The 72,089-nt window shown below is 39.6% G+C and overlaps 1 pseudogene; it reads right to left on the minus strand.

The window, feature by feature from the left end:
* Nucleotides 1-26,470: 26,470 nt before the first annotated feature.
* LOC131902135 (heterogeneous nuclear ribonucleoprotein A1-like) lies at nt 26,471-27,596 on the minus strand (annotated as a pseudogene).
* Nucleotides 27,597-72,089: the final 44,493 nt, after the last annotated feature.

The raw sequence follows: 72,089 nt of genomic DNA on the forward strand, positions 1-72,089 counted from the left end.
ACATTTTCTTTATTCATTACTTGGTAGAGGGACATCTAGGTTGTTTCCAGGTTCTGGCTATTGCAAATAAAGCTGCTATGAACATAGTTGAGCAAGTGTCCTTGTAGTATGATTGAGCATCCTTTGAGTATATGCCTAAGAGTAGTATAGCTAGGTCTTCCGGTAGATTGATTCCCAGTTTCCTGAGAAACTGCCACACTGACTTCCAAAGTGGCTGTACAAGTGTGCATTCCCATCAGCAATGGAGGAGTGTTCCTCTTGTTCCATATCCTCTCCAGAATGAGCTGCCATTTCTGGTTTTAATCTTAGTCATTCTGACAGGTGTAAGATGGAATCTCAGAGTCATTTTGATTTGCAAGTCCTTGATGGCTAAGGATGTTAAACATCTATTGAAGTGTTTCTTGGCCATTTGAGATTCTTCTGTTGAGAATTGTTTATATCTGTACCCCATTCTTAATTGGATTATTTGGTTTGTTTATATCTAGTTTCTTGAGTTGTTTGTATATTTTGGAAATCAACCCTCTGTCAGATGTGGGGTTGGTGAAGATCTTTTCCCAATCTATGGTTTTGTCCTATTGAAGATGTCCTTTGCCTTACAGAAACTTTTTTTTCACATTTTTTTTTAATTTGGAACCCAGACCTTTATTTGGTAACAATATGGAATCTTACAATGAAGTGCTCTCTCCCTCTCCCTTTCCATGTGGTGTATGCTATCAAACACACTACACGTCAAATCCAGTCTCTAATTCCTCCACTACATTTTATTCATTTTATATACCAATCACAGATCCTCCTCTTCCCTCTTCCTGCCCTTCCAGCCTTTCCCACCCAACCCACCCCCAATTCTTTCCTACAAGAAGGTAAGGCTTCCCATGGGGAGACAAGAGAGCCTGGTACATTCAGCACAAGCAGGATCAAGCCCCTCTCCCTGCATCAAGGCTGTGCAAGGTGTCCCACCATAGGTAGTGGGCTCCAAAAAGTTACCTCATGCACCAGGGATGGATCCTGACCCTACTGCCAGGGGGCCCCTTAAGCAGATCAAGCTACACCACTATCTCACTTATGCAGAGGGCCTAGTCCAGTCCTGTGGAGGCTCCACAGATGTTGGTCTAAATTTTATGAGTTCCCACTAGTTTGGTTTGGTTGCCTCTGTAGGTTTCCCCATCTTTATCTTGATGCCCCTTGCTCATAGAATCCTTCTTTTCTCTCTTCAACTGGACTTCTGGAGCTCAGCCTGGTATTGGACTATGGATCTTTGCATCTGCTTCCATCAGTTACTGGAGAAAGGCTCTATGATAACAGTTAGGGTATTCACTGATCTAATTACTGTGATAATCCAGTTCAGGCATCCTCTCCACTATTGCTAGTAGTCTAAGCTGGGGTCATCCTTGTGGATTCCTGGGAACTTCCCTAGCACCCAGTTTTTCCCTATCCCCATGAAGTCTCCCTTTATCATGGTGTCTCTGTGATTGTTCTCTCACTCCATCCCTGTTCCAGCTTGACCATCCTGTTCCCTTATGTTCTCATCCCCCAGGCACTTTTCAATTTCATGAGATCCCATTTATTGATTGTCAATCTTAGTGACTGTGCTACTGGTGTTCTGTTCAGGAAGTTGTCTCCTACACCAATGCATTTGAGATTATTTCCCACTTTCTCTTCTATCACGTTCAGTGCATCCAGATTCATGTTGATTTCTTTGATACAATTGGACTTGAGTTTTGTGCAGGGTAATAAATATGGATTGATTTGCATTCTTCTACATGCCAACATCCAGTTAGAACAGCACTATTTGTTGAAAATGCTTTCTTTTTTCCATTGTATAATTTTGGCTTCTTTGTCAAAAATGGGGTATCCATAGGTCTGTGGGTTTACATCTGGGTCTTTGATTCAATTCCCTTGATCCACTTGTCTGTTGTTATGCCAATACCATGTAGTTTTTATTACTATAGCTCTGTAATAGAGCTTTAAGTCAGGGATGGTGATACCTCCAGAAGTTTTTTTATTATAAAGGATTATTTTAGCCATCCTGGATTTTCTGTTTTTCCATATGAAGTTGAGTATTGTTCTTTTAATGTCTGTAAAGAATTGTGTTGGGATTTTAATGGAGATTGTGTTGAATCTGTGGATTGTTCTTAGTAAGATGATCATTTTTACTCTGCTAATACTTCTAATCCATGAGCATGGGAGATCTTTCCATCTTCTGATATCTTCTTCAATAACTTTCTTCTAAGACTCAAAGTTCTTGTCATATAGGTCTTTTGCTTGCTTGATTAGAGTCACTAAAATATTTTATATTATTTGAGGCTATTGTAAAGGGTGTTGATTCTCTGATTTCTTTCTCAGACCATTTATCATTTTTGTATAGAAGGGCCACTGATTTTTTTTTTAGTTAATCTTGTATCCAGTCACTTGCCTAAAGGTGTTTATCAGATATAAGAGTTCTCTGGTAGAGTTTTGGGGGTCAGTTATGTATACTGCCATATTGTCTGCAGATAATGATACTTTGACTTCTTCCTTTCCAATTTGTATCCCCTTGATTTCCTTTAGTTGTCTTATTTCTCAAGCTAGAACTTCAAATACTATATTAAATAGGTATAGAAAGAGTGAAAAACCTTATTTTGTTCCTGATTTTAGTGGAATTGCTTTGAGTTTCTCTTCATTTAATTTGATGTTGGCAATCGACGTGCTGTATATTGCTTTTTTATGTTTAGGTATGGCCCTTGAATCTCTGAATATTTATTTGTTTGTTTATTTGTTTGTTTAATGAAAGAAGTCATTTGGCTACTTTAGCCTCTCTAAGATTTTCAATTATGAATTCTATATTTTTAACAATTCTGGTACAAGTCATATTTTGTATTTTATCTTTCTTAAATTAAGTAAATTGTGATTTTTCAAGGAATTACTTTATTCAGTATAAATATTCAGTGTACTACTATAAACATTTCAAACTTCCTGGCAGTCTGCAGAAATGAAAATTATATTCATTCATATAATATTGTTTGTGTCTCCTGTTTCATTCTTAGCAATACACCAGTAGTTTGTCAATTGTATTAGTCTTTGTAAAGAACTTGTTTAGATTTATTGATCCTCTTTCCTATAAGTTTGTTTTCTTTTATTTTTTTCATCACCTCTTAATTTACTACACTTATCTTGTTATTTAATTTGTTACCATTTTCTACTTTTGGAATGAATACCTCTATTTTTATTTCCAGCCTTTTGTTTTGTACAACAGATAGCTTAAGTTCTAAATTTATCTAAGCATAGCATTATTTGCATCCCATGCTTACTTCTAGAATATGTGTGGAGCTGTGGCCTGCATAACGACAGAGCATAGTACATGTGCTCAATTCTTTGTATCCACCAAGTACAGGCATTTACATACTCTTGCCTGGGGGACCCTTTTGTATGTATGTACTACTTTTATATGTATATACAATAAATGCAAATAGAATAATATACATATTTACAAAAGCACCTGCATACAGTATTTACATAATATACACTCTAGACTTTTATTGCTAAACTTTTGGATATTTGGCCAAAAATAAATAAATAAATAAACTTTTATTAAAAGAAATCTTCTTATAAAATTCTTAAAGTTGAATGAATTGTATATCTTAATCCAGTCTAAAAATATCTGTCATTTAGTTGGAATAGTGGGCCATTTGTGCTGGAAAGTAAATTGCTAATATTTATATATGAGCCCAAATTTACATTGCTAAGTGATCAGTTTTTCTTACAGACTCTCTGTTCTCATTTACTTCTTATTTCAGTTAGATTACTAATTTAACCATTTAATTTTCCATTAGCATATTTGCATTTCTATTTTAATTTTTAATAGGAATTATAAAATGAATCCTTCATGTATAAAGTACAGTGCAAAATTAATGTGTTATACTTAAGCTGGAAAAACAGCATAAGTAAATCATTGTGGTGATCTTCACTGAATTTTTTTAACTTTTATTGATTCTTTGTGGCTTTCACATAGTGCATTATGGTCCCACTTACCTCCCTGTCTCCTTGCATCCACCATCTGTCCTTGCAACCTCCCCACTAAACAAAACCAAATTTAAAAGAGAAACAAAAAACAAAACAAAACAAAGAGACAAAACAAACAAAAAAAGAAGAATCTTGTCATGGACAGTGCCCTGTGGCCCAGTGAGTCACACAGTATACCCTTTAGTCCATACATCTTTACCTGTAGTGTTCATTGCTAGGAGTCACTGGTCTCCTTCAAGGCCTCTGGTTTCTGCTACACCATACTAATGAGCTCTCACTGGGGCTCCTCTTGAATATCCTGTTGTTATCCTGTGCCATGGAGATCCCGATGTTTTGGATTTGTAGTTTTGTCCCCTTCACATGCTCCAACAGTCCATAGATTTGGTGGATATGGGGGTGGGACAACTGGTTCTGGGCCTGGGTGGTAACTAGGTTGGTCAGCTCACTAGTTTTCCCTCATTGTTTCTAACTAGGTGAGCTCTCCAGCACTGCCTCAGCTAGCTCACCCAATGCAGCCTACAGCAAGGAGCTGGGCCAGTTCTCTTGCTCTCAGATCTGGGTGCCCCTACTCAGGGCCAGCTCTACTGGTTTGCCCAGGCAAGGCCCAGAGCCCTCTCTCCCAATTGTTGTAGGGGGGCATAAGAGGGGTGAGCAGGGTCAGCTCTCCTGCTCTCACGTCCTCAGGGCTGGGCTCGCCTGCATCCCCCCAAAACTGGGTCAGCTCCAGTGTGCTGCCCAGAAGGGAAACAGGCTGTTCTCTTGTGTACTACAGTCTGTGAGAGTCAGGGCTAGCTCTCCTTCTCTTGTGACCCCAGAGCCAGCTCTCTCACCTACCGCAAAAGGTAATGGGTGAGTGGGGGAGGGGCATCTTTCCCTTACCTATGCCACCACATGGCAGACAGGGGAAACAAGGTCAACTCTCCTACTCTCATGCCCTCAGGGATGACTCACCTGTGTCCCCAACCACAGGGCCAGCTCTAGTGTGCTTCCCAGGTTAGGTGTATTCCTATGGTGAGGGGTGGGGTCATCTTTCCTAAGTGGAGGGAGTAAGCTCTCCCCTGAGGGGTAGGGCCATCTCTCCTGCTAGAATATCCAGTGAGGCACAGGACCAAGCATCCCAGGGCCAATGAAGGCCAGGATGACTCAGCACAGCATGGTTCTAATGATCCCCCCTTGCTAACACTGGCCATGGACATTACCACAGACCCCAGTTGCAGTTGCAGGACCACAGACCCAGACATGGCCCTAAGCAGCAGCTTGGGCCCAGATGCCACCATGGCCTCAGTGGAAGCACAGGCCCCTCAGATCATCAGAGCCCCAGCAGCAGCTTGCTCCCCACCCTCCCTCCTCTCTCACCCCCCACTCCTCTCATCTTCCCTTACCCCACACTCCCCCACCTCCACTGCAGGTATCCACAGAGCCCTCGGTGGCAACTAGAGCCATAGACACCATCTCAGACCCCAGGCTCCTCATGGCCATGGACCCAGAAATGGCCCTGGGCAGCTGCCCATGCTCAGAAGTCTCCATGGCTCCAGGTGTCCGCACCAGCCACCTAGATCAGCATGGCCCCAGGCACAGCTGATCTATTGTCTCAAGACAATAACATGATCTCATGTGGCTGACCAGCCTCTGGCTCTCTGCATGACAACAGGAGCCTGGGACATTAATTCAGACCCTGGCTGCTGTGGGGCCACAACTGAATTCCTTTTTGTTAAGGCTCATTTCATTTTTATTTATGTGCACGCGTGCATGTGCACACACTCACATATGCTTGTGGAGGCAAGAAGAGACCATCGTATCCCTGGAGCTAGAGATTGCAGCATGTGCCACCATCCCCAGCTTTCAGGTGGGTACTCAGGACCTAACTCGGGTCTTCAGGCTTGAACAACAAGCACTTTAGTGAGCTACAGCTCTGCCTGTCATTAGAACTTTTAAAAACTGAAAATAAACAGGTTTCTGCTCTCACCTAGATTAAAAACCTTCAGCTATCTCTAAGAGTTGATACTGCAATCTTACCGTGGTTCTTACTTTCTGCTTTTCTAACTTTATCTCCTATGGCCTTTCTACAAATCATTCCTGCCATGTCTGACAAAATAAAGCAAGATTTGTGTGTGTTAAGGTGACGTAGGAGGAGACATATGAAGAGCAACTGCCAATCATACGAAGTTGGGGGAGGGGTGATTTAAATGTTCTAAACTTAGCAAAAACGGCTCTACAACTTCATGACTATACTAAGTCAATAACCTGTATTCTTAAGTGAGTAAATTTTACAGAATGTTAATTATATTTTTTAAATATTTCTTTTCTAACTTAATATGCACCTACCACTAATTTGATTTTTAGATCCTAAGGACTTCTTTTGTCTAGTGATGTTTTTGAATAACTTCATGTCAAAAATCATGATAAACATTGTAGATAGAAAGACAAATAAGTCATGTCCTCCACACTTCTGGAGTTTACAGTCTCATAAAAAACAATTGGATGAGAGATAGTAAACTTGGTGCTGGGCAACACACACAGTACTAAGTTTAAACAATAGTATTGGCAATGGCTATTACTGTCATAGCGACTCAGAAATCATATTGTCATATACCAGGACCTGGATGATTTTTTTATTTTATTTTTTTCCCTTCCTGTGGTGGTTTGAATACAAATGCCCCCCATAGGCTCATATACTTGGTCACCAGAAAGTGGCACTCATTGACAGGGATTCAGAGGTATGACCTTGTTGGAGTAAATGGGGCCTTGTTGAAATAAGTCTGGCCTTGTTGAAGGAAGTAGGCCACTTGGGGTGGGATTTGGGGTTTCAAAAGCCCAAACTGGTACCAGCGTATCTCTCTTGCACCAGGTCTGACTGCATGCTTCCATGCTCTCTGCCATGATTACGGTGGCCTAAACCACTGAAACTGTAAGCAAGTCCCAATTAAATGTTTGCCTCTATAGGAGTTGCTGTTGTCATGGTGTCTCTTCACAGCAATAGAACAGTGACTAAGGCATATCTCTGAATTTCAGTGATCTTCACACATGCATACATTCACACACACACACACACACCAGAAATGTTTGCTACTATGAAGAAGCTGATGTGTGTTCAGAAATGACTTCTAAGCAGTCTCTCAGGCCAGATAAATTTTTCCTGGCATCCACAAAGTCTTGGATTTTTCCTTGTAAATCCCCATTGTCTGTGAAGAACATGTTTTTTGGAAGATAATTTCCTTTCAATTAAAAAAAAAAATCAAGCTCAATAGATTCCACTTTGTTGTATACCACTGAATCCCAAACGATTTGGCATGCACTATTTCCTCTTGGCACTCAGCTTCAAAACATAGTATGGATTCCTTGTTAAAGTGCTGAAAATACATGTTCACAACCCAATCACTATGAAACTGTAGCTTTCACTTCAAAGAGAACTGAGACAGTGATTCCAGAATTGAGTTCTTCCAAAACAAATGCTGTGCTTACAAATTTTAAAATGGCTTTCAAACACTGTCATCAGGGCATGCCTGCACCATTTCATGTCATCCCACGCCAGTATATGAGCAAAACCATGGAAAAATCTTGAGCTGCCTCTCTAGCTGTGTTCAGTGGGGAGGCCTTGTCTGTGAACCGTTAGAACTATAATTTGGAAAGCTTTTTGGGTTTTGTTTTGGTTTTGGTTTGTTGTTAATTTTGATGTTTTCTCATTGAAGAACAGAAGTCAATAAAGACATGCTTAACAAAATCTTTAAGAAATTCAAATCAAAGCCACCTATATGGTTTGACTTGTCCAATAAGAATAAATGAGATTAAAAGATATCAAAAGATACATTAAAATGGGTAAATAACCAGACTTAGGTTAAAAAAATAATCTAGGGCTAAGACCTTTGTTGACAAAGGATAGCTTTTCTCTGAGCTCCATTGAAAATACTCAATAATCTGCAAATCATTGTGCTAATGAAAGATTTAATCCTGAATATAGTTTAATAATTCAAAGTGTTTGGCATTGCTTCATTCTGATTTTTCCCTACATAGTGGTAAATGCACAAAATTGCCAGCAAGAGCTGGAGAGATAGCTCAATGGTTAAAATCACTGGCTACTCTTCCAGAGGACACAGATTCAATGCACAGCAACCAAATAGTGGTTCACAACCATCTGTAACTACAATCCACAGAAATGTTACACATTCTTCTGGTCTGTGCAGGCATCGGGTGCAAATGAAGCACATATACACATGTGCATGCAAAACACCTCTATAGATAAAAAAAGATATATCTTAATTATCACTCAATATGCACATCTAAAATTAGATTACTGTTCACAAAGTAAAGACCCACTGAGATCCCAGAACATTGCATTCTATCACCCCGAATTCTTCCACGGCCATGCTTTATCTTATTCTATTTCTGCCCATCCTTCTGCTTCCAGTAGATTTTTTTCACTCCTTCCTGTCACTTGTCTTTTCCCTATAAATAAGCTCAAAGCCCCAAATAGTTCATGCTTTCTCCTTACTGCCCATTTAAGCTACCCAAATAGATAGTTCTATTCTTTCTCCAATTTTTTTAAAATATAAATATCATGTCTGAACACTTTTTTTTTCTCAAAATGTTTGCTATTTGAGTATGGCCCTCCAACTGTAGCTGATCTGGTTTTATTTTGGAAGGAACTGTGGAAAATTAGCCTGGAGAGGTCAGTTGGGATGAGTTTGTAGAAGACCTTGAATCTCAGGGGTTTAAAAGCATCTTGGAGATATTAACATGTTTAGCAGAAAGGTGACATATCAAAGATTAAAGACAATCTAAAGAGTCTAAATATGAGTAGATAAAGAGAATCATGAAAACCCTAGCAGCAGATGAGGAAAGAGGCCAATAGTTAAAAATGTAGACATAAGGCTTGTGATGGTCCAGTAAAATCCTCATCTCCCCTCCCATGATAGGGACTCTCATTAAAATCACTGAGGAGACATGGCTATGAATGTATCTGTGAGGGTGTGTCCAAGGGGTTTACTTTATCTGAAGTAAGTAGACATACCCTGAATGCAGGTGGCATCATTCCATGAACTAGGGTCCCAGACTACTTAAAAAAGAAAAGGAGAAAAGTTATACCCAGGATTCATCTCTCCACATCTTGATATGGATGCAATGGGGAAAGTTGCTCCACTCTCCTTCCACTGTGCTTTTCCTGCCATTGTGGACTATATTCCTTCAAACCATGAGTCAAAATTAAACCTCTCATCCTTCAGTTGTTTATATCGAGTATTTTGTCACAGCATCGGTAAGGTAACTGATGCACTAACAAGCGTGCTTCTGCCGAGTACTTCTTGTACTTCAACAGAGGACAGAAAAACACCTCACTCCATCAATGCCTGACAAACTGTTACCTTGATTTCTTGCCAGGTTTTTCTCCCATAAGGCACCCTTATTTGGGACCAGGCTTTCAATATCTCCAACACAGATGACTCCTACCCAGGATATACCTTCTATCCCTCCTCCAACTCCTCACAAGATAGACCCAGCTGAATTCTGACTCTTTGATTTTCAAACACATCAATGATCACTTCCTTTCCACAACACGAATTCTAATTTAATATGGTTTGTTATGTCCAACATGATCTGACCCTTTGCCCATCCTCCAGACAATTCGCTTGCCTGTTTGTTATATTCCTGCCTTCCTCAACACAGTTCTGAATCGGATTGTAGACCTTGTTCCCCCATTCCCTTTATTCTCTCACTAGATCAATGCTTTGCTTAGCCAATATCTGAGAAGCTTTCTCCTGTAGCAGATGGGAACAAACTCAGAGACCTACAAAAAAGGAAGGAAGAAAGGGAGGGAGGGAGGAAGGGAAGGAGGGAGGGAGGGAGGGAGGGAGGAAGGAAGGAAGGAAGGAAGGAAGGAAGGAAGGAAGGAAGGAAGGAAGGAAATAACCTTGTTCTTAAAGGATTCGAAAAAAATGACCTTGCTTGGAACCATTCCAAAGATTGCTCTTGTACTCTCCAAACACCATTAAGATGTCTGCTGACTCCACAGAACACAACATATTGCCATTATCTCTACTATGCTCCATTTAACTCACAATCCCTTAAAGACAAAAACTAAGGAGGTTTACCCTATTATCCTCAGCCCCTATTACATCCTGAAAGTCTACAGATGACTCATGTAAGTGGTAACTGAGTTAGTTAGTCAGCAATTTTGTGACATGGTACTTAGCAAATGGAAAACTGGGGGGAAGCCAAATGTACAAAGGTCTGTTTGTTCAGATTACTGAATGGTCCCTGTGAAGCCTCTGATGGGATGGACTTAAATTAAGGACTTTAACTAAGATCAGGAACTTTAGAAACAAACTAAAACTAGAATCTGTCAAGCTAAATTTCTCGACTCGAGAGTGTGATTGATTTTGAAGAAACCAAAATACTGGTGTGAACCTGGCCTGCTTCTCATTGTTGTGATAAGGAAAGGACATTGGGCATATTATCAGAAACACCAAGGCCATTCCTATTGTTTTCTGTCACTTCCTAAGTTTCACATCTTTAAATGGAGAATATAATAATCTCCACCTTACAGAACTGGCATGAAGCTTAAACAAGACACACTACTCAAAACAAACAGTGTCTATTATGGTGTTGGCTTCAAGTGAAGAAGGCCAACTCTAATAATCAAAACTATCTTAAGAATGCTTCAAGCCCAATAAATACTTTTCATGTGTTCATCTGTAAGGGGCATGTTCATCTGTAAGGGGTGGGTTCTTCTGTAAGGGCCAGGTTCATCTGTTAGGGGCATGAGCATCTTCAAGAGTATTACCTTCGAAATGAAGCTGATTCTGCAGAAGACATGAGCTGAGGATCACACATATAAGAGAATTATCATAGTTTATTGGTGTTCAGTAGAAAGATATAAGACACATATTGAGACTAGGGAATTTCAAAAGTTGAAATCCACTCTCAGTATGCTTAGTACCAGCTATAAAGTGCTGGTTACACATCAGGTCTCTTCAGTGTGTTGCCATGTTTTATCTTTTTCATAAGTGCAGGAAATACATATAGCTGCCCCATTTCCAGATGAAGAAAATACTCCCAAAAAGCTCAGAAGTGTACCCAGCAAACTGCTTTCTTGTTCCCAAGACCCATGCTCTTTCTGCCCATGTATTTTCACATTAAGCTTACCCCGCATTCTATAGCATACAAAGCCCTTTTTTATACATGTGATGCCCACTGACTACAGCAATTCCTAATAAAACACCAAAGGACAGCCAAGATATTTGACTAGCCTAAGGTCACAAAACCAGTAAACCACAGTCCAGGAAACCAACCTCCTTTCCTACAATGGAGTGGCCACCAGCTGTTCATAAATAACGAAAAGTAGACTGGAAATGTAGCCTAGCAATAGAGCACTTGCCTAATGTATACAAGACTATGGGTTCAATTCCCAGAACCACAAAAGTAAAGAGAAAACAACTTCTCCTTAAGCTTAGTGTTAGAAATTTGTACCAAAAAATCCTTTTAGTAAAGTAGTCACAGAAGCTATCCCCGTGTAAGGAAAGCTATGATTACACATTGTATGTGAATTTCTTACCAACTTCTTTTTAGTATTAAGAGAACTTAAGAGCTACAGGTAAAGCCATTCATTGTCCAAAGAGCAGTGTTCCTGGGATTGAATAGGTTTGCTCATTAATCACAAATCCACAATGTATTTAAAGCATCTTTTTACTTACCTAGAAGATGGCAGCTTATGGAAAAACTATCAATATTTGGGTAAAAACATGAAATAGATCCTGAATGCAGTTTTAGAGCATGGGCTTAATTATACTAAGAGGATTTTTTTAACCTAATAATCAAAAGCAGTATTTATTCTATTAGTTTGAAACATTAATTGACCATTTCTTGAGCTGCCTATTGTCCTAGGCAATGAGCTACAGATATATGTAAGTATTATTATGTTTCTAAGGATTTTCTGGTCCAGTAAAATTGAGTAGTTAATAAGAAAATATAATAAATTGTGGTTTTCACCTGCCTCTATTGCCAGGTTTAAAGGGGTATATGGTGTGTGGAATGGCCAGTTTCACGCAAAGATAACAAATACAAGTCAGAGAATGAGTAACATTTGAGCTAAGTCATGGAAAGTGAAGAGATACTATAAGATACACAGTGATAACTGGAAGCTCCGCATGGATTATGAAGAGTGTTATCACATCCTATCTCCTGGGAACTTCAGTGTCTCTAGAATTCTAGGAAGCAAAGATAAGCAGATACAGCAAGACTAGATGTGATGTTATGTCAAGAACTACAGCAATATCTCTAAAGATGGACATGTGAATGTGCTATGAAAAATATATAGGGCTTGAGGAAAGCAAATAAGAGAAGCCTTCTTTGGTGACTTGAGGGTATTAATAACCAAGGTGGATGTGGTGATATATTTGTGATCTAAGAAATAAAATTTGCCTGAAGATCAGAGGACAGAGCCATCCACAGAGGTCAGGCAGTGGAGGCACACACACCTTTAATCCTAGCACTCTGGAGGCAGAGGTCCATCTGGATCTCTGTGAGTTCAAAGCCACCCTGGACTACACAAGATTAATCCAGTATAAAAGGGAAACATCCAGGCAGTGGTGGCACACACCTTTAATCCCAGCACTTGAAATCTCATGCCTTTACTACTAGTATTTAGGAAGCACACGTGCCATTAATCCCAGCACTAGGGAGGTTGAGAAAGGAAGTGATATGACTGGATGGCATGTAAGGTGGGAGGAGACAGCAACAGAGGCCCTTTTGGCTGAGGACTCAGAGGCATTCAGTCTGAGAATTCATGGAGACAGGATGTTCACTAAGGAGCTGGTGAGGTGAGAAGTGACTGTGGCTTGTTTCCTCTGATCTTATAGCATTTAACCCAATATCTGGCTTCAGGTTTTTATTATAAGACCATTTAGGATTCGTGCAACAGGTGGAAAACGAAGGGAAATAGGGAAAAGGATTTTAAGTTTCCCCCATGATGATGGCCTAGGGAATCTATGTGACATCCACGTAGAAAAGGAAAGTAAATAGGCAGCCAGATAAATAAGACAGAATCTCAGAAAGAAAGGCTCAGAGTAGACATACACAGTAAAAATATCTGGATGGCTAATTAAATTACACGAGTAGCTGGCTTTGCTCAAAGACAGTAGAGTGAAGGAGGGGGAAGAATTGAGGACTGAATTCTAAGCACAATTATTTAAGAATGACAGAAGAACTAGGAAGGTGAAAAGAAACTATGGAAAAAATAGAGAGAAAAGGTCATGCAACCCCAAAAAGGAAATGCAAAGAAGTAAAACAGAATTGCTGCAGTTTAATGCTTCAAGAGTGGAAGACATATCTGGAATAACAGCAACATCAAGTATAGACATGAATCAACCATCCTAGAGGAGCAGTTGGGGGCCAGGAGGTCAGTAAGACACAGGGTAAGATGGATTGTCTGCTTGGGTATGAGAGTTACCTAAGATAACAAGAGGAAGAGAAGTGAAAATAAAAGTCAAGAAGAAAATGTCCTGATAAATACAGGACATTGGTCACGACTGCAAGAGACACTGACATAACAAATGTCATGCGTCTCATACATGCAGGTTTTTTGTAGAGATGGGAAGTAAGATAGATCGTAGGTGACAATGGAAAAAGAGACTATCATTGGCAAACTCCCCAGGACTTTCAGACACAATACATAATAGAGCCAATAGCCTCCACTTATTTAAGAGGCTGTCCATGCAGAAAAGCCAGAGATGAGTAAGAGTTTGAGAATAAAGATGCCATGGAAAGGATAGGGCAATAGAGATAAGGAGCAAGCATAATACAGAATAAACATCTTTACTGCAAGCAGAAGATGGAGGCCCTAATCTTGTACTCTGAAGTCTGTGGTAATAGGATTAAAGTCATTTTAGAAATGATTGGTGTCAAGTTTCAGTGTGAACATCATTGTCAGAGGCCTGGTAAGATTGAATCTGAAGTTTACATTTATTAATTGCTGGGGTATTATAGCTTTAGGTACTCTTCAAGGTACCCTGTGAAGACATTATTCCCCGCCATTGAACAATCCACAGAATAGGAGAAAAGAAATCATCATAGAAACAAATACCTGGTATATACATAGTAAAAAGATACAGCCCATTTAGACAGGTAGATAAACAGGCCAGCAGATGAGTCCTCTCCTGATCGCCTGTTCTTCCTAAGCCCTGGGAAATGTTCTCTAATGCAGCTTCTAAAATTCTGTCTTTCAAGACAGTTGCGTGACTGTTACAATAATGCAGGAAGCAGAGAGGATGCAGCAGCAAGTTGCAATGTCATGACTGTAGAACAGAGTAGCACATCAGAAGACACTCAGCATCCTGAGTATGACGTTATCCAGAATGGCAGCAGAAATTAGGACATACAAGAAAATGATGTCCATGTACAAAAGTCCTTGATGACTTCAAGTTCAAGGATGTCTATTTGTCTTGAGAACAGAGCAATAGCATTGATTGGGAGTTGCTTTCAAGGTGGTAGAGAGAGAATCTATCATGGTACTCAGAGGCTGAACTTATAAAATGTCTTGCTGACTTGTTTTGAGGATTATGTGAGATGTTGTGTATATAACTCAGCACAATGCTAGACACATGCATCTCACAGAAGTGCACTGACTGGAGTAATTTTTGTGGAGTTCAAAAAGCATTCCTCTATCAGTTGTCTTTTAACCAATTTCAATGAATCCTTATTGCCCTATGTATTACTTCTGAAAGTTTAGTTCTCTCTAAGAATTTCATTATTCATTTCAAAAATTAGCATATAAATGCTAGTATACATAACACAACTCATATGTATATATTAAACTGTGTGTGCATATTGTAAGAGAGGATTAATTTTCTGTCTATTACCCTAAGCTCATTTTGTTGCTTGTTTTAAATTTGCTTTGCCCATCAGATTTTTAAACCAATTTGTTCATATGACACTATTACCTACCAAGCAAAGGTTTTGTGAAAACAGGTCTTTCTCTTAAGATGAAAATAAAAGTTACATGGAGAGGTTTTGCAAAGATTCAAGTGTTTCTTTGTAATTATCTAACCCAATGCCTATAACCAAGTTGGAGCTCAACGTACTATAAAAATAAATTGTTGTGTCTGAAGAGATGGCTCCATAGAACGAAAAATAACCTACACAATAGAGGACAGTATTTATAAACTATGCATTTAAGAAATGTTTAATATCCAAAATATACTGGGAACTCAGGATAGTCACTCTTGTGATTTCACTATACTATAGTCAACAGCCAAGCAAAACCTTGTAGCCTGAAAAAGAGACATACTTGTGGGGTGACACAGATGTGTAAGGTGTCTTCATAAACAAGAAATACATTGAGGAAAGCTTAGAGGACATAAGTGAGGAGCAGCATGGTTAATAGATAGATTTCCATCTTACATAAGGTGAGTAATAAAATCTATTCTGAGCAGTAGATAGGATAAGAACCATACAAAGACTGAGGTATTCCATACTACAGGTGAATAGGAAGCCAGATCCAAATGCCTAGAGGCAGAACAAGCATGGTGTACTCAAAAAAATTCCAGCTGGTTGAAGCCATATAAGCAAAGGGGTGTTGATACAGAGCAGAAGCTACAACATGCAGGGTTTGTGGGTACCTGTGAAGGGTTTGCACATTATTCTAGATGAAAATTCTCTAGAAAGAGGTTGATCAGAACAGTATAGCAAACCATCTATGCTTAAATTCTGGCTACAAGTAGGAAATGAACTGAGGAGAAAGGAGATCAATTAGGAAGTAAAATATTCACAAAAGAAGAGGTTGCTGGCCATGGAAATAGGAAGATAAGAACAGACTGTGGATGTATATTCACGTAATAGGACCAAACACTATCTCCAATGTAAAGGAGAAGTCAAGAATTCTTTCTCTGGCACCAAAATCAGACATCTGAGTGTTAGAAGATAGTCACAGAATCTTTTTGTCTTTAGTTCCCATTTTTAATAGACCTACCGATATTAATCAATGTTGGACACAAAGGAAAAGACAAGAGATTATAAATAAGATAGCAGATCTGAGTCATAGTGAGGTAGCCATATCTGCAGATCAATGGCAAGGAAGAGGAAAATCAATTTATATCTAAAGTGTGAGACTTGAAGACAAGTCAGATAATGAAGGATTACATCCCCAGTAGAAAGCAAGGGAGAGAGATGAAAGAGGTCTTCCTTGAGGAAGAGCATGTCATCTTAAACATTGATCAGAATTGCTGACACATGATGGCACTAGAAAGCAGACAGATTTTACTGCTACATAAGTATCTACATATTCTTATAGTGTGCACCTTTATTATCCAAGCAGTTACCATCAATCATCCATGGTAGGAAATTTCAGCACTCAGAAGGTGAGATGAGTGGGATAGTGTGGGAATATCAGCTACTCTTATTAAATGTTGGCTACGTGCCAGAAGTTCTGGGTGTTTTTTCTATTTTAACGTGTAATAGTACACTGTCCAGTTAACTTACTAATAATTACTTACAAATAATAAATCTAAACCATATTTAATGGTAGATGCATCTAACCTCAGTACTTGGGAGCTGAGGCAGGAGAATTATCTCAAGTTTAAAGCTAAGCTGAGCTCCTTTATAGAAACTATCAGCCCTGTTTAGATTACATAGATAAACCATGTTAAAGAAAATCCCAACTGATGAATTAGTCAGTCAATTAATTAAAATTAAAAAATCTAAAATTAGAAAATTTTAAGAAACTTTACCTCGTAGGACCAGGGTTTCAAATTCAGGTCTGACTAACTCAGAAACTTGAGCTCTCCTCTGCTACTCATGCACTTCTATGCAAGCACATGTTAAGATTTGCGAACTGAAAATTAAGTTTCAACTTTGTGCAGGGAGGCTACATGACATAAGTACTTTTATTGTTGTGAAAGCATAAATTTAACCACCTGTGTCAGGGGACTACTAGGTGAAACACTGGTATCTCACTCATGAGGGAGCTCATGTCAGGGACAGCATGACCATCTGCCTCCTTGTGGCTAATGAACATTTCATATGAAGACACAGAAGCTTTGCTTCATTACAAGTGAAAGGAAATGATTTTCAAAGAAGACAGTTCCCTGTGTCACTTATAAAAATAAAGAAAAATGAGAAGTTAAATAAAATAGAAAATTTGTAAGTTAAAACATGAAGAATGATGCGGATTGCATTTACATCTACAGCAATAACAATTTCATCTTGTCCTCTGTAATTAAGAGATAGAAGGATTTATACCGAGTTATAACTAAATTCTGCTGCTGCTGGTGGTGGTGGTGGTGGTGGTGGTGGTGGTGGTGGTGGTGGTGGCAGAGGCACTGATGGTTGCTGTGGGATGGTCTGTATGTCAAATGTGTTGCTGATTGGTCAGTAAATAAATCACTGATTGGCCATTGGCTAGGCAGGAAGTATAGGCGGGACAAGGAAAAGAATTCTGGGAAGTGGAAAGTGAGAGAGAGACACTGCCAGCCGCCATCAGGACAAGGAAGATGTAAAGTACCGGTAAGCCACAAGCCATGTGGCAAAGTAAAGATTAATAGAAATGGGCTAAATATAAGAGTAAGAGCTAGACAATAACAGGCCTGAGCTAATGGCCAAGCAGTTTAAATAATGTAAGAGTCTATGTGTTTATTTTATAAATGGGCTCTGAGACTGGCGGGACTTGGTGGTGGGAGCTGGAGAGAAATTCTCCAGCTACAAATGGCGTCCAACGTGGTGGCAAGAGTTTCCACCTAAAAACTTAGAAAAAAGATTCTAAAACGGACCTAAAAACAGCTTCCTAATTGTCTCTCTCAAATAAGCGGCAGCTGCCGGTTTGAGCTACTGGCGGGTTCCTAGCGTGCGCTCTCGACCTGCAGTATGGTGGGAATGAGGCCTCTGCAAGTAACACATTAAACTGTGTGGTGAATTTAGCCTTTGCTAGTACAAAACAAAAAAAGAGGTTTCTGGGCTACACGCTACTTTGGTAAAAGTGTAGACCCACTATTTCTGAGAGTTATGGCTCCCAGAGCTGGCGGAAAGCGGACCACCGCCATGTTGGGAAGCTGAAGTGGGCGGAGCCAGCAGCCACTGCGCCATTTCAGGCTTAGAAGGCTGCAGTTTAAAAGCAATAGGCTCAAGCTAATATAAAAAAATAAGCCACGTAAAGATGACTACCACACAGAGAATCTGGATTATGTTCTCTTTGATATTCGTAACTGCAGAAAAACATTTGATTGTAAAAGCTGTTGAGTTATGCCAAAATGTATATTTTAAAGGTACCTTGACTTCAAAATTTGGATATAAGGATATGTTGCTTTGGAAAAGAGTCTCTGCTCTTGTTTCCACAGAAAGCCAGAGACTATGGATTTGTTCCAGATTAAGATACATCAGGTTTGACCAGCCAAGACCCCCTGAAAGGTCTCCAATGACACCATGGCCCAGATGATTCAACATCCAGAATGGTTTCAAGTTAACTGGCTCAGACGATACAGCCTCACGGACTACTCCATGATCCTAAAATTTTCTTTCTGTCTCCAGAAGATACAGCGCCCCCCTCCAGCAGGAAGTAGTAAGAGAAGCTACGCCCAAATTCCCAAATATACCAAGCTGGCTTTAGAGATGGAATTGGCTCACTCCCCCTCTAAACCCAGACATATTGCTCAAAAAAAAAAAAAATGGTTAAGAGATTCTTGTGTCCCAAATCAGAAGAGCCCTCTGGTGTGGGACAGAGAAAAAACAATATTTTTATTTAAATCAGGTTGATTATAAATACAATCTCTTTCTAAAACAAAAAAGGGGATAGTTTAGATATGATAGGATGAAAGGGTAGATTAATGAACCTACTTTTAAAGAGTAACAACTTGTTTAAAATGTTTTACATTGCTATAGATTTTAGTTTATTGATACAAATTTAAATTTAATTTTGTTATACTGTATATATATTTCTATTCTTGTTTGAGATATTATGTTTATGTAACTCATTTAAAATTGTAATGGATAATTAAAAAATAGATTAATAGTTAGTCATCTATGATAATATTTGTAGCCATGTTAGTTAAGTCCTCTAGGTATACATAGATATATTTCAGATAGATAGGTAGTCTTCAAACACTTCAAATACCTACAGAATATGGCATTTAAAATGTTTTAAAAGTTTAGACTTTGGACAGTGAGACATGTCTGCTCCTGACAGCACCGATTTACTTCAGAGAGGAGGATGGGCATCGAAGACACTCCATATGGAGTTTATCTTCACCTTGACAAAAATAGCCATTTGGGCAAGAAACTGTTCTTGCCTGGACTGTCTGATCAACTGGACATGCAGGACCCATACAAAGGTGACCACTGAACTTTGCTTGACAAAATGGTCCTTCAGGTTCCTGCTTTGCAGAGAAAACTGCCAGACATTCTACAGGACACAGAGAAGAGTGAATAAGAGACTCTAGGCCTGTGGGCTGAAGACAGATGCCCCAACTTTACAAGAGAACTTTGAATGACTGTCCAGGCTGCCAGCTGTCTCTGTCTACCCTACAAGACTCCTAAAAGTTGCTTATATCCTTCTCCATTTCTCAGGTAGTAATATATCCTTCTGAGGTCTTTGATATGGTTAAAGACTAGATACTTACAATTTTCCTTAGTTATAATAAAAGATAAGTTAGATATAAAACCTTAAACTTACAAATATAAGATAGATAGGATCTCTTCTTTAATATTGTAACTGTAATTCTTGCTTGATAATTGTTTTGTTATATGTAATTTTACTATGTTAAAGTTAAAACCTTCCTTTTTAAGAAAAGAAAAGGGGAAGTGCTGTGGGATGGTCTGTATGTCAAATGTGTTGCTGATTGGTCAGTAAATAAATCACTGATTGGCCATTGGCTAGGCAGGAAGTATAGGCGGGACAAGGAAAAGAATTCTGGGAAGTGGAAAGTGAGAGAGAGACACTGCCAGCCGCCATCAGGACAAGGAAGATGTAAAGTACCGGTAAGCCACAAGCCATGTGGCAAAGTAAAGATTAATAGAAATGGGCTAAATATAAGAGTAAGAGCTAGACAATAACAGGCCTGAGCTAATGGCCAAGCAGTTTAAATAATGTAAGAGTCTATGTGTTTATTTTATAAATGGGCTCTGAGACTGGCGGGACTTGGTGGTGGGAGCTGGAGAGAAATTCTCCAGCAACAGATGGTGGTGGTTATGGTAGAAATAGGCATCCTGCCTTCTAAAAACTAGAGCATCTTGTCCTTAGGATGAATCCTGCATGCCATATTCTATATGACTTCCTCTCTGTGGGTGGTTACAATATGATAGCTCAGTTCCTAGAAATGGTGCACAGCCCCTGCATGTCTAAAAATGAAAGGCTTTCCACATCTATACAATAACTAATGTAGGCAAGCTGAGGAGATAGCCCTAAAGTGCTCACTGCACATGCATGAGACCTGCATCCAGGTCCCAAGAACCCATCTAAGACCCAGATACTGCTGTGTGCGTCTGAAACCCCAGTGTTGGGGATGTGAGGGACAGAAACAGGAAGCTCCTGGGACCTGCTGGGCATCCAGTCTAGCTGAGATGGTAGACTCCAGGTTCATTAATAGCACCTGTCTCAAAAAGTAAAGTGAAGAGTGACAGAGAAGGCAGCCAGACTTGACTTTTCACACACACACACACACACACACACACACACACACACACACACACACACACACTTTTAAAAAATAAACAGATGAAGGCATAGTTAATCCTTTCAAGAGATTCTGCTTCTCTCTTCGCTCTTCCATAAATTCCACAGAGTGGATACCTTCAACTAGACCCTGCTCCATTCAGTTCACTAGCTAGCTCCTCAACTCTGCTTCTCCTCTGCAGGGAGTGATTTGAAGAAAGCCTGGTGCAAGCCTGTACTTGATTCAAAACTTTCTATTCCACTTGTACCAAAAGTTTACACCAGTGTGTTGTGTGCTTATACCAAACAGTGCAATTTTGCTTTGTAACCTGCTCTTGTCCCCTGAGTGTATGTGTCCCTTAGCAGCCCCACAGGAGGAAAAGCCATTGGCAGGGCAAGATTCATGATACAATCAAAACCAGCATTACATTATAACCAAAGGGAAAAGCTGGTTTTCAAGCCACTACAGAATGCCATATGTTTGGTAGTGATAATTGATGCTATGGTAACACCAACTGAAGCAGTCATATGTACATGGTAAGGCAGCCATAATGTCGTTCACATGCCTGGAATGCAACACTTGTCATCACAGTAGTGACAACGGAGTTTAGGTCTCCCTCTCCTCCAGTGCTCTCATGGCAATGTTTCAGTCTGCTGGAAGAAACGCTCCTCTCCTTGAGATAACACCGCTTTATATAATTTAGAAATTCTGAATGATGCCACTGGACATTTTTATATCATCCTTTGTTTGATCTTAAAGGGCCCGCGGGTGCTTTCTTCCAGCAAAGTTGGAAGACAGAGGGTGCATCTCTGTACACTCTCAGGATGCAGACTCACTGTGTGTGAAGATGATGACAGAGGGTGCATCTCTATACACTCTCAGGATGCAGACACACTGTGTGTGAAGATGATGACAGAGGGTGCGTCTCTGTACACTCTCAGGATGCAGACACACTGTGTGTGAAGATGATGACAGAGGGTGTGTCTCTGTACACTCTTAGGATGCAGACACATTGTGTGTGACTTTGTCATGGGACAAAACACCTGGTAAAGGCATCTGAAGGGAGAGAAGTCTTATTCCGGCTCACAGTTTGAGGGCACAATTCTTCATGGTAGGAATTTACGGGGCCAGGAGCTCAAAGAAGTTATTCCAAATGTACCCAGTTAGGACACAGAGAGAGATTAATGTTGATGCCCAGCTTCATTTCTTCTACTAACCAATTCCTAGCCCATGGAATGGTGCTACTGAAATTAGTTGAGTACTCACCACCACCACCCCCCAATTTAGATTATCCCTTACAAACATACTTGTTTCTTCGGTGAATCCAGAGGCTGCCAAGTTCCCACAAGTTAACAAAGCTAACAATATTAACCATCACAGCCTAGTTGTACTCTTATTCTCCAAATTTCAGGGATTGTGTTAAAGCCTTTCCTTGACAACCTGTAGCTGTAATACTGAGGGTATACAGTTAATGGGCTGTGATACTCAATTACAGAACATATCAACTACTACATAGGATTGTTGAGAAATTTAAATAGGATTATGTTTCACATAGAGCCTGAAACAGAATAGGCCCTCAAAAATATTACCTGTGGGGATGGAGAGGTGGCTCCACTGTTAAAAGCACTTACTGCTCCTGTAAAGGACCCATGTTTGATTCCCAAAATCCACATGGCGGCTCATAACCATCTACAAATCTAGTTCCAGGGCATCTGATACACTCCTCTGATCTCCAAGGGTAGCATGTACATTTATGGTACATATACATGCATTTAAGCAACACACTCTTACTCTGAAATTTTTTTTAAGATTTATTTATTATGTATACAATGTTCTGCTTACATGTATCCCTTCAGGCCAGAAGAGGGAGCCAGATCTCATTACAGATGGTTGTGAGCCACCATGTGGTTGCTGGGAATTGAACTCAGGACCTCTGGAAGAACAGCCACTGCTCTTAACCTCTGAGCCATCTCTCCAGCCCCCTCCTAAATTGTTTAAATTTTTAAAAATTATTCAATTGTTATTATAGCAGCTTTCATTCCCCTTCGTATTCCTAAACTCATATAAAACCTGGAGTCAAGAGGGTCAATTCATGAATTAGTAGGAAAGGGGACTAGATGGCCACTTGAGCTCCTGGACTAGAACTTTGATCTGCACCAACCAAAAAGAATGTCCTGGAACAAAACTCTAGCTGATGTTTAAATGCATCAGCATCACTAAACATCTATGTGACCTTGTCTTTCATATGACGTCTCATAATCCTGATTTACCAACTACCAGAACAATCTTTTTATGTATCTAAATTTTAAGCTGTATTACAAGATTGACAGATGAACATTATAATTCTCTTCTCACAGGAATGAGTAATCTGAGACTCAGAAAAATTACAAAGTACCAATAGTCACCATGCCATCAGTACTTATACATTCAAACTTAAAATTCTTGTTTATATTTTCAAGAGCCCCACTCATACAAGAATCCATCTAAGGCTGGTGTGCTAACAAGCTGCTAGACATAGGTCAATCTCAGTGACAGCAACTCCACCATCCACTGAAAGCTTCTCTTACCCAGCATATTTGCTTTTAGTGCTCATAGACATCACTCTCCCCCAAAAAGTTGAGTTGCTCTCTAATTTAAATAAAGCAGATCTTAAGTACTCTTGAACTAAACGTTAAAAACTACAATTAACTGAAAAATGTGCCTCTACCTTGGTCTACTTATGAGTCAAGTCAGAGCAGCAGGGTTCAGAGCAACAGCAGCATAACTGGCTCCATTTTACCTTTTTGTCTGTTTCTACTCCCCCATTACCCAGAAAGAGTCTGGTTCTCTCCCTCCTTACAGAAGATATGAATTATGGGCAATCCATCTTTCACACTTTTGCTCTTTCTCTTGGAATCCTTCCACTTTTATAGGTTATATAGCATTATACACAGTAGCCTCGTTGATCAAGTGAATGCAACGTTTGCTCAAAGTGGACCTGATTTACAGGCAAGTAAGTTTTTGAGGGAATTATACAATTCTGGAAATGTCTTTAGGTACCATCTGAATGATTTTAAAAATCATTACCATTTTCATTTCATAGCCTTTCCTAAATCTCTCTTCCCTCAAAAGCCAACCCTGACATCTCTTTGTAACACCTTTATTGATTATCTAGTCGAAAGGACAGACCCCCTTCTGGGATAGAATCTCCCTGCCTATCAATATGTACAATCATGTCTCCTATCATTTCTCTGCACATAGGAAATACCCAATAAATAAGCATATATTTCAAATTGACACAAGAGTAACATAACATAAAGATGGATGTGTCCCTGACTGACTTGCTAAAATGCTTAGATAAGTGAACCTGGACTTGCTAAGTTGTTACAACTTTGCAAGTTTTATACAGTTTCACTCCTTTGGGAATTCTTGTATTAAATATGTATTATTTGAGAACTTTTTTTTTATTTCTGTTTTGTTGTTACTACTGTTGCTTGAAATGAGGTCTCACTATACTGCTATGGTTCATCACAAATTCCTGTGTTCAAGTAGTCATCGTCAGCCTCCTGAGTAGCTGAGATTATCAGCATATAACACTATACTCAGCTAAGTATGGAAATTTTAACAGCTCATATGTCAAGGCCCAAGAGCACAAAGATGAAAACAAAGGAATAAAATTCAACAATGAAAAAGGACATCTCCAGCCACCGGGAAGAAGACATGGAAAGGTAGAATTAATCTTGATACAGATAACAAAAAAAAATTGTAACAAATACAAGCACTATCATGCTTGCTTTCTTTACACAAGGAGTGATTAATGTCACTTTCTGTCTCAGATCACAATGGGGTCCTAAAAGTGAACAAAGATTTAAAAAAAAGTCATGCCCAATTAAGTCAAAATTGACAGAGGAAGAAAAACACAGAATTGAAATGGAGTAAAAGCTAAAGTCAAAAGCATAGTGAAGCATGGAGATACAGGAAATGAGAGCAATGTGTAGAGGATGCCTGAAAGAATGGGACTCTGCAAGAAACTCAGCAAAGATGAGGAGGCATCCACTTGGCTGAGATGTGATTGAGGGAAATATAAGTAGAAGGCAAAGTCTGCATTCAGAACTGCAGTGTGGCTCTGTTCATCCAGGATGCTATAGGTCAGAGCATCTAGAACCAAAGGCATAAGTGCAGTCCCTTGGGATGAGGTTGCTGAGGCAGGCAGGGCAGTTCATGAAGTATTTTCATGTTCAACTGTACAATGTGAAGAACAGAGAAATATGGCTGCTATTGTTTACTTATTTATGTATATATTTCCTTATTTATTCATTTCTAATGTAAGCACAGGAATGTCACAGTGGGCATGAAGAGGTTAGAAGACAACTTTCTGGAGTTGGTTGTTGCCTTCCACCTTCCTAAAGAAGGGTCTTTCTTATCCTTTCTGCCATGCTGCATACTCTAGGCTTGCTGGCCCCTGAGCTTCCAGTAATTCTCCTGTCCATACCTCCCACCTCTCCCATAGAAAAGCTGGGATTACAGAAGTGTGCCACAACACCCAGCTTTATCCATAGGTTCTAGGAGTAGAAATAGGTTGTCAGACTTATGCAGCAAGCAATTTTATATAATGCTTCCCTAAAGCATTTTAAAGCTGAGAAAAGATAATACAAGCATATCAGGAAAGTGTTCATGAATATCAGACACACAGAGTACCACTGTACTCTACTCTAGTCAATGCCTACACATAAACATTCAATTAAAAAGCAGACAAGAAGAATAGTGGAGGCATCCAGGCAGTGGGACCGGGACCTGTCCTCAGTGCATGAGCTGGCTGTTTGGAACCTGGGGCTTATACAGGGACACTTGGCTCAGCCTGGGAGGAGGGGACTGGACCTGCCTGGACTGAATCTACCAGGTTGAACTCAATCCCCAGGGGAGTCTTTGCCCTGGAGGAGATGGGATTGGGGGGGGAGGGGCTGGGGGGAAGGCGGTGGGGCGGGGGGAGAACAAGGGAATCTGTGGCTGATATGTAAAATTAAATTAAATTATAAAATTAAATTAAATTTAAAAAAGAAGAAGAATAGTGGAAACAAGGCTGGTAGAAGCAGCCTACTGTGCAGTGAGAGAAGCAACATATAGAAGGCAGATGAATATTGGGTCATGCAGGATGCAGAGTTTAGACCTTCTCTAAAGCAGCAGAAGGAAGCTACTATAAATTGTGTCAATTTTCTGTTTGTCTATGATAGCATGCACAGTAGCATTTGTCTGACCAGCTAATAACATTGTACATTAGAATGTTTTTTGCCTTAGATAGCAATGTAGAGGCAGGGAGCTATCTAAATGACTACCTTAGTTTGCTTTCTATTGCTGTGAAAATGCCATGACTAAAAGCAACTTGCAAAATAAATGATTTGTTTCACCTGACATCTTATAGTATATCATAAAGGAAAGTCAGAGCAGGAACTCAAGGCAAGAATCTAGAGGCAGGAACTGAAGCAGAGACATGGAAAAATGCTACTTACTGGCTTGCTCTCTAGGCTCACATTCAACAACCTTTCTTATAACTCCCAGGGCAACCTGAGCAATAGCAATACCACCTACAACAGTCTAATCCCCAACATACACATCAATTATTAACCATGGACATACCCTCACAGACTTGCCTATAGGACAATCTGATGGAGGTATTTTCTTTTTTTTTTTTCTTTAAAGAAAAAAAAGACACAACTATTCAGCATCATGATCAACTATTATATTTAGCAATCAACAGCATGGGTGAAAAAAGGTCTACAGTAAAACCCTTTGTTGGAATGCTTTACACTTTCTGCAGAACAGAAATTACAATAGCCTTTCACACCATTAGTTGTAAACACCATCCTGGAGGTTTTTGCCCATACACATGAGTATTGTCTAAAACATGTCTTCTTTGTAGCAGCTAGGCCCTGCCACCACTGTGCTTGGCTGAGTTCACAAATCTGCTGTAACCTGTAGTTTCCCTGTCACTTCTCTGGCTCTCCTCTCCTGCTAAGCTTTGTTTCCTGGCTGTAATTAGAGCCTCCTGCCACTGCCATAGCTGCTGCTGCTGCTGGAACCACCATAGCCACCTTGGTTTCGTGGTTTAGCAAAGTACTGGCCACCACCACCATAAGGGCCAGAACTTCTGCCTCCAAAGTTTCCTCCCTTCATTGGTCCAAAATTTGAAGACTGATTGTTGTAATTGCCAAAATCATTGTAGCTTCCACCACCTCAAAATTGCTTCCATCATTACCAAATCCATTATAGCCATCCCCACTGCCACAATATCCACCACCACCACGGCTGCCACCGAAGCCACCACAACCACTGAAGTTCCCCCCTCGACCAAAATTGTCATTGCCACCAAAACTGCCTCCATGACCACCACCAAAGTTTCCGGAACCACTTCGACCTCTTTGGCTGGACGAAGCACTAGCCATCTCCTGCTTTGACGGCTTTTCTGACTTCACAGTTGTGGCCATTCATAGTATGGTATTTCTGAATCACAATCTTGTCCACAGAGTCATGCTCATCCAAGGTGACAAAAGCAAACCCTCTCTTTTTTCCACTGCCTCTGTCAGTCATGATCTCAATCACTTCAATCTTTCCATACTGCTCAAAATAATCTTGCAGGTGATGTTCTTCAGTGTCTTCTTTAATACCACCAACAAAGATCTTTGTCACAGTTAAGTGGGCACCCAGTCTCTGAGAATCTTCTCTCAACACGGCTCTCTTAGGTTCCACAACTCTTCCATCCACCTTGTGTGGTCTTGCATTCATAGTGGCATCCACTTCCTCCACAGTGGCATATGTGACAAACCCAAAGCCCCTGGATCGCTTGGTGTTTGGATCTCTCATTACCACGCAGTCCGTGAGTATTCCCCATTGCTCAAAATGGCTCCTCAGGCTCTTGTCGGTTGTTTCGAAGCTCAGCCCTCCAATGAAGAGCTTCCGCAGCTGTTCTCGCTCTTTGGGAGACTCTGACTTAGACATGATGGCAGGGAAACGAGAGCCTTCAGCGATGCTTCCTCAGGTGCATCAACAGGCAGAAAGCAAGGTATTTTCTTAATTGAAGTTCCCTGTTTCCAGATGATCTCAAGCCAAGTTGAAAAAAAGCTGACCAATATGCCACTCATTTATTTTACATTTAAATTATTTCATTAACTATTTCTTTCTAAATACAGAAAAGATAGTTGAAGGATTGAACATTTTGATATCTTTATAACTATACTCTAGACAGGTTGAAATTATATTTTCCTCTTTATAAAGTATGTTTTTTATTTCCCAGTTTTCTTACTTTCTATTACCATGACAAAACGACATGAACTGTAGTTGGAAGCTTTTTTGTGTCCCGCCCGGTCCACAGCTGCTCAGACCCAAGTAAACACACAGAGGCTTATATTAATTAAAAATGCTTGGCCATTAGCTCAGGCTTACAATTGACCAACTCTTACACTTAAACTCAGCCTATTTCTGTTAATCTATATGTTGCCACGTGTTCCGTGGCTTTACCTGTGTGCCATTACATGCTGCTCCCTGAACAGAGGGCTGGCATCTCCTGACTCAGACTTCCTCTTACCAGAATTATCCTTGTCTGTTTATCCCTCCTATATTTCCTGCCTGGCTACTGACCAATCAGCATTTTATTAAACCAGTGTACAAAAGCATTATTCCACAGCATTTCCCCATTTCCTTTAAAAAGGAAAGTTTTAACTTTAACATAGTAAAATTATATATAACAAAACAGTTATCAAGCAAGAATTACAGTTACAATATCTAGTCTATTTATATTTGGGAAATTTGAAGAAATAAAATAAGTATTTTATTTATCTTATATTTATGAGTCTAAGGTTTTATATCTAACTTATCTTTTATCATAACTAAGGAAAATTATAACCATCTAGTCTTCAACTACATCAAAGACCTCAGAAGGATACAATATTACCTAAGTAAACAGGAAACTTATAAAAGAAAATGTTTAATTGTGGGCTCACAAATGCAGAGGATTAATATCCATGGCTATCATGATGGAGACCGTGACAGTGAGCAGCCAGGCATAGTGCTGGAGCAGTAGGTAGGAATTTATATCCTTATCTTATAAGTAGGAAGTAGAGAGGATAACTGGGAATGGCATGGGCTTTTTGAAATCTCAAAGACAACTGCTAGTGACAGACCTCCTCCAACAAGGCCAAAACTCCTAATCCTTCCCAAACAGTTCCATAACTGAGGACTAAACATTCAAATATAAACACTCAAAAATAGCACCCCATTCAAAACACCACATCTTCATCCTGACAAAAATGATATTTATATTTTACATACATAATGTAACCTGTGTGTGTACATGCACATACACCCACATTTGCACTTGCATGCACATGCACACATTTCTGAGCTCACTTTTTGGGGAAGGCACACATGCATGTGTGTGCATAACTGTGAAGGCAAAAGTCTTAGCTACATTGTAGATGTAGCTCCTTGGGTGCCATCCATATTGTTTTTTGAAGCAGTGGTTTCTATAACTGGCCTAGAGATAACCAATTAGGCTAGACTGGCCAGTCTGTGAGCCCCAGGAATTATCTTATAGCCACCTCACCAGCACTGGGATTATAAGCATGCACTATCAGGCCCATTTTTTTGGAACATGGATCTGAAACAAACCATATTACCAACTAAGCTTTCTTGCCAATCCTGGATGATATATCTTAACTCACATTTGTGTATTATAGTGTTCACCTCAAAACTTTCTGTTTTACACTGAAGCATAGTAATGCTGAGAAATGTTGATGGGAAAGCATGACAGTACAGGACCAATGAAGATCAGGAATACAGACCACATTGCACTTCACCCCACTCAGTATGCACATACAGGCGCTCAGTCAGTACGTGTCAAACAGATGAATGAAATAGACTCTATTTAAGTGGCTTAAAGTCTAACTCCATCTTTTTTTCTGTGATTCCATGGATCTTTGACAAATAGTTAAGCTATTTTACGCCTTAGTTTTCTCAATAGGTTATTTAGCATAAAGTTTTGCAAGCTTGACTCCATAGAGGTATTTCTGTGAGTCATGTTATGGGGAAAATTCTGACTCGGTAAAGGTGTGAAGTTGAGCCTAGGATCTTGCACATCTAACAAGATCCAGATGATGCCAACATTTCTTGCCTGAGGACCACCCTTTGAGTTGGAGGAGGAGAGAGTTTGGAAAGGCTAAGAAGACACATAAACATTTACAATCTGTTAAATATCATTTAAAAGTTACTTACTATTATATATTTAGTTAACAAGTTTTTGTTATAAACGACATATATCTAGTTTTCGGTATTTTAGTTTCTTTTAAATATTTCTTCTGTTACAACCAAAGTTGAAATAAATGCACTATCCTATTTCTTCATAGATTTAGGCAGATTTTCAAGGGAATGTGTAATTCTTTTGATACTTCTAATGTATAGCATAAATTCCATTTAACACTGGTATTCAACTGCCCATAATACATTCAATGTTGATTTCTTCTCTCATTATTATAGTACTTTTGTTAGCTCTTATGGATTCAGATGCATTTAGTCTGTTTTTTAAAAATATTTTTAAACATTTTTAAATTAATTTAAATCTATCTCTAAACCTATTAGATTTTTAGCTCTGGGGGAAATTACTGCCCTTGTAATAATGAGAATTCCCTCCCAGGAACAGGGTACAACTTTTCTTCTTGTGTATGTTTCAGTACCGGCACTCAAGATCCAGTGATTTGTTATAGTTCGAATGTGAAATGTCCCAGTTGTGTGACTGACTTTTCCTAGGCAAATATCTACTCACCCCAGATAGAGCACAGACCATAGAGCAAAGTCCAACTTGGAGGACCAATGAGCTTTTTGGAGTTAATTGTGGGTATATGGAAGAAGCGTTATTTACAGAAGCATGAAAGAGTCAAAGGCAGCTTTATCGTCAAAAAGCCCACTCCAGGATGGGTGATATTCAAAAAAAAAAGTGTGACCCTGGAGCTCTCTGCACAACTTGCAGGCAGATCAACAGCAGTCCTCACTGCACATACAACCTTAGAGAGGGAGGGTGATAGAAATTCTCAACATGCCCCCACGGTTGGGCATGGTCATGCATGCCTGGCAGGACACTTAGTCACTTCCGCCTAGTCGTTTCTGGGTCAAATGTCCTGTGTGACCCATGACCCTACAGGTTGAGCATGCCCAGCGGAACACCTAGTCATTTCCGGGTCAAACGTCTTGCATGACCCAGGACCATGTGATCTATGCGCATTCATGGAATACCCATGTGGGCTTGTGTGCACAGGTGCAGCTCAGCCTTTATAAGCAGGCACCATGATTCCCCAGAACCCTTCACACATGTGTCTTTCCACAGGCCTGTGCACATCTCTCTCTTCATCTTAATAAAACTCTTGTTAGTGGATTCTGTCATGTTTTGTGACTTTTCCTCATAGGATAACAGCGCCACTAAAAACCAACAGAGGGGCTTTGTGGCTCAGCTAAGTTTCAGGGACTTCCTGAGTCTTAAGCAGCCTCCCTCCACCATGGAATCTTTTATTTTAAAACTTTTTGAGTCTTTACAACCTCCATACAAGATGGAATGTTTTAACTTGGAGGAAATTTCTGTACAATAGTTCCCTATAGGTTCATATGTTTGAGTACTTGGTCCCCACCTGGTGGTGCTGTTTGGAATGGATGTAGAACTTTCTAGAAGGGAGCTTCACTAAAAGAAGTGGGTCACACTGGAGACAGATCTTGGGGTTCTAGAAGCCAAGCACTATTTCCTGTTCACTCTCTGCTTTTTGTGGTCTTATACAGCATGCCCAGCCAACTTCCTACCTCTGCAGCCATGCCTTCTGAGAGATGAATTGTATCCACTAGGAGCTGTAAGCAAAGATAAATCCTGTCTCCTGCCGATTTCTGTTTTGAAGATATTTTTATCACAGCAACAGGATATAACTAAGACATGATAACAGTTACCAGTGTGTTCACAACAAACATGAATGCCGCTTTGCACTTTATAAGCACATAGACATAGGAGTATTAATTATATGGCATGTGACCATAGATATCAATGTTGCTACCTCAACCTCTCCTAGAAACACCTGAAATGTCATAAATCTAACTGAAAACTTAGCTCAATATAAATTAAATCAAATTAAAAAATCATAAATAACAATAATAAAAATCATAAAGAATAATAATCAACTACAAAACCCTATGATGTCTGCAGTTCCAAAGGCTCTTGTTCTTCAGTTCCCAAAGAAGGCTGGGGAAAGAGGCAGCTGGATGGTCACATTTACCAAACTTCAGTTATGGTACCATCTATATTCCTCCCCAGACAGGTCTCCCTGGTCACAGTCTCTGCCAACGGCCTTGCACTTTCCATCATCCCCTGGGTCACTTTATACCATTTCCCTTTGAATTTCCCTTGTTGGAGAAAACAAGCCATAACTGCTGTATCTTCCCTTCTGGGGACACTGTAATTGTTCCTAGCTCCTTCTCCTCTTCCCTCACAGCTGCTCTTCTCTAAGCAGTCATCTCAGGATTCCTTTAGCATGGCTTCTTTAGCAGAACGTTTTCAACCTCTGTATCCACAACTCTAAATTACTCAGTATCTACCAGTGCTGAAGGGAAGCCTCTGAAGTGACTGGCACGGTAATCCATCCCATAATGATCAGCATTTAATTGAGGAGAAAGGTAAATCAGTAATTTATTAAAAGCATACAGCCATTCCATGACAAAACAATAATCCACCCCAGATTTTTCTAACTCCAAATCTCTCAGCCTAAATACAGTAGCATAGGAGGATATGACTGTATCACAAAAAGCCGTAATGCCAGCCCGAGATACTTTTGTGTCAGTTCGTTTAATCCTCAAAAAAAAAATCCTTTTTTGTTGTTGTTGTTGATGATGATGATGATGGAATAGGTAAACAATGGTACCACCCTAGTCTACATTTGAGGAAGCCAAGTTTTCTGAGTTATATAGGTGTCTCCTCTAACCTGGAGCAGAACATAGCTGCTTATCTAACAGACATGAACCCCACTTGTCAGTTTTATTTGTGATATTATGGGTTTTTTTGGTTTTTTGAGACAGGGTTTCTCTGTGTAGCTTTGCGCCTTTCCTAGAACTCACTTGGTAGCCCAGGCTGGCCTCGAATTCACAGAGATCCGCCTGGCTCTGCCTCCCAAGTGCTGGGATTAAAGGCGTGCGCCACCACCGCCCAGTGTGATATTATTTTAACAAGATTCATTTCTCAGAGCCACAATAACTTGTGGTGCCTGTCACCAATGCCCACTTGCCATTTTATAAGGCAGCAATTGCCTTGTGTAAGAAAATATAATTCTTTCTCTATTTCTTAGTTGATATTTAAGTATTTACTTCAGGCAAATTCTCACTTGAAATTCTCTCATAATCACCATAAACAAAGGATGTCTGAACTATCTTCAGCACAGAAGTATGTTCAAAACAGGAATGAAACTTACTGTTTCTTTAATGTTTACAACTGAGTTTATGATGTGCCTATAAATACCTCTACAATTAAAATAGGTACATAAACCCATTTTACAGATTGAAATCTAACATTCATGAAATGTAAGCAACCTTCCCATAATCACATCATTTCCAAGAGACCCAAAAGGAAATGAGTTTCAGATCAACCTGACTCTAAAATGCAAGGCTCTTTCTACTTTTCTTGCATCCAAATCTGGTACAGCAGGGACTGTGGGGAGCGCTGAAAAATACCTTTTAAGTAACAATGCAGAACCTGCAGGCTGACAGACTTCTGCATCGAGCATTTCACCTTTTAGTTTTTCTCTCAGGTCTCTCAAAAGCACATGGACACTTTTCCTCTGTAAAACGGAAGTATTTTTAATATTAATGATCATAATAATAAAACCAAATACATATAACTCCAAAGTACCAGGCAGCAGACATCATAATTTATGTAATTTGTTCGAAAGACTATTTGTTACATTGTATCGAAGAATCCATGTTTACTGCCTATATTGCTGGGGGCAAACTAAGAAGATCTCAAAGTTAATTTCCACTCATAAATAATACATTACAAAGCCTGAACCGCACAGGCTTGTGCCTGGGCTTCATCACTGAGCTACTGTCGCCATCTGTCGGCCTTCAAACTACCTACAGCTGAAAGCAGAGCTAGAATCAAGGCTGGGTCCTCGTACATTCTTGGCTTCTGTGATTGTAGCTCCCTGGGCCAGAAAGGAGCTATGTTTAATGTCACGCCAGATGTCTGTTAAAGGGATTCAATTCAAATGACTGCTCTTGGTTCTCTTCAAAAAGAATGATTTGTTCTTAATAGAATATCCATAAGGCAGGGAGATGTCCATCAGTGAAGATGTGTTTCTGCCATGCAAATACGGGCAGAAAAAAAAAAAAAAACACAAGAGAAAGGCTTTGGCAACTACAGCGTACAATTAATAGGAAAGAAAATGTCATGCTGTGTTTCGCAGCTCACACAAATTCCGTCAATCCTGACTGAACCCTGTCATCCTTTGACAGCATAGGTGGAACTTCCACAGCTTCAGGGCACTCAACTTAGTCCCAAAGTGAGCTTCTGGGGCTCTGTGGACTCGCTGGAGTTCTATGAAAAAAATAGCTCCCAAATTCATTTCCTTCTGTGTCAGACTTTTGATTCACTAGTTCATGAAAACTCCAACACATCCAGCGTCTGAGAGCCCCTGAGATTGGTCCTTCAAACGGCAAAAGCACATGGGCAAAGGACCAAGATGTAGACATCTTACAGGTTAAAAGTGAGGTGGGAGCAGCTATATTTCTTACTCTTGCCTGCTCTTGGGAATCTTTTCCTTCTGTTGGGTTGCCTTGTCCAGCCTCAATATGAGAGCTCCTGCCTGTCTTACTGTATCTTATTTTGTCCTGTTTGGCTCTTTGAGGTCTGTTCTTTTCTGAAGAGGAAACAGGGGAGTAGATCTGGAGAAACAGGGAGATAGTAGGGCGAGTGGGAGGAGTGGAGGGAGGGAAAAACTGTCAGAATGTATTATATGAGAGAAGAATCTATCTTCAATAAAAATAATTTTAAAAAGTGAGCCTCCTTTGCACTGGTTTGCTATGTGTCCTCAAATTTCTATGCCCAGAAACATTTGCATTCTCAGATTCTCCATTTGAGAGATGAGGATTCACTACACAAGTAAAGTTCCCATGCTTTGTCAAGGTGTGCTGAGCCAGTCCCCCTAACCGTGAGTGCTTTCCCAAGACCCACAACTGTTTCAAGGGCTTCTCTTTTCTTCACTTAACCTGGTTCCTCATCACGTTGAAAGGCCAGATCTTTAAATGGGGCCCCAATCCTGTGGAGTAGACCACGCTCCATAGTCAGTGGGATCCATGCACTTCAAGTTCAGTGCTTTATAACTACTGCCAGCTTGAAATTCTTTGAACTGACCTAAGTGACAACTGATGGGACAAAGGAGCAGATGGGTAAAAGAGGTGCTTGCCCACTCCCCACCACTTTACCCACAGGTCCTTGAACCCTCTTCTCGGCCCTATTCTATCATCCCCTTTCCCCACCCTGCCCTGCTGCTGATCTCTACCCAGGCCCATTACCACGTAACTCTCAGGATTAAATTCCTCCTGATTTTCCCTCAGCCTTCAGCTACTGCAGACCACCGTGGGTCTGGTGGACAATTTGGAGAAGATCCTGTCACTCACCATTGATCTTAGTGACAGAATTATCTCTGCATGGGGATTGCAAACCCACCAGTGTTGTTTTTCAGAGTGGATTAGAGCTAGGATGTTAGGGGAGACAAGATCTGCAGCCTCATATTTTTATTTTACATGAGTGCTCAACAAATAATGTAGCTGGCACTGTCCTTAGAGGAATATTTATATTTTAATATTCAGAAAGGAATTCTAGCAAGCTATTAGCTGAATTTGCTTTAAGTTCCCTTTGATTAAATCCTCTGTCTGCTGGCACCAGTACTCTGGCTTCATATTTCCAGCATCAGTTATTTGGGGATGAAAAGTACAAACAAATTTTTAAAATCAATTGTATCAAAAAAGAAACCATATATACATACATATATATATATTACATATATGTGTGTATGTATGTATGTAATGTATATCACTGTTAAAGATGTCCTATCTTATGGAACCATATGTTATTTTCATTTTTGAAACTAAAAGGAAGAAATGGGCTGGTTGGGATAAGTCCAATACTTGTCCTCATCCTGTGCACCTTCTTTATATTAAAGCTGTGTCTGTTAGCTAGCACTGACAGCAAAGCCTGTGAGAATTAGTTCATCTCCCAGACTAAACCGCTAAAAAGCTTTCTTTCTTCCCATTATTTTTTTCATTAGGAAATAGGTTGCAAACTATGCTTTCCGGCCTCAGCAAGGGTGCCCAATCATGCAATCTTGTCATATCTTTCAAGGAACTCAGACTCACCTACTTTCTTCTCTCTTTTCTCCAACGTGTGGCTATATGGACATATTCATGAAAACTTTGAAGTAGGGAAAGTTCTGATGGGGCCCAGTCTCCAGTTCTCAAGTCAATAATTTCTGCCTCTGCTTCTTAACCATACTAGTGTCTCAGTGATGTTTTAAAGACAAATAGAACCGTGGCACTCCTGTCAGTGGAAGCCTAGTGGGTCTCTAATGCTGAAAGAACTGCCACATTAGCAGAATGTATCCTGCCCTGCATTTAGCAGAATCTAGATAACTATATCTGCATTATAACACATTCTTTGGAACTCCATAAAAGTTAGCCAACGTTATGGTCCAAACCTAACTAAAAGAAAGGGATTTCAGGGAAATGTAATAACAATTGCCCAGGTTTTTACTCATGAATCCATGTTTGAAGGATAGGAGGCATTTGAGTCTATCTTTTCAATATTAAAAACCTTTAACACTGCCGGGCGGTGGTGGCGCACGCCTTTAATCCCAGCACTCGGGAGGCAGAGCCAGGCGGATCTCTGTGAGTTCAGGCCAGCCTGGTCTCCAAAGCGAGTTCCAGGAAAAGGCGCAAAAGCTACACAGAGAAACCTGTCCTCGAAAAACCAAAAAAAAAAAACAAAAAACAAAAAAACCTTTAACACTATGACTGGCCTCATTTTTTTTTTTTGGTTTTTTTTTTTTTTTTTTTTTTTTTGGTTTTTCGAGACAGGGTTTCTCTGTGTAAGCTTTGTGCCTCTCCTGGAACTCACTTGGTAGCCCAGGCTGGCCTCGAACTCACAGAGATCCGCCTGGCTCTGCCTCCCGAGTGCTGGGATTAAAGGCGTGCGCCACCAACGCCCTGCTCCTCATTTTTTAACTCCGTCCCTCAGAAGAAGTGCTAGTGTTCACACAGGCCATTATAGCAATTATCTGGAATGGAAGACAGCAATGACAGGCTTCTCTGTGGAGGTCTGGAAAGTGAGTTCTCTAACATATAGTAGGGTTGGCATAAGGACATCAATGATTAGAATCCATGAGGGACACAGACTCTAAGGGAGCTCTCCTTAGCTGTCCCATTATCACTGTCACCATATTCCCCTACACTGGCATGCTTGCCTTTCCTTCCTCTGCCATTAAAGCCTTCCAAGTGCCGATCCCAGTCACTTCTCCACGATGCTCACAGTGTGTGCAAAGCCTCCATCCGTGACTGAGGCTGAAAGATGCTAAAGGCTTGTGGAGGCAAATCTTTTACTAAAATCTGAGTCACTGACTACTCCCAAACTTCACCCCATCTGGAAAACCTTGTATATAAAGTATTCCCTCTCTTGCGGTTTCTTATCTGCCAATCCAGAGAGTCCTTCTAGCAGGCACCTAGAACACAGACCATCTCCCCTGTTATATAAGATTTACCAGAACATGGAATCAAAATACTCTTCTCTTCAATATTGACTGTAGCCCTAAATTGCCAAATTTTAGAGCTCTCTGCTCAGAAGTAGGAGAAGATCACAACCTCTGAACAGAGCACAGGAGCTTCAACTTATTCAATGCCCGTGAGTGATACATGGGGGTCCTGTCAATCCCTGATTAACAATCTGTCATATTTCATCATTAGTCAATCTCTAACAGCCTCCCTCCACCTGAGACAGTCTATTCTGAAAAACAGGATGAATAGGGCATCAGAGTATAGCTCCCTCCTTCTATGATTTCTGCCAGAAATACCAATATAGACCACCTGTCCAATTTTCCATGATCCACATCACAACTGGGAAACATTCTCCCTGCCATCTGTCACTTTTTTTCTGTCAGATTTCTTGTAAGGCAAAGGAAACTGATTGTGTTTTTACATATAAATTACACTGATACTGGTAATAAAACACCTGACTGAGCTGTGCAACTTAATAAACGCAGCCTGTTCAGCAAAACCATGTCACACAAGATGGAGTGGCAGTCATCTATCAAGACTGGCATGCCCTGCCTGCCTGCGTGCTCCCAGCTCAGCTCTGGTCTCAGAGGCTCTTGGAGTCATCTCGTCTTCCTGTCTTATGTCTCTCTCTCTCTCTTTTGTGGGATAAATGCTGTAGAGGTGCAAACCTTGCAGAGAGCCTGCCCTTTCGGGAATGGCTATATGATGGGAAGAGCACCCACAGTGCAGCCAGGCAGTCTCGGCAAGGATCGCCACTCTACTTCTGCTACTGGTCATCCTCAAACAGAGCTCAGTCGTAGCACTGGAGAAATCATTTCTCAACACACTTCCCCTTTCCTCCACTAAAATGCTATATATTGTTATAATTAACCATCTCAGTTGATTTGGGAGGATTTTAGAAGGCTTCTGCAGAGAAAGAAAGGTTAGAATTCAGGGATAATATCTATAGAGTATCGTGTCTATAAATAGGATTAAGGAAAATGGAAAATTTCTCATCAAAACCAGACCTCCTATAAGTAAGAATAATTCTAAAAGCCTGGAAGAACATTTAAGATTTAACTGAGCCTTACAAATTTCTTTCCTGACATTTCCTCAATGGCCAGTTTCACTGACCCCATTGCTCTGCCTTTTGTGACTTGATGATCCCCTACCCATTTCTGCCCATGCTGTTACAATTGAATATTCTGTGATGTCCCACATATGTATTTTTGAAAGGTTTCTGCTTACATGTGGCTTCTGTTTATCCTCTAGCCCCATGACTTCTACACTTCCAAGAAGGCTATTTACATGCCCAGTGATGTCCTCTTGCACTGTATGGCTCCAGTGACAAATGAGGACTGTACATATGTCAAATTCACACTTCCCAATGGAAAAAGATTTCTGGCTTTAGTTTATCACTGTCAAACTGAGAATACCTCTTATACCAGGCCACCATATAGACTGCCAGCCAGCCTCAATGCAGACGGCTATGCTGTGTCCAATCAATTAAAGCAAGGATCTCAAACCCAAAATTCTATGTGAGCTTATGAACCCCTTAGGGTTGCTTCCATCCACAGCAGGCTGCAGGCTTGGCAGGCAGTCAACACAACAGATTCTTCTCCAAAGCATCTCTTTCCTCGGGCATTTTCATTCCAGAAAATGCTTGTTATACAAAGCAGAGAATTGATTACTGCACCGGAAATGGCACATATTATACAGGATTGCTCATTTCAGAAATTTCAGAATAATCAGAAGAACAAACATTGTACCAAGGCTGTGTTCTTTAAAACGGGGAGCTTTTGTGTCATAGAAGACTTTGCATCTATTTCCAAATGCACCAAAGTGAATATCAAATGCCTACTGAGGTTCTGAGTAGAACACTCATCATATGCACAGAATAACTGGGAAAATTTAAGATAACTCCTGGTGGGGGGGGGGGCAGTGCTGAATACAGTCTGTGTTATCCACCTTGGCTCTGATTTTTGATGTTGTATGTGGTAGGTTCTCAATTCAATAAGTACTAATGAATCACATACTAACATATATGATGGAGGAAAAGGAAGAGGAGGAGGAGGAGGAGGAGGAAGAGGAGGAGGAGGAGGAGGAGGAGGAGGAGGAGGAGGAAGAGAAACTACTTGCTCATTTCTTTAATACCCATGGATGATAACAGGCAGTTTCAAAATAGCTTTGGTGAGTGCTACAAAAATCAGTGAAACAATTGCATTTCATGCCTGAACTTCACACCTCTAATCGTGATGTTCCACTGTTTTATTTCTTGACAATATAACCTTAACCCTTTTCCTTGAAGCATTCAAGACTAACAGTTTCACAAAGTCAACTCTCTTTGCTTATAAGCTAGATGAATTTCTATTTTATTCTGTCAAAAATAGATGTAAGGTTTAAAAAAAAGAAAAAAAGACAAAAAAGGAAATGTTGGCTAAACCAAGAGGCTTTTTGCAAATGTCTGGGAGCATCGCATCTCACTTTATGGCAGTTTAGGGCAATTTACATGACTTACTAAGTAATGAAAAGCACAGTATCATTGCATTATGAATGATCATGAGGTCAGAGGACTCAATGGTGATATAAGAGCAGTAATGATCTCACCTCTGAAATGCTGTTGAGGGCAGTTACCCAGATGTCATTCCTGCAAAGGAATCAGTCCACCAGTTTCATGCCTCATACCGGCTGGCCTGACTCTATCTGAGCAGCCCCACTGTGGTGATTTTGTAATGTACAATTTGTTCCATGAAAGTAGAGACTTTTTAAAGCAGTTTGTTGAAGAGGTTTAGTAGGTACCTCCATGAACCTTCAGGGAAAAAAGAACATGCCACTTCTGTATAGAAGAATATAGCAAAATGTTTTCTAGAAGGCGCTATCCCTCCAGTTAAAGGAAGATAGCTGCTTATTTCTATTGGCCTAGAACCAATGGCCACTCATGGAATCCAACACTGTGAGGTTCATCCAGCTCAGACATCTCAACAAGGGCGTAGCTGGTGATATTATGAAGAAAAGAATGGGAGGTACTTAAGAGTGTCTGACTTGACAACATGCAGTATAATAGCACGTAGAGAGCACATGTGCACATGTCAGGAGATCTATAGATTACATTTCTATCAGCAGTATAATTGACCCTGTTTAGGGACCACCCAAAGTATCTGAGTATTCATTTACAGCCAACTCTTCTCTTACTGAAAAAATAATTCATACCAGATTTGCTCCCCAAGGTGGCTTAAAATGGATGTCTGTGGGTCTACAGAAGTACCTCAGTAACACTATACTTCTTGCCTAACAAATGCTGCAATTTCAACTCACCTGAATTAAAGCCTCAGCATCACAGAAGAAAATTCCATCTACGGCATCACCAAGAGAGATTGTAGGCTAGGGAAACATCTGCAGGTCAGTAAGAGATGCTGTCTCAGAAAATAAGGTAGTCAGCAATCAAAAAATATATCTGCAGTCAATCTCTGGCCCCCACATGCACATATATGTTCTCTTTGTCTCTGTCTGTCTCTGTCTCTGTCTCTGTCTCTCTCTCTCTCTCTCTCTCACACACACACACACACACACACACACACAGAGAGAGAGAGAGAGAGAGAGAGAGAGAGAGAGAGAGAGAGAGAGACATTATAACACATACACAAAGACTGTCTTGTCCTTATCCCAGTTCTATCATTACGATGGTACTTTATGACTTAACATGTTATCTGGAGAAGAACTCTCCTGTTCTGTGGCTTTGACAGTTTCTCCACTTTGGGAGATCTTCTTATGGGCCCAAAAGAAGTGGCCCTTCTATGATATAAATCCAAATATTTGTTTTTAATGAATCTCAATATAATTGCTTTTCTAGGTCTTAAAATGTGCATGAGAATAGTAGCTCTTATCAGAGACATTGTATAGACTGGAGACTGTGTTAGTAAATCAACTATTTTGTTTTTAAGCATGTTATATACCCTTGAAAACCAGTTGCTACCTTTATTACTACCTTTTCCATATCAGACTTTTCTCTGGCCAATCTGAGTTGAGTGTCATGACTTTCTATATTTTTTTTTCATAAGAGGGAATGAACAGTAACTTAGTTAGGTTTTTATTGCTGTTAAGAGACACCATGACCATGGCAACTCTAATAAAGAAAAACATTTAATTGGGGTGGCTTACTTACCCCAATTTCAGAAGTTGAGTTCTTTATCATCATGAGGAGGAGCATGGCAGTGTGCAGGTAGATGTGGTGCTGGAGCTGAGAGTGCTACATCTTGAAGGCAATAGGAAGTAGACTGACTCACTGGGCAGTATTCTGAGCATAGGAAACTTCAAAGCCTGCCCCCACAGTGACACACTTCCTCCAACAAGTCCATACCCACTCCAACAAAGCCACACCTCCTAATAATGTCAATCCCTATGAGATTATGTGGGCTGATTACATTCAAACTACCACAAACAGTGTACAAGATTTAAAGGGGTCAAGGAAAAACACCCTGACCCTGATTTGATCCCAGAACCAGGGCTTGAAATCCCACCAATCCCTGAGCTTGCCACCAAAATCTCTGAGCTTGTGCTAGAATTAGGCCACAAAAACACCACCAATTCAAGCCATTCTGGAAAAGTCTCCCCATCCCCCAAAAAAATCCCATATAAGCTCTGTACCCTGTTCAATTTGCTGCTGCTTCTGACCCTAGAGGCAGCCACTCTCCTTGATTTTTATTTCCCAATAAATCTCTTGCATGAGGTTTGTTGTGTGGTGTGAATCTTTTGCCCTGAGTGGAGTCCAGCAGCAGCTGAGCAGAGCTGTCACATTTTCCTGGAGAAATTTTCCTCTAGTGGAGCAGAGTCATTACACTCCCTGGGACCTGTGCAAAGCATAGCATTTCTCCAGAGCGTAGCGAAGCTGAGCTGCATTGGAAAAACTCTCCCCCGTGCCAGAGCAGAGTTGCTATACTTGCACTTCGGAAACCTTGCCCTGGAGCAGATCTGTAAGCTGTTGTGCTTACAGTGACTTTGTGGTGTTCCTTGGCTCCTGACTGCCAGGACACCTTTCCATCTGAGCTCCAATGCTTACACAGTGAAACTATTACATTTGTTCTGATATGTTATTAACATCTGAAGTAAAAACAGAGACAATCCTGGCACAGACTATTTAACATTGCTTCTCTAACACTGTTGAACCTGTCTTTCAGCCCTAACTACACCAAATCAAACATGGTATGTCTCCACTCTCATGGTCTTAGTGAATGTGATTATTGGCTGCTACAGAAACATTTAATTAACAGATTACAAAGGAAAGTCTTGTTGGGCAGTGGTGGCTCACATCTTTAATCTCAGCACTTGGGAGGCAGAGGCAAGTAGATCTCTATGAGTTCAAGGCCAGCTTGGTCTACAGAGTGAATTCCAGGATAGCCAGGGATACACAGAGAAACCCTGTATCGAGAGAGACAGAGACAGAAAGAGAGAGAGAGAGACAGACAGAGAGAGAGAGAGACAGAGAGAGAGACAGAGAGAGAGAGAGAGAAAGAGAGGGAGACTTATATTCTGTTACTTGACTCTTCTCTGGATCTAGATAAATTCCAAATCAAAAGAATTAAAAAATATTTCCTTGAGTGTTTCTCAGCCATTTGTGATTTCTCTGCTGAGAATTCTGTGTTTAGATCTGTACTCCATTTTTATTTGGATTATTTAGTTTGTTGATATCTAATTTCTTGAGTTCTTTATATAATTTTGAAATCAGCCCTCTGTCAGATGTGTGGTTGGTGAAGATCTTTTCCCATTCTGTAGCCTGCCATTTGGCCCTTTTGACAGTGTCCTTGGCCTTATAGAATTTTTTCACTTTCATGAGATCCCATTCATTGAGTATTTATCTTAGTGTCTGCACTATTTGTGTCCTCTTCATGAAGTCCTCTCCTGTGACAGTGCATTCAGGGCTATTTCCTACTTTCTCTCCATCAGGTTTAGTGTATCTGAATTTATGTAGAGGTCTTTGATCCACTTGAACTTGAGTTTTGTGCAGGGTGACAGATATGGATCTATTTGCATTCATTCTTCTGTGTGCCAATATCAGTTGGACCAGCACCATTTGTTGAAGATGTTTTCTTTTTTCCATTGTATAATTTTGGCTTCGTTGTCAGAAATCAGGTGTTCATACATATATGGATTTGTGTATGGGTCTTCAATTTGATTCCATTGATCCACCTGTCTGATTTTATGCCAATATCATGTTGTTTTTATTACTGTAGCTCTGTAGTAGGGCTTGAAATCAGGAATGGTGATCGCTTCTGTGGGGCGTTTACCCACTAACTCCACAGCTCCCCAGAGTTTTCTTGAGTGTGAGCAGCAGGAAATATTAAATAGAAGGATTATATTGTGGAGATAAACAGATAGAGAATAAAGGATAGCCTCGAGAGGGCCTGGAACCTATTTTAATGGGCCCTGACTGTCTTTGCCCTAGGGTATTTATAGAGACGCCAAGGGGATGGAGCAAAAGACCTCTCCCCCAGCACAGCCAAGTGCAGACCATCTCAGACACCTGCACTCAGGCCCGTGGTCCTAATCATCCTCTCTATGCGGACCTGCTGGGTAAAGCCACGAGGAACCTGAAAACGGACTTCCAACCCTTCAGAAATTCTTTTATTTACAGGATTGTTTTAGCTATCTGGAGTTTTTTTGTTTTTCCATATGAAGTTGAGTATTGTTCTTTCAAGGTCTGTAAAGAATTTTGTTGGGACTTTAATGAGAATTGCATTGAATCTGTAGATTGCTTTTGGTAAGATGGCCGTTTTTATTATGTTAATCCTACCAATCCATGAGCATGGGGGATCTTTTCATCTTCTGATACCTTCTCCAATTTCTTTCTTCAAAGTCTTGAAGTTCTTGTCACACAGGTCTTTCACTTGCTTGGTTAGAGTTACACCAAGATATTTTATATTATTTGAGAATATTGTAAAGGATGTTGATTCCCTGATTCTTTTCTGAGCCCATTTATCATTTGTATATAGGAGGGCTACTGTTTTGTTTTGGGGGTTTTTTGTTGTTTTTTTTTTTTTTTTTTTTTTTTTTAGTTAATCTTGTGTGCAGCCACTTGATTAAAGGTGTTTATCAGCTGTAGGAGTTCTCTGGTAGAGTTTTTGGTTTCACTAATGTATACTATCATATGATCTGATATTCAAAATATAATGATAGCTTGACTTCTTCCTTTCCTATTTGTATCTCCTTGATTTTCTATAGTTATCTTATTGCTGTAGCTAGAACTTCAAGTACCATATTGAAGAGGTACAGAGAGAGTGCACAACATTATCTTGTTCCTGATTTTAATGAATTGCTTTGAGTTTCTCTTCGTTTCATTTGATGTTGATAATGGCAGTCTGGTAGCTGTATATTACTTTTATTATGCTTAGGTATCTCCTTTGTATCCAAAATCTCTCTAAGATTTTTTTTTTTTTTTTTTTTTTGGTTTTTCAAGACAGGGTTTCTCTGTGTAGCTTTGCGCCTTTCCTGGAACTCGCTTTGGAAACCAGGCTGGCCTCGAACTCACTGAGATCCGCCTGCCTCTGCCTCCCAAGTGCTGGGACTAAAGGCGTGCACCACCACCGCCCGGCCTCTAAGATTTTTTATCATAAAGGGTGTTGAATATTGCCAAAGGCTCCTTAACCATCAATGAAATATAAATCAAAATGGTTCTGAGATTCCACCCTACACCTGTCAGAATGATTAAGAACAAAAATACAAGTGACAGCTCATGCTGGAGTCGATGTGGAGCAAAGGGAACACTCCTCCATTGCTGGTGAGAGTACAAACTTGTACAGCCACTTTGGAAATCAATATGGCAGTGTCTCAGAAAACTGGGAATCAGCCTACCTCAAGACACAACTATACCACTATTGGGCATATACACAAAGGATGCTCAATCATTTCACAAGGATACTTGTTCAACTATGTTCATAGCAGCTTTATTTGTAATAACCAGAACCTGGGAATGACCTAAATGTCCCTCAACCAAGAAATGGATAAAGAAATGTGTTACATTTACACAAGGAGTATTACTCAGCTGTTAAAAACAATGACATCATGAAATTTGAAGGGAAATGGATGAAACTAGAAAATATCATCCTGAGTGAAGTAACTCAGACCCCCAAAAATGGACATGGTATGTACTCACTCCTAAGTGGATATTAGCTGTAAAACAAAGGATAACTATGCAACAATCCATAGAAGAGGATTCAAGGAATAGATACCCAGATCTCACTGGGAAGGGAAAATAGAAGAGATTTTGTGAGTGGACTGCAGGTGGGAATGGGAACATGACAGATCAGGTTGGGGGAGTTGGAGGAAGAAAGTACTGAAAGAGATTACTGGAAGTGGGGTGGGGTGCATTTCCGGGTCAAGTAAAAACCTGGTGTAAGCAAATTTCCCAGGAATCAACAAGGAAGACCCCAGCTAAGACTCCTAGCAATAGCAGATACATAGCCTGAACTAGCCATCTCCTGTGACCAGGCAAGACTTCAAGTGGAGCGGTGGGAAACCAACACAGCCACACAACCTTCAACCTACAATCTGTCCTGCCTATGGGATATACTGGGGTAAGGGTGACCCAGAGATTAAGGGAGTGTCCAACCAGTAACCAGTCTAGCCTAAAACCAATTCCAGGAGAAAAAGTTTATCCCTCATGCTGCCTGGAGCACCAAGACCCACAGGCTAGATGATCTAGGATAGAACCAAACAGGACTGGAGGGGAAAATGTCAATATAATGATGCCTAATGATATTCTGCTATACTCATAGACTGGTGCCTAGCCCAGTTGTCATCAGAGAGACTTTGTCCAGCAACTGATGGACAGCTATATGCAGACCCACAGCCAAACGTTAGCAGGACCTCAGAGAATCCTGCAGAAGAGGGAAAAAAAGGTTTGGAGAAGCCAGAGGAGCCAAAGACACCACAAGAAAACTCACAGATCAACTAACCTGGGCTCATAAGGGCTCACAGAGACTGAAACAACAATCAGAGAGCCTAGATGGGACTGAACTAGGCACTTTATATACATGTTACAGTTGTGTAGCTTGGTTCTCTTATGGGACTCCTAACGGTGGGAGCAGGGCCTGTCTCTGACTCTTTTACTGGATTTTGAGACCCTACTTCTCATACTGGGTCTCCTTGCCCAGCCTTAATACGTGGGAAGGTGCTTAGTTTTACTGCAACTTGCTATGTCATGTTTTGTTGATATCTATGGGAGGCCTACCCTTTTCTGAATAGAAATGGAGGAGGAGTGAATGGGTGGGGAGCAGAGTGGGGTAGGGAGGGACTGGGAGGAGGGGAGAGAAGGGAAACTGTGACTGAGATGTAAAAATAAATGAATAAATAAATAAACAAATAAATAAATACTAAATAGAAAATATTTCCTTAGACAAATACTAGTCAAAGTATGAGAAATATTTAAATTTTAGCTGTACTGTAAAGAAACCGAATGTCAACATTAACAAGGCATTGAACTGGACTTGTGCAAGAAGGATGACTGTGGACCCCTAATAGTGGGCTCAATAACAGAAAACTTGGCTCAGCATTAAAATACTGATGATTATATATGCCATTCGTAAGCCAGGGGCAGAGAGGAGAGAGGGAAGGAGGGATGGGTTCACATATGAAGTTACAATTGAAAGAGTGGCTTTGCGTAATTTAAGGAAAAGCCAGTTCTTTGGCTGTCGAGGCAGGCATTCAGGAAGAAACACCATCTTGAATTACAGCATGAGGAAGACATTCAGGCTGCCCACGAAACCCACAACCAAGTCTGAAATCTAAACTTTTTTCCTACTACCAGTAGGTTCATTATCTACTCCAAACTCCTATAAAACTGATAATATTCATTCAACATGCTACTTTCCCTGAATTTAATATTTATGCTCCTCTTCCAAACTTTTGCAAATTAGCTCCCTGACTAGGAAGAATTGGATTTTTTTAACCTATCTCCACAGCCAGCAGAATATAGAAGAGTCTAAACAACCAAGAGAAGTAGTTCAGACTTGACAACTGCCGACTCCAGATACATTTAAGGCTAGAAATTTCTATTTTCTGCAGAACTGATGAGACTGCCCAATAAAGGACTAAGAACTACGGAGAAATCACACTAACTAACCCCACAAGCCCTTTGCTTAGCCCTGCACTTACTTAGTTCTCACAACTCTGTGAGGCAGGTTTGTTAAACCTCATTTTCTAGACGAGAAAATGAACTCAGAGCAGACAAGGTATTTGACTCAGATCACATAGATGGTCAAAGGAAGGAGATGCTTCTATCTTCCTTACTCCACCTTTCTCTTTGACTCTATCCCTTGTATACTTTTGAAGTTGTAATTAGTTTGCAGCATTGCTGAGCCCACAAAAAAGCCCGGAGGCTTAGAGCCTCCCTTAGTCATAATGGACAGCAGAAACCTAAAGAAGGAGACTATTAACTACACCCCCATTACTACTCTCATCACAATGCAAGCAACATAGCCGTCTGGCACTTCAAATTAAGCGAGGCATGGAGGAGCACTCAAGTACACTAGAGGGCCCTTGTACACATTTCAGTAATTGGGACCGGGATTCTTCTAACCACTCATTGACCAATGCAGTTCTTGTCACTGAAGCTTTTACTCTCTATTTTTTTCCTCCTGAGTCTGTATGAGAATGATTTCGCAGGATAAGAGTTCCACCTGGAGGCTGATAGGGTATCTGGAGCTTCCTGTGCAGAATCATGCAAGAGGCAACCTATACAAGCATTGGCACAACAAATGCTCACAAAAATCCATAAACGTAATTGCATCATGGTGGTTCTCGCTTATTCACTGAGTACTTCGTAAGCTCTGGAAACCGTACTAAGCATGAGCTTCACAGCATCATCACATTTAATCCTCAAGAAGTTTTTGGAATAATACTTTTATGATTCCCATGCTAGAGATAACTGAGATTTCAAAGCCAATATTTTTTCTTAATTCACTTGGCTATTAAGTATTGAAGAGGGGATTAAAACTCAGGTTTCCATAAACACATTTTAGTGTTGCACATTGAATCTCTAAATGACAGAAATAGCAGAAACTGACTAGAAGCCTCAGGAACCAAACTATCATTTTGTCTTCTAGCCTAAGTCTCACGGGGAAAAAGTAATAAAACAGATTGGATGCAACCTTCATGCCTTGTGCTATTGTGCCCTCTCTAGAAACTATTAAATTCCTGTCACAGACAATCAGACTTAAGTCCATTCACATTCATGTGTAAATAGAGCGTAATCGATAAAACTTAAAGCTTAATTATTTATTTATTCAGATTGATTATTTAAGCTTAACAAACAAAACTAAAGCAAATTTCATTATTTTTATCATGTAATTAATTATTTACACCTAAATTAGGATAAACAATGTTTAGTTTATCAGCTGGTATTAGAAAACCCCAGTCAGGTCTTGGCTAGCCCTGGATTTGTCTTTCTTCTCTCAGTCCCTGGTTTCTAGACTCTCTTTTTTCCCAGCTACCATCAACCAGTCCTATCCTTCAGGACTCTCTTCTCCCAGGTACAGCTCCAGAATAGAATATCAACTCTCCAGGAAGCCCAACTCTTTTGAATTTTGAAAACAATTTCCTGAATGTGTTATATTTTAAGGATTTCTTTCTGGAGTACAATAACTAAGCAAACAGAAATTACCATGGGGTAGTCATTTGTATTCTCCAAGATGGTCATGGCTCTGACTCCAATTGACTCAAATGTTGACTCCAATATCCTCACTATTTGTATGGAACTGTCTTTATTTCTCAAACCTTAGTGGATCTTTGTCAATGCCCGACAATAGACAATGGCAGAAGTGATGTTATGCACCTTCTAACTTAGAAATAATAGCCGAACATTTTTTCCTTGGCTTCTTAAGACACTTGGTGTCTGAATCTAGCCACTATAATATGAATCATCTCAAATTAGTCCAGGGGCTTGAGTGGGAGAAGACTCACATAGGTGTGTTCTGGTCAACAGGCTCGATGTTCACATTCTGTGCTCCAAGCCACCATAGTACTTTAAGATTCTTCTCTAGCAGTTAATAAGATATTTTTCCCTCTTTTTTGTCTCCCAACAGATTGAAGCTGATTGAAAATAATCAGCTTTAGTCTCTAGCTCAATTCCTGTTGAACAATAGCAGATTAATGATTCAACTAAAATGCCTTATTATTTTAAATGTTTATATATTCAATAACTAAATAAAATATTAACTTTTAGTGCTTAGATTAAGGAAAGCTACCTGTAAAACATCCTATATGAGTTAAGTATTGAAAAATGGGGGCTGGACTAGAACATATAATGTTTTTATTAATTCTTTGAGAATTTTCTGCATGCATACAATATACTTTTACTATATTCACACCCCCACTTGTGCTAACTCCTCTCCTATCTATGCCCTACTTTAACACCTCCTCCCAAATATATATTCCTGCCTCTCCCCCTCCATTCTTCCTTTCTTCCCCCCTTCTCTCCTAGCCCACTATTTCCAACTTTGCTGCTCACGGGTTTGAGCTATCACTGGAGCATGGTCATCCTACCAGGGATCACACCATTCAAGAAAACTGACTCTCCCTCCCCAAGAAGCAATCAACTGTCAATAGCCTCTTGGTTAGGGAGCCCATAGCTGGCCTTTCCCTAGTCCATGGTGGAATGTTGACTAGCTTGCTATTTTACAGGTCTCATATAGGCAACCACAGCTGCTGTGAGTTCATGAGTGAAGCAATCTTGTCACGTCCAGAAGATGCTGTTTCTCTTGGACTGGAATACTCTAAGCAGATAATTCCAAATAAAGATTCAGAAACAGTAAAATGATGAGCATTTATGAGGCAGAAAATCATGAAATAGGAACATCAATCTCAAGAGAAATAGTGAAGAATTTGTTAAAACAGGATATGAATAATCGTGTAATTATTTCAAGAATCTTTGGAGTTTTAACTATATTTATTGGACCCTGGGAATTACTGAAAGATTTTAGGAAAGCATGCATGGGTATCATATTTTTTCTAAGTGACACATCAAAAATTTTAATCAATTTTTATAGAATAATTTATATATAATTAATCAAATTTTATAAAACATGTGGACATACTGGTTTCACAGTCTTCTCGCTTCCTTTTTTTTTTTTTGTGTGTGTGTGTGTGTGTGTGTGTGTGTGTGAGAAAATACTCTGACCAAAATCAACTTAGAGACAAGATTTATTTGACTTTCACTCCTCACATTTCATTATTGAGGTTGGAATTCAAGCAGGAATTTGAACTAGAAACCAAAGAGGAATGCTATTTTCTGGTTTTCACCAGACTTATTATACCAACTAGCTTTTTATGTAACTCAGGACCACCTGCTTGGGGAATGGCACCACCCATAGTGGGCCGAGCCATTCTATATCAATTAATAGTCAAAACAATCTCCTGTAGACAGGTACATATGTCAAAATGACCTGGAAAATACTTTACTTGAGAGTCCCTTCTCAGGTGATTCTAGGCTGTGTCGAGTTGACCGTTAAAGAAAGCTAACTAGGAGAGATGCCTAATATTCATACCTTATGTTAGGATTCTTGGTGAAAATGCTGTTCCTGAGTCGGGCAGTGCTGTGCCCTTGACTTTCTCTAAGAACAAGGTGTGTGCTTTGAGGCAGCTGGCATGCTATGACAAGTTTCCCAAGTCACAGTACAATGGAGCTCCAGATGGAATCACTGGCCAGGCCTCCTGTAGCTCTCTCCTGTAAATCTGACATGATGAGAGGATCATTAGCCAGAGAGAAACAGCAGGATTATTAACTTCAGCCGCACCTCAGACAGCACTGTGCAGACAATCCTTGCCAAATAGCCTGAAGCTGATGTTCTTTTGACAAGTGCAGGTAGGGACCAGTTCCTATTACTTGTGGCTCTAAAGGAAAAGTTAGTATAACTTTTAAAATAGTATAACAGAATTTCCATTAAAAATAGACTTCTGTCCTATGTCAATCCATGCATAATTCATCAAGCATAATAAATAACTAGGAACCAGCCATTTTATAAATAGTCTTTGACTTAATCCTGTCTTTGTAATCATGAAATATATATCCATTACAGTATTTATTTTAGAAATAGTAAACCTTAAGGTCAAGAACAAGGCTAAGGTCATATAGCAATAGCTAATTTTAAACACATTCTGATTATAATTGTTTTTCTCTTCCATCGACCACTTCTCCCATATAGAATAGTCACCAATATTAGAAGTACAAAAGCAAGTAAAATGTCACCCTTGATCTTAAGAGCCTCACAAACTACATGGGAAATAATATACAAAGGATAATAAACTAAAAGCATAGTGGAAATACTAGTAAAATGCAGGAGAGAAATAAAAATAAAGTAACCACATGAGTTAAGGGGGCCTGAAAAGGCCCTATGAAGAAGGAGGCTCCAGCAGTGCTTTTCACAAATAGACAGGATTTTCACTGACCATAAATAAAGGACAAAAAACATTCCCACCAGGGGAATTCCTAGCAGAGTCTGAGCTTTCAGAAAGACAAGTCCAACAAAGTTTCTGAATCACTTAAATACTGGAATTATTAACACATGGATGAAATATTGAAATAAAACTAAGAAAGGGAGCCGTTCATTATCATGGAATAGACAGGCAAAACTCAAAACAAAACTAGAAAACACAAGTTATCCTTGAAAGGCTTAGAGAAAATACCTTGATAAGTCTCCTTTGTCTTGGCAATATAAAAATCTCTTAATACAGTTAGGGGAAAAAAGGATTCTGGAAAAAAACCTCTATCTTTTAAATGCATATGGAAAATAAATTTAAATAAATTCTGTATTCTTTCTTGATTAAAATACTTAATAAACTGAACAACAAATTTTAAAAACCTGCAAGAAGCATAATGAGTGATGTAAATTAAAATGGAGACTAGTAACCTGCATATAAATGGGGGGCACAAAAAATATCTTTAATATAATAAAGAAGGGATCATGAACTTGAGTTGGGGTCATGGGACAGCTTAGAGCAGGGAGGGAGGGACAGGAGTGAGGTAGGTACAGAACTCATATATGAAGTTCACAAAAATATTAAATTAAGGGGAGAGACATTAGACATAAAGAAGTCCTAAATAGACAAAGTCAATGAGGCATCATAAACAACCTTACACATTCCTTAAGTTGCTAATATATGTAGCAATTTAAGTTGCAACAAGTAATTCCTTATAAATGACCATCAGAACAAAACAGAACTTAAGATCTTCCAGTCAGAAACATCCAGTAAAGTTATAATCATATAAGCGGACACTCTCCCCGGACACTTCTCCTGGATTGGAGCCTCTTCCTCATAGCTCTTCAGTGAACTCCCAAACCGTATCAGTTTGGAGCTTCCCGGTTCGTGAATGACTGTTTACTTCAAGAAACATTTAAAATCTTGTTTTGCCGCTGTTTACTTTTTGACACGGTTACAATGTTAAACACGGTCCCTTTAAGCGCATGAACTGTTAACCAGTGGCGGAGGAACCCCCATGGAACTGGACCAGGCCCTCTGGATAAGTGGGACAGTTGATTAGCTTGAACTGTTAGTGGAGCCAAGACCTGACCTTGGTGCATGGGGTGACTTTTTGGAGCCTGGGGCCTATGCTGAGACACTTTGCTCAGCCTTAGTGTAAGGAGGAGGGGACTGGACCTGCCTAGGCTGAGTCTGCCAGGCTGGGCTGACTCCCCAGAGGAGACCTTGCCTTGAAAGAAGTGGGAATGGGAGGTGGATTCAGGGGGAGGGCTGGGTGTAGGAGGAGAGAGGACGAGGGAATCTGTTGTTGATATGTGAAATTAAGTTAATTATAAAACAAAAATATTATAAAAATAAATAAATAAAAATCAAAGATACTATAGGAACGGCCATTATTGCTGTTTCTCTTTTTTTTTTTAATTTCACTTGAAATATAACTAATCATACCAAAACAAGAGGAAATGTGTAAAAAAATATACAAAAAGAACTAAAGCAGATAAAGGGGCTATCACACTTTGTAGTGGAAACGATTATCTACTTCAAAACCCCAAAAGAATTTTCTGACAGATTAGCAATACAAATATTCTCAAATTCTAGAAAAATAAAACTATATTAAACTCTGTTAATTAAAACCAATGTTATATAGTCAATTTTCTCCAAAATTAAAATGTCAAATTTCAATCAAATCTCAATGGGTTGTTCATGTGATTTGACAATCTAATTCTAAAAGAGATTTGGAAAAGAAAAGGCAAAGAATAATTATTCAAGAATATGATGTAGAAATATGTGCAATGGAGTTAACGTTGCAGATCAGTGGGGAGAACATAGGGAAGAATTCTTTAAAGAAGAGACAAGCTACGAATCTATAGGAAAGTGCCATTATAATGTAGCACTGATTGCATTATAATATAGTTAAAATTTCTTTTCATTAAAAAATGTGAAAAGAATCAAAATATGAGCCATCAACTGAAAAGGGCTTTCTTCTCCTCAACATTGATAGATAGGTACAACTCTTCTTGAAGGTTCAACTGCCTGCCTGAGACATAATGGTGAAAGGTTTGTCCACACTAGCACCTGGTCACCAGGGCTATTGTCAACTCTTAAAAAAATGGATATTGTTGCTATCAATGATGCTTTCATTGACCTCAGCTTCATGGTTTTCACGTTCCATTGTGATTCCATCCATGGAAACGGCAATTTTCATGCACAGTTAAGCCTAAGAACAGGAGGTTTGTCATCACAAGGAAATCCATCTCCACCTTCCAAGAGCAGAAGCCCATCAAATTCAAGTAGGGTGGTGGTGGTGCCAATCGAGTTATGAATTATACATAGTGCAGTTTTAATCAACCTTCCTGATGCTGTGACCCTTTTACAGTTCCTCATGTTGTGGTGACCCCAATCACAAAATTATATCATTGCTACTTTATAACTGTAACTTTGCTACTGTTATAAATTGTAATACAAGTATCTGATATTCAATCCTAATGACCCACAGGTTGAGAACTGCTGTATTAGTGATTTCACCAGTCACTTCAATGGCAAAAGCTAAAGGGGCATCATCTCTGCCCCTTCTGCCAGTGCTCCCCCTGTTTTGATGGGCATGAATCATGAGAAGAACTTCATCCCACTCAACATCATAATAATGCACTCTCCACCAACTTCTTCACCTCCCTTTCAAAGGTCATCCATGATAACTTTAGCATTGTGGAGGGAATAGTGAACACAGTCTATATTACCATTTTCAGCAGAAGACTGTGGATGACCCATTTAGGAAACTGTGACACTACAGTCACATGATATCTAACATCATTTCTGCATCTACTGGCACTGCCAAGCTAGTGACAAAAATAATCCCAGATCTGAATAAGAAATTCATCCGCATGTCCTTCCATGTTCCTACCCTTAATGTGTCCATGTGTATCTGAAATACTGTTAGGAGAAAGCATCCAAATATAACAACATCAAGAAGGTGGTAAACCAGGTATCAGAGCCCCTCAAAGGCACTCTGTGCCAGGCCGTCTCCTGTAACTTAAGAACACTCACTTTTCCACCTTTGATTCAGGGGCTGCTATTGCCCTTAACAAGCACTTTGTCAAGCTTACTTTCTGCTATAACAACAAATTTGACTATAGCATCAGGGAGGTGGGCCTCATAGTCCTTACGATCTTCAAGGAATAAGAAGCCATGGACCACCCACTCCAGCAAAAACATGAAAAGAAGAGAAAGATCTTCAGCTACTGAGGAGTCCCTGCCCCAACCCATCTCCCAACAAATGGAGCATCTCTCCTCATTTTAAATCCCAGACCCACAGAAGAAGAGGAGGGGCTTGAGGGAGCCCCGCTTTCTCACTTACTGTTAATAAAGCTCACTGAACCCAGCCACTTTCAAAAGGCTAGAATAAAATAATTATTTTTTAAAACTTAAATGGAAAGTATTCTTTTGAACCACATAAAACTGGTATTCTAGCCGGGCAGTGGTGGCGCACACCTTTAATCCCAGCACTTGGGAGGCAGAGGCAGGCGGATCTCTGTGAGTTCGAGGCCAACCTGGTCTACAAAGTGAGTTCCAGGAAAGGCACAAAGCTACACAGAGAAACCCTGTCTCAGAAAAAAAAAAACCCTGGTATTCTTACAGGTCAAGAAATGAACAACTGTTGTCAATCATTTAGTTAACCTGATCTAATTAATTCCTATGAACCATTAAGAGAAAAGTAAGCAGAACCATAAAAAAATGAGCAACTGTCCAACAATACCTTAATAGACAGTAAACATTAAGATTAAGGAAAATGGAAATTAAACTCAGAATGATATGCAATTTCATATCTATTAGCTTGGCAGGAATTATGAGTTCCGACAGTGCTAAGAAAGCCACAGTGGTCCACTTGCTGCTAGAAATCTAGAGCAAAGAGACTTCGCAGTCAGTGTTCCTACTCCACCTTGGGGTTGACCACCCTCATTGTTTCTTGACTTCTGAATCCCATCCAGCCCCAAGATAATAATAGCTGAAGACAGTCCTGGATGCTGTATTCGGAAGCTAGGCTCCTGCAGCTTCTAGAGTGATTTGATTTGTTCAGAGGTAATATGAACAGAAATAAGACTACTGAACTCTGGTTCAAATAGAATCCTATACCGTGAGGAGGTAGTTTTTAGCGGGAGAAGGCACCAAAAGCAGCTGTGGAGGACTATACATACTTCATAATCCCATCATTAGAATTTCTGATACAGGAGGTGTGCGATAGAAAATTTACATTTCTGCCAAGCCCTTAGGACTTCCTTGATAGATCACAGCCCCTGTAACAGTCCCCCTCACTCTCCCAGACATTGGGCCACACTCTGCAACAGTCTCAGTCCCTGGACAGAGAGCTGGTAATAAAGCTTACTCTCCTATGCCCTCGCACTCTCCTCTTTCCTTCCAGCCATGAGCAAGTGCAAGACATCTTTGAATTAAAATTTACTCTTATCTAGTGCCTTCCTGATTTGTGACTCCTCCCACACAGACTAGACTAAGTTGAGTCATGTGGGATGGAGCTTGCTTCCCTCCCCAGCATATAAGAGTCAGTAACTATCTTCATCCAATGAAATCGAAGGCTTTCTCTCTCTCTCCCTCCAAGACCCCATGATGTTATCTCTGGTATGATACTAATAACTCTTCTAATATTCTTAGAACTGAATGATTTGTGTCATCATGGCTCCTATGGTTGCTTGTGGCCATGGTGCTTTATCTTTCCTGACAGTCCATGCTAAAGGATGTTTCTCTTCAAGATTCCCACCATATTGTCCAGGATGGCTCTCTGTCCCAATATTCTTCCATTTCAATATACAACCATGGCTTGTGGTTGTGGTGCTAGCTATTCTAAAACAGTTTATCTGAAAGGTCATCATCGCAGCCTCCTTTTCTGCCTCCCCATGCCTCTTCCTAACAGTTCTAATGCTGCTGGTCTCAAGACCACATTTAAAAAATTCTTTCTTCTAAAAGTACATTTTTATCTATTGTAGGCGGAGAAGAAAGGAGTGATGTAGTGGAAAGAAACTTGATATACAGTTGAATGGATTACTTCTGTCAATATTCACATCTTGAGAGCTAAAATATAGAATCACTCCAAATGTCCAACAAAATTCACTCAGATGTTACTTACACATGCATATACACACACAGAAAAAGACACAAAGATATACTGGGATAAATTCAGCAATTAAAAAAATGAGAAATACTTTCACTTTCAGCATAAATGAACCTAAGGAATATTGTGATAAGTAAAATAAGCCAGGCACAGAATGTAAACTCCACATGATCTTACCCACTCATATGTGGACTCCAAAATAATATGAGCTCAAAGAAATAGAGATCAGAATGACAGTGACTTGGGAGTAGGAACAAAGGTTAAATTAGGAGAGGTGATGGTCAAAAAGAATATAAAATTTCACAAAGAAGGAATAGTTTTCAGACACCCACTGTACAAAAGTTTAAAGCACTAAAGATAAAGATAGAAGAACATACTATGAGGTAGAAAGGCTCCCCATGTCTGCAGATTTACATCCTTAATACTGTAGAGATTGTTACATTGATGAAATCAGTCTACAGAATCAGTACAATACCTGTCAAAATCCTAATGGCCTTCTTCATAGAACTAGAAAAAAAATTCATGTAGAAGCAGTAAAGAGCTCAAATAGCCAAAGCAATTCTAAGCAGAAAGAGCAATGCTAAGGGTATCACAAGACTATGGTGATATTTTATTTGTATTAAAATGTTATTTGTATGTTAATAAATAAAGTTGCCCGGGGGTCAGAGCTATTAGCAAGCCATAGGAAAGCAGGGCAGTGGTGGCGTACACTTGTAATCCCAGCACTTGGTAGGCAGAGCTGGGTAAGTCTCTGTGTGTTCAGGGATACAGCCATTATTGGACACACATGCCTTTAATCTCAATACCAAGCAAGGAAAACCTGGAGGCCTATACAGACAGGCCGTGACGAGGCGGTCATGTGGTTGGGTTTACAACCAATGAGAAGGCAGAACAGGAACACTATATAAAGACATTAACACAGGGGTAGTGAGTTCGGAGAGGTAGGACCACTGCAGGAGGAAGGGTAAGGTTTTAGCTCTTAGCTCTGACCTCTTGGCTTTCTTCTTTGCATTGGTTCTATGTTTCCTATTTAATAAGAAGGTTGGTTACATCTACACAAGACCCTTCTTCAAATTATGTTACAAAACCATAGGAGAAAAGACAGCACGATGCTAGTACAAGACAGGCACACAGGAAAAGGAATACAATAGGTAGGGAGCCCAGAAGTAAATCTGCATAGATACAGGCATCTGATTTTCAACAGAAATGCAAAAATACAGCGTGAGAAAATATAGCCTCTCTAGCAAAAGGTGCTGGAAAAACTGGAATGAAACTTGGGTTGGTTTGAGTAAGAATGGAACCAATAGGCTCATATATTTAAATACTTAGTCACCAGTTAGTTGAATTCTTTGAAAAGATTAGGAGCTGTGGCCTTGTTCCAGGAAGTGTGTTACTAGGAGTTGGATTTTCAGGTTTCAAAGAGCCAATGCTAGGCCCAGTGTCTCTCTGGCCTACAGATCAGGATATAGGTCTTGGCTAATTCTCTAGCACCACACTTGCCTGCCACTGTGCTACCTGCCGTGATGATAATGATAATGGACTAAGCCTCTGAAACTGTAAGCAATCCCTTAATTAAATGCTTTCCTTTATAAGAGTTGCCTTCGTCATGGTGTCTCCTCACTTCAACAGGACAATGATTAGCAACTGGATCCATTTTTCTCACATTTTTAAAAGTTAAGTCAAAATAAATTAAGGATCTTAAAATCAGACTTGAAACTTTGAAACTTCAAGAGAAAAGCATTTCAGTATATAGGTATAAGTGAAGACTTTCTGAATAGGACTCCAATGCCTCAAGAACTGACAAACAGATTACATAAAATTAAAAACTTGCCCAGCAAAAAAAAAAAAAAAAAAAAAAAAAAAGGAAAAAAAAAAGAATCAATCAATCAACAGAATAAAGAAGCAGCTAAAAAATGGGAGAAAACCAGCGGGTGGTGGTGGCGCACGCCTTTAATCCCAGCACTCGGGAGGCAGAGGCAGGCGGATCTCTGTGAGTTCGAGGCCAGCCTGGGCTACCAAGTGAGTTCCAGGAAAGGCGCAAAGCTACACAGAGAAACCCTGTCTCGAAAAACAAAAAAAAAAAAAAAAAAAAAAAATGGGAGAAAACCACTGCCAGATATTCATCCATCCAAGAAGGGATTAGTACCCAAAATATATGAAGAACTTGAGAAATTAAAACCAGAAGAATAAGTAAACCCTAGTATTTGGGGAGCTAAGCAGGAATCTCACAAGTTTGAGGCCAGCCTTGTCTATATACCAAATTCCAGGCCAGCTTGAGTTATATAGCAAGACTGGTCTAAAATGAAATCATAATAATACAATCAATAAGTGCAAAAATAAATTGATCAGAGTTCTTAAGGGAATTATAAATGACAAATAAATAGATTAAAAATTGATAAACATATAAGAAGCGAAAATCAAAACTATATGAGAAACCATTTCATTCAAGTTGTAATGACTATAATCAGGAAATCAACAAAGCTGGAAAGGATATGTGTGGAAGGACCCTTACATACTTCTGATGAAATGCTAATTAGAGAAGCCATGTTGAAATCAGTATGAAAGTTCTTTAAAGACCTAAGAATACAATTCCTATGTAACTCTGTGTTATACTGCTCCTGGAAACACATCTAAAGGAATCAGCCAACACACAATAGATAAACCTGTGAATTCATGTTCACTGGAGTCACAACAACTAAGTTCTAGAATCAATTGAGAAACCCATCAACAGACAAACACACCATGACCTGCTTTAGGATTGTCCTGACTGGAATGACAGGGAATGAAGAAAAGACAGACAGAGGACACACATACAGAAAATCCAGAATGGGGAATGTGCTATGTACCCTGTTGACACACCAGCATCCTGGAAACTTAGAGTGTTTTATATTGTTGGAAAAGGAGGAGGCAAATTAGCTAGTCTCCCTAGGAGGTCTCTGAAGCAGAGCAGTTAAAAGTTGCTGTCATCCAGGAGGAGGAAGCTGTGATTTACACTTTCTGAACACACAGGTTTTAGCTAAAAGTAGAATTTGTGACATCCATACTTGGACCAGAGGATGTCTTTGCCATGTTTCTGAGCCTCACTTAGGAAAGGTTCTGCCACTCCTGTGGCCAAGAAATTGGAATCCTTGATATGCCATGCTCATAATAACAGCTACACAGGACTCCATCCCCTACTCACATGAATAGATAAAGAAAATGTATATGCATACAACATAATATTCTTCATATACAAAGAAGAAATTATATCATGTGAAGAGAAATGACTGGCCATCATACTACCTGAAGTATGTCAGACTCAGACAGGTGTCATATATTTTCTCTCATATCTAGAGATGGAAGCAGAAGGGGGACTATTTGAAGGGAAGGGTAGACCTGTGGTAGAGGTAGATGAATATAGAAGGTGATATGAGGGGGAATGACAGAAATACATTAGATACTATGTAAAAATTCCATAATGCTGTGTATTATTTTGTACAAATAATATTCACTAATAAAATAATGATAGTTTCTAAAATAATAGAAAAATACACACATTAGATATTAAGATCCAGATTTCGCAAAGAAGTAATCTAAGGCTCTTAAAATGTTCACTTTCTAATACCCTACAGATAACCCACAAGAGAGGAGATAGAGCATGGTTCTATCTGATTATAACCCCAATGCTCTGCGCCCCATGCTCTGTGAGTTTCAGTGAAACATATCAGCCCTGCAATTGGTATCCTTGATTCAGGAAGATCACTGTTGCCCGCTATAAGGAAATATGTAGTCGTTTTCTACTATCTTAATGAAAACTGAGGAATACTGCACATACAATTTTTTCTAGTTTTAAAGAACACATGAATATACAATTATGTTTTATCAAGCTATATACCTACTGAGTACAATTTATTTCAGTATGTGTTAACTTAGCAAATATGTATGCTATCCTTATAAAATTTCAGAACAAAAGGTCTCAACATTGCAAAAACAATAATCTATAGAGTGGACCTAATATCTTTACCTAGTGCTTCTCTGGACTCTGATCATATCAGAAAGTTAAAACAAACAAGCAAAGAAAACTATATATAACTGAAGGAGAAAGAAAAACTGTCCACAATACAAAAAGTCTAAAAGAATCCATGTGTACCAAGCCATCCCCACAGAGAATACTGGATGCACTATTTTAGACTGGAGAGAGGAATAAGCGTAACCAAGGGACCCTAAGAAGAAAACAAATGAAGTTTTAATTACTGAAAAATGAAGTATGACTAAAAACACAAACAGCACACAAGCAACAAAGTGACTATAATTTGTAGTTTGTTTTTTCTTTAACTCTTTGGCTCATTATTCCTTGGGAGGCCTGCCACCCAGCACCCAAATAAATATGCACAGAGACTTATTATTACTTATAAATACCCACCCTTGCCTTGGCTTGTTTCTAGCCAGCTTTTCTTAACTTAAATTATCCCACCTATCTTTTGCCTCTAGGCTTTTACCTTTCTCTATTTTTGTATGCCTTTCTTTACTTCTTTGTCCATGGCTGAAGGTGGCTGGCCCCTGGTGTCTTCCTCTCATTCTCTTTTTCTTGTTCCTTGATCTTTCTCAGATTTCTCCTCCCATTTATTCTCTCTGCCTGCCAGCCCTGCCTATCCTTTCCTGCCAAGCTATTGGCCATTCAGCTCTTCAGTAGACCAATCAGGTGTTTTAGACAGGCAAAGTAACATGGCTTCACAGAGTTAAACAAATAATGTTCCACAGCCTAAACAAATATAACACATCTTAAAATAATATTCCACAACAGTAATTGACACATATCTTTCAATAATACCTATAAATATTAGTGGACTCAACTCTCCAATTAAAAGACACAGGTTTATTGAATGGATTAAGAAACAAAATCTGTTGTGTACAAAAAAACTCAGCTTTTTTTAGGTACCACCTTAAAGTGAATAGATAGAATTATTCCAAGCAAATGGGAGCAAGAAAACAGGCATTGCTTTCCTAATAACTGACAAAAATAGACTTCAAATAAAAACTAATCAGAAGAGATAAGAAAGGACTTCATTCTAAGCGATGGAGCAATTAAGCAAGAAGATGTTATAACCTTAAACATGTATACACCAAACTCTGATGCACCCAATTTTATAAAAAGTATTTTACTGGAGTTAAAGAACAAATATTAACAAAAACTCAATAATAGGTAATCCTAATACCCCCACTTTCTCCAATAGACAAGTCACCTGAACAGGAAAACAAACATAGAAACATCAGAATTAAGTGGCATCGTCCATCAAATAGACCTAGCAGAAATCTACAGAATATTCCAGCCAAACACCAAAGTATATACATTCTTTTCAGTGACCCATGGAACCTTCTCTAAAATAGGCTACATCCTGGACCAACTCTTGCTCTTTTTTTTTCTGTTTTTCAACCATGGGTTTCTCTGTGTAGTCCTGGCTTTCCTGGGATTCACTCTGTAGACCAGGCTGGCCTTGAACTCACTCAGATCTTCCTGCCACTGCCTCCCTAGTGCTAGTATTAAAGGCATACGCCACTACCTCAGGGCCACAGCTCTTGCTCTTATTGTCTAATGTTTCTGTGACAAGAGACATAGAATTATAAGAAGGAATGACTTTATACCATTTCCACAAATTCTTCATTAAATTTAGTAATATCAGGAATATTTGAAGTTGGAGCTAAGTACCGAAGCTCTTGAAGAGGTCTTGTATTTCTATAAGATTATCACTATGTAGGATGAATGTTTCTCAGGTCCCACCAAGCCCCTGCAGTCCCATGGCCCACTTATAATATTATCACTCAGAAGCTTACATTAATTATAACTGCTTGGCCATTAGCTCAGGCTCATTATTGACTAGCTCTTACACTTAATTTAACCCATAATTCTTATTTATGTTTAGCCATGTGGCTTGGTACCTTTCTCAGTTTTGCCTTGTCATCTTGCTTCCTCTGTGTCTGGCTGGCAACTCCACACTCAGCCCTTCCTCTTCCCAGAATTCTCCTCATCCACTCACCCCACCTATATTTCTTGCCTGGCTACTGGCCAATCAGTATTTTATTTATCAACCAATCAGAGCAACACATATTCACAGCATACAGAAAGACATCCCATAACATCACTACAGTGTTTTGAAATCATCATTTCTCAGCAGGCATGGAAGTAAACACATTTATTGTTATTCAAGCTTCAGGTCAACATTGCTTCTCTGTAACTCTACAAAAATATAAGAACTAAAATGCTTACATGAGTTTACAGGACCAGCATAAACAACTCTCTACTCCTTTATACTCTTCATAGGAAAAAAATGTGCCAGCTAGATAATCCAGTAAATCAAGGCACTTGCCACGCAAACCTGATGACCACAGTCTGATGCCCAGGACCCACAGTGGAAGGAAGGAACTAAGGCAAGTTGTGCTCTGATCTCCCACTTGTGCAGCATGGGACCTGCAAACATATGCAAGTGGGCATGGACACACACACATAAACATATACATAAATAACAATAATAATAAAGTTCTTTAAAAAATAAAACAATACTACCTTACCCACATGGAGAAACTCAAGATTTATAATCAATCACAAAACAACAAACTGCTGAGCATAATTACGCTAGCATGTCACAGGCATTCAAGTACAAAAGCTGAGGTAATTTCCCAGTATTTTTACTGCACTATACTTTCAGAGTTCTCATATGCTGTCCACTGTAGACCACACTTTGTTGCAACTGCTTTGGAGGATGGAGGTAAAAATTACAACATAAATATTCACCTGCTTAGAATTAAATATAATCTGTATTTTATTCCTATGTCTTTCTTCAGTGGCCTAGAAAAGTTTGGAGCCGAAGTTTTGGATTTTAGATACCCTCTGCTCAGAATGCCTTTCATATCCTTTGGATTAACAGTACTTTTTAGACATGCAGATGAATGTCAGTGTGTCATCTGCAGGGCTTGTCGCTTTATTGTTTGTCTTAACTGGAGGGAGTATCTTGAAAGGTAGCCAACTTCCTTTGAAAGTTAGCCAGAAGCATTTGAGAAAGAGCTGTTTGGAACCTAAATGAAAATCTTCCAAACACAGTGATTGGTCACCCCACATCCACTTCAGGATTTTTTAAACCTACCCTTAGAAATCAACAGCTTCCATTCCTTTTCATGATATTCCCTGACATGTGTCACTTGTTGTTCTGCAAATGAGATTTTGTTTTAATGCTATATCCAAAGACATATTTTTGGCAGCACTTAAATCAACAGAGTTCTAAACATGAGTTAAATTCAAGGCTCCTTCCCCGGTAATGACACTGGTACAAATAATTCAACTGAGTTAACAAGGATGTGGTGGAATAATTTTCAAGTATGGCAAGTTCATACATCTTCTGGAAATGTAACAATCTAGTCTAGACTTTTCTGTTTGGCAACTGACACACTGTTTTATCTTTATTTTGAGAAGCATCTCAAACACTGAAGCAATGCATATGGGGAAGCATCAGTGTCAGAGAAACACCATAGGATAATGGTTACCATTTACTGATCACTTACTACATGACAGACAATTGATAACCCTGTAATAGATAAATATTGAACTTCTATTTCAGATGATGAAAATGGCATCCAGAAAGCTTTGAGAATTTTCATGATGTCAACAAATGAACAACAGAACTTTGAATTAAAAGTCTATGATTCTTTTTTCGCTATTTCTCTGTCCCTAATCTAAGCCTGCACATATGAATTGCTTAAAAATATGGGTTCTATCCATGTGGGCAGGGTTTGAAGTATCTCCTATTCTTCAAAAATAGTCATCAGCTCATGGACTAGGACCCACCAGATGACACCCTACAGTGACTTGCCTAAATGTTAACATACATATGCCAGGAGTAAGCCTCTCCTATCAACTTTAGAAGGCTCACTATTTTTAAATTATGTTAAGGAAGGAAAAATGTTGCCACAGTCTTAAGCTCATATGTGTCTATATGAATTTACAATTACTTTGTCCCAGGAAATAAGCCATTCAATTATCTTTCCAACCCTAAAGATATATACAGATTCACTCTCAGAATTCAGTGTTTAATCACACCTCTGCTTTATAGCCTTTGAAGGAAAATGTAGAAGTTCTAAAATCAAGCCCACCGGATACAGGTGCCATGAACTTTCCTGAGAACAGACCGAGGCTGTGCCTGCCTAGTCAATCATATTTATGAAATCAAATGAAAAATTCCAGTGCAAATGATGGCAGGTGGAGTTCAGCTTCTGTCACAACAAAGTAGAGTTGAGGAATGCGACAACGGCTTCAATTCAGGAAGTTCATAAATGTTGTTGATTATATTACCTGGTTTTTAAAAGTATTAGTTGGTTGTCCGGTGCCTCATGGTCATTCCTGGAAACATACATACAAGTAACATTATGTGGACTGAGAAGATTATACTTAGGAATATGTATTATATACATATGTTCATGTAACAACAATTAATGAAAAAAAGAGACCATGAATTTGCAGAAGAACATGAAGGAGTATATGGAAGGATTTGGAGGGAAGAAAAGTTAGGGAGGAATGTTGAAACCGTATTATAATCTCAAAAATAAAGAAATTTAAAAATCAAGAAAAGATATGCCAATCCAAGGGATGTCAAAGATATGATAAAAATTTAATGCTATTCACAGCAACTAAATGTTCAGTGGCATAGAAAAGATTATAAATTACTACATGTCCTGTCAGAAGATACAGGGAATCATTAGAAATCACTTTTATGGAAAACATATAATAACCTAGAAAATGCTTAAGCTATTATTTTCATTAGAAAAAATCACTGTATGAAATTGTGCATACAGCTGCCATTACAGAAAAGAACACACATAGAAGAAACTGGAAAACACACATCAAAAAGCTTATGGTGATAATACACCAGCATTACTATAGTTCTTTTCAAGTTTGTTATTCAAATGTTTTAAATTAATACTATAATTTAATAGAGACATGAGGCTTTTCATCATAACATAAAAAGCACACTGAAGTCACTTTCATCTTTCTTTTGAGTATTTGTGTTCATTTTCTTCTTCATCCTTAGGGCAATTTGGTTTATCAAGAATCCTTGTTTCCCAATTTCTTCACATCTCTTGTTTCATACTTAGAAAGTTACTGTTTAATGTTTAGGCAGTGTTTATATATTCTGGGTTGTTATTAGTGGTCCCATAGAGAAAACATTGGATTTTCTGTCATGTTGAATCCATTCAGGAAATAAAATTACTTTCTAATGCAAAATGTGTCAGTTTCCCTGTGGATGGTAAATAAGTCTTTTGGTCACAAAAGATTAAATTGATTTCGCTTTTCTCATTCCACAGTTCAAACCTGCCACAGGCTCACAGCCTGTAAGAACCCAAGCCAATGTATTATATTTTTACATATGAATCACTCGGCCTGTCTTTCTTTTATAGACATTAGAGAAAAAATACTATAGATATTTTAGTTTTCAATTTTATATATGTACTTTAAACTGGAAAGAAATGATATTGTTTGTGATCACACATTAGCTCACTGTCTCAATGAATCCCATTGATGGGGGCTGGAAAAACGGCTATGTGGTTAAGAGTGTGTCCTCCTTTTCCAGGGAACCTGAGTCTGGTTCCCAGAACCAATGTTGAGTGGCTCACAATTGCCTCTAACTCTACTTCCAGAGATTTAAACCACTTTTCTGGTCTCCGTGGGCACCTGTGCACACATGGCATAAATTCATACAGACACACACACATACACACACACACACACACACACACACACACACACACACACACACACATAGAAATTAAAAAATAGGACTGGTGGTATGGTTCAACAGGTTAAGGCATTTGCCTTACAAGCAAGGTGACCTGAGTTCCATCCTCAGAATCTATGTAAAGATGGAAGGAGAAAACTATCTTCATAAAGTTGTCTTCTGATCCCCACATGCACATTGTGATATACACCATACCATCATGCACACATAAACAAAACAGTAGTAAAGAAAATTTTAAATATGTATAAGTATAAATAATTCTTTCTCTAAAAAAGAATACCATTGACTTATTTCTTCTGGCAGAAAGGGACACTGTGGACACTTCCCCAGCTAGCCTTCTATGTTCTAACCTTCTGTGACCAGCTCCATCCAATCCTTCTACTTTCTCCAAAATTTATACATAATCCTGATGGACCCCATATTTAAAAAAAAACAACCCAGAGGTAGCACTATATCTTACAAATCGAGGTAGAGAACCTTCTAACCAGAGGACTGAAGGTTTGAGCTGTGTATTAGCTGCATGGCCTGACACTAGTTATTCAATCTCTCACAACGTCGTCAAGGTCAGAGAACACTGTGTAGCTCCACAAGACAGTGGCACATGGCAGAGACTTCCATTACACACAGTGCATAGTAAATACTATATATACAAATAACCATACATCAGAATTAAAATTATAAAGTAACCAGGTAGAAGCTGGAGAGATGGCTCAGTAGTTAAGAGAAAGTACTGGTCTTACAGGGCACTTGAGTTCACTGTCAGCATTCACCTGGTAGCTAACAACCATCTCTAACTCCAGTTCCGGGGGGGCGGGGGGGATTGGGTATGCACGTGGTGCACATACATACACACTAGCAGACACTCATACACATGAAATATATTTTTAAAATAAACAGGTAGGAGAAAATGTTGGCACAATTGTTTGTTCATTTGTTTGGATTTGGGTTATAGCCACATTCCTACCACTAACTAGCTTCTTTGGGGCAAACCATTTTCTCTGGGGAACTCATTTCCTTGTGAGGAATCAGATTATAGGATTCCTTAAACTCCTTGCTGCCTAGCACTCCTTATTATAATCATTCTCTTTTAATCAAAGCAAGTACAGAGCCTTCAAACCCTGTTTGCTTTCTTGAAAGAAAAATCCTCTGCCCTTTTCTGCTCACCTGATTTTTCTCAACAGCTGTCGCTCCCTGCACAGAGTTGCACAGAGAGCATGTTATAGCCCAGAGCAAGCATGGGTATTTGGCTGTCAAGGTGTGGCATTGAATGAACAGGGCAAATTTTCTAACCTTCCCATCTTGAACAGGGCAGTGGCACAGACCATTTCTGATCAGACAAGGCTTTGTCTAGCCCTTCCACCTGGAACTCTCTGTGTTAAAATAGTCACTCACATTCTTGTTATGATTTCTCCCACAAGCCAGCAGCAAATTGAAGCCAAAGGGTCTGAGTGCCTTGTGCATGTGGGAGCCTCCATTGGCTGGCAACCCCCCGGCTGTCCTGTTGCAGCTCATCTGAAGCAGTAAATATGCCTTGTCAATGCTCACTGAGGAAGCTATGGCTAGTACTTTAATCTGGGAATGAGAGAAGGGAGGTCCCTGCTCGCTGAGGCATATACTATTTCCACAAATATCTTCAAAGGCTCTTCCTCAAGGAGAGGGTCTGCTGGTGAAAGGTCAGACAAGTGATGGAATCACAGGTCAGACACAGAGACAGGATGAGTCCTAAAACTGAAATGAAATGCTTAGTCATAGAATGAACTGTACCCCAACACCAGCTTGAACTGACTAGTCTGGACTACTTAGCCATGTCACAAAACAAAAAGACACTCCACACTAGTTACTGGCTGATGTCCTCAAGGTGTTCTTGGAAATAGCAGTTATCTTTTACAGATATAACAGCAGCAATCCAAACCCCTCACTGGTAGATGGTACCATCTTCTTTTCCTGATTAAGGAAAAAAGAGATTGCTTATAAATGACTCACTTACCCTAAAGTTACATATTGGTAAATTAATTGGCTTAAATCAACTTCCTCCATCTTGAGGAAAAAAAATGTACATGTAGATAACTTTAGCAGGAGCCCCCAAGAGAAACCACTAATAATAGATCCAGGACAAATAGAGGGAAGAGAAAGAAGTGAAACAAAGTAGAGTGTTGTTCTCTTTGATGAACACTTTCTTACAAATAATTCTGATCCATCAGGAGGACTCTCCTCTCTAGCCATGACACTCAGACTGAGGAAGATGAGATGATATGCCAGACACTGAAATCTTCCAGAGGGCTATGTAAACTTCCAGCATTTGCCAAAGCAGCAGTCTACTGAAGAGGAGCCATGATCCTAGTCACCAAGAGGAAAAATACCATGACTAAAAAAATGATCCATCATAGTGTCCTGGGTAGGGCATCAACCAAATTCTCTAAGTATAGTGAAAACAGAGGGCTCCTCCCCATCTCTGCCTTCATCCTGACTTCTTTGACCACAGTCTCATTGCTCTTGACAGTGACTGAGGAAGAGGCAAGACAGGCAAGCATTACTTTTGCTAGTTAATATGAAAAAATATGTGTATATTAAATTGACCAATCCAAAGTCATACAACCAGTATGCCATCTAATACACACACACCAATTCTCTCTCTTTTACAATACACCGTGGTTTTCTGAAGCCCAGCAGAATACTGACTTACTAATGTCACATGAGAGTATCCTTACTACTAAATATCCCCCCAAGACTGTTCATGCATTCACAATTAGAAACACATCCTTCTAGATTAAGTATTACATCTCTTCATAGCTTCTGTTGAAATGCTACCAGAGAACACACACGAGGCCACTGGGCTAGGTGGATATAGATAAGAAGGAGGCTGGGAAATTCATAGACCCTAGAAAGGATAAGACACGCCTTATGTATATATGGCTGCAGCCATCACCAAAGCACTTAAGGGCTTCCTTTGGTCCTCAAAGAAGCCATATACAGCAGATGAGCAAGAAACATTATTCTTACTTTGCAATCAAGAAAATTGAGTCCGACAAAAGTTATGCAATGAAGAGAAAAGCTAGTTCAAGAAGCTCTCTACAATATTACCACCTTGAGAGCTTCCCTGTCTATGAAATTCAAGAGGACAGTAATGCCTTTAGGATTTCCCCACTCAGAATTCTTTATTAATGTTTCTACAATAGCACCTAATTTCTCTTTGATGAACGCTTTCTTATTACATACAGTTTTGAGAGGAGGTGATTAATGGATGATATATTTCTGCCACCAAAGCTGTTAGATCAGAGTATACTGTTCAACTAGATTTTCTCACAAAATAGCATGCAACCAAGCAGAACAGATTAACGTTTTGGAGAAATGGATATGGATGCTAAGAGGGCTATTGCTGAGACTGTAAATACCAAGACCTATGTAAATTTTGAGCTTCCAAACATCCTTCTAATCACAGGAAGAAACTTTGCCAAAAAATAAAGCTAAGACAAATAAAACAGATTATAAAATGAATGATGGATGGAAGGATAGAGGAAAGGAAGGAACCGGGCAAAAGGAATGGAGAGTCAGGGTGAACAGAAGGAGACAGAAGAACAATGGCAGAAAAGAGAGGATTATTGAGACCTCTAATATAGCAAATGCTGAAAGAAACACTACTCATCTTGAACTTCCCAGTTATGTAAAGATCAAATACTCTTGTCACAAAAACAAATTTAAATTTGGTTGCTATTAGTAACAACCAAAACAACTATTAACAGCTCTGTATGCCTACTATTCTGTATAACTTTCAAACATACATAGCTATGTCTATGCATTTGCTTTTATGTGCATTGGTATTTTGCCTGCATGTATGTCTATATGAGGGTGTCAGATCCCCTGGAAATGGAGTTACAGTTGTGAGCTGCTATGTGGGAGCTGGGAATTGAACTCAGGACCTCTGGAAGAATAGCCAGTGCTCTTAACTGCTGAGCCATCTCTCCAGCCTGCTATGTCTATGCATTTGCTTATGATCATTTCATGAATGTAGATTCTAATAAATGTAAAATGAAAGGCTTGGAAAAGAACCATTTTTATACTATATGGTAAAAAAAAAAAAAAGCCTGAGAAACTACTGAACCAATGAAATGTTAAACTATGTAAGACATGACCCTAGAGAGGTGATTCCCATTTGTGCTTCAGAAACAGAAAATTTACCTAGTTTGAGCACAGATCAGCCCTGCCACACTGGAAGTTCTTCAGTCTTTCTAAGGGTTAATTTTCTTTGCAGCAGAAGGTCATCTGCTTGTCCCTCTCATACACTAGTTGTAAGAACTGTTAGGGAAAAAAATGTAAAGTTGCTACCTGAACTTTAAAATGCTGTGTAGATGTGACAGATTCATTATCAAATCACAGATCCTGATGAACAGCTAAGCCTTTGCTGAGGTGTGTGCTTGCATGTGTGCATAAATGTGTATAGTGTGGCTGTAACTACAGAATAAATAGCATTTCACAGCTGCACACACATGCCCCCTTCTCTCTCTCTCTCTCTCTCTCTCTCTCTCTCTCTCTCTCTCTCTCTCTCTCTCTCTCTCTCTCTCATTGATCTTTAACTTTGATGGAGAAAGTACTTTAAGGTGTTTGTTGATTTGCAACGTGCTTCCTACATGATTTCCCCCATCAACCACCATAGCAGGAAGACAATAATGGACTTTGACAGACTCTGAGTCAAAACTGTCTGGACCGCTCGATACGGAATTCAGCTCTGTCTGTACTTTTTCATCCCAAAATGCAAATGCTCCTGACAGCATGTCCTACTGGCTCTTAATGGTTCTGCAAAATGCATGAGCTCTGTTAGACTCTGCCTCTTTTGAAATCCAAGATACTGAAATCAGTAACCAGAGAGTCATTTTTCTCTCAGTCAAGCCTGTATCCCTTCAACCCACCAGCCTTGCCATTACTACTCAATCCCTCCTACCCCAATATTACTGCCACTTCTTGAACTCAAGTCTTTATCATTTCACAATTTCAACACCAGAGAGACCTGAACCCAAAATCAAATACCTGATCCCATATACTCACATGAAACTTTTCTAACAGCTCCCTACAACTTGCAAAACTGAGTATTAATCTCATAGTATTTAGACAAAAGTCTGCTCCCAACTTTATCTCTTCAGGCTTTTTACACTTCCCCGTGCATGTACGTTGTGATCTCGCTGCACCAAAACATTACTTCAAGTTCTTTCCAAGTTTTTTTCTTGTTCTCACACTTTCTTCACTCTAGCTCTCCACATTGTAATTCCACAGCTCTAGCTATAGTGCTGCATGCTTTACATAAGCTGCTCTCATGTAATATTTAACCTAATC

Source organism: Peromyscus eremicus, chromosome 1 (assembly GCF_949786415.1).
Source record: "Peromyscus eremicus chromosome 1, PerEre_H2_v1, whole genome shotgun sequence".
Classification (NCBI taxonomy): Eukaryota; Metazoa; Chordata; class Mammalia; order Rodentia; family Cricetidae; genus Peromyscus; species Peromyscus eremicus.